This window comes from Glycine soja, chromosome 17 (genome assembly GCF_004193775.1).
Source record: "Glycine soja cultivar W05 chromosome 17, ASM419377v2, whole genome shotgun sequence".
Taxonomy (NCBI): Eukaryota; Viridiplantae; Streptophyta; class Magnoliopsida; order Fabales; family Fabaceae; genus Glycine; species Glycine soja.
In genome coordinates, this window is record NC_041018.1 from 29,990,339 (window position 1) to 30,062,427 (window position 72,089).

At 38.4% G+C, this 72,089-nt stretch overlaps 1 protein-coding gene across 2 annotated transcripts; it reads left to right on the forward strand.

The window, feature by feature from the left end:
* Positions 1-31,530: 31,530 nt before the first annotated feature.
* Positions 31,531-39,156, forward strand: LOC114393127. 2 transcript variants are annotated; one of them, XM_028354390.1, is made up of 5 exons: positions 31,531-31,663; positions 34,813-34,965; positions 36,319-36,662; positions 36,820-36,921; positions 37,089-37,807. In XM_028354390.1, the coding sequence occupies exons 2-5, from the start codon at positions 34,871-34,873 to the stop codon at positions 37,613-37,615; spliced, it is 1,068 nt and encodes a 355-aa protein (XP_028210191.1). In that variant the 5' UTR covers positions 31,531-31,663; positions 34,813-34,870; the 3' UTR covers positions 37,616-37,807. The 2 variants fall into 2 exon arrangements, with proteins under 2 accessions (XP_028210191.1, XP_028210192.1); XM_028354391.1 differs by lacking the exon at positions 31,531-31,663 and adding an exon at positions 38,268-39,156 and having other exon boundaries at positions 33,702-34,965; positions 37,089-37,571.
* Positions 39,157-72,089: the final 32,933 nt, after the last annotated feature.

The following is a 72,089-nucleotide window of genomic DNA, read 5'->3' on the forward strand; positions in this document are numbered from 1 at the left end:
ATGATATTATTTTTTGTCTTTATTATAAGACACTTTGAACATCATATGAGAGAGTAAATATTAAATAAAAAAACTAAGTCTTATAATTAGAGGTGACAAAAAGAATTAATCTAGTGGAGTTAGTTTGATTTCACTTGATAAAAGGTAGGATTTTGGCTTGAAATTTTGAATACGAATTAAATGTAGGAGTATTTATAGGTCTGGGTCAACCCATGATCCAACCCAATCCTATTGAATTGGTTTTTTAAGTGTTTGAGTTTAACTCAATCCAACCCAATTAAGATATGTTCATATAAAGGTTGGGTAATTTGTTTTATTTTTTTTCAATATAAGCCAACCCGATGTAAACCATACTATACACATTAATTGATAAATACAAAACACATTAACTTTTAGATAACAAAGCTTATTAAGTTATTAAATTAAATCACTCATGATTTTTTTCTTTTTTAATCTTCATTTTATTTATGTTTTCTCATGTTAATACAATACTTTTCTCTATCTAAAATAAAAAAATATCGTATTACCATTGAAATCATTAATTCTATTAGTCAAATATTGTCACAATTTGATCTCTTTTGTGTGCATTTAGTCATTATATTATATACTTATAAATTTTTAGGTAAAAACAAATTATTATTCTAAAAAATATACTTTTACGAAAAGAAATATTTGTTAAATATTTAGACCTGATTAATCCAACCCAACCCATTTATGATTGGGTTGGGTTGGGTATGAAAAAAATTATACAAACCCGACTAGGGATGGCAACGGGGCAGGTCGGGGATGAGTTTGACCTTCCCCGTCGAGTTTTATAGGGTTTGGGTATACCTGCGAGTAACCCACTACACTATTTTTATAATTTTACTTTGCCTATGTATTTTGAATAAATTATATATTAAGTTTTTTTATTGTATTTTAATTCATACAATATATAAATATAATAAATAACAAAGAAATTAAAGTTAAAAAACTTAAGAATTCAATTATATTTTTAGTTAAATGTATATATTTTTAAAAATATATAACAATAAAATCTTTAATATATATTATGTATATATATGTTGTGACAAAAAAATTACAAAAAAACTACAATAGTGGTGGGTATGGGTATAATTTGACACTCATCTCCATCTTCATTCTCGCTTAAATAGTTAGAGTAATTCTCGTACCTATACCCGATCAAAGCAGGTATTCCTTGTCAAAATCGGGGCGGGTCTAGGGTTGTACCCGCGTGTACAAGATTATTGCCAAGCCTAAACCTAACCCAATTGAAAAATTTTGATCAGGTTGAGTCATATAGGTTTAGTCAAACCCGGCCTGTGAGCACGCCTAATTAAATGCAGACATTTTTAGCCAATTCGAACATGCCCAATGTGGATCTTAGCATGCAAAAAACCTCCAAAATACTAGGAAAAAATCAAACTTTTTATAGGACTTTGACTTTGTTTTTTAGGCTCAAATTGAACCCGAGCTTTTTTGCCACCTACATTGGGCTGAGTAATCCTTGATGCTACAATGGAGCTTTTTTCCTTGTCATTCCTTTCTTTGTACGACTTCTTTGTTGAGGCCTTCCAATTTGATCCATTATTTTTATTCCACATCTTTCTTATTTTTCTTGATATGAAGGCAATTGATAATCTTCATTTGATCCTTCATCAGACAACATGTATGTACTGATGGCTTTGGATGAGATTTTGGATGCGAGTCTGGAGGTGGATTCTTTGAATACTGAGGATTTTGGTCTTTTGAGCTATTAGAGCCAGAGACTTCCCCTTTTTTATTCCCCCATCCTATTGAAGTTCATGAACCTTTAAGGTTCCAATTAGTTCTTCAATGGAGATGAAGTCCAAGGTCCTCACTATTTGTAAGGTTGTTACCTGCGGTTTCCATTTTCTAGATTAACTTCTCAATATTTTGTCAATATTGTCATAACTATCAAACATTTTATTGAGACAGTGTAATTCATTTAATATAGTTTGGAACCATCCAAACATAGTTTGTATATCTTTCCCTTCTTCCATAGTGCAGAGTTCGTACTTATGAGTTAACAAGTTAAGTTTGTTACATTTTACCTGTGTTGAACCTTCGTATGTTAAAGCCAATGTGTCCCACATTTGCTTCACACTTTTGTAGCTATGGACTTTTGTATATTCTTCCTCTGAGAGGGCACACAATAAAGCATTTCGAGCTTTGGAGTTTAGTAGAAACCTTTGTTTTTGGGGCGTTTATGCATGAGATTTTGGGAACTTTATTTAGTATCTTGTCTAGTGGAATGTAGTTGCCTTTTTCTACAACATCCCAGAGTTCTATATGAATAGATTCAAAATGAGTTATCATGCATTCCTTCTAGTAGACGTACTTAACTCCTTTGAATAGCCGAATCTTGTTGGTGGAGTACCCTTCTTCCATTTCGTTTTTCAAGATCTTCCTCTGTATTTGTTAAAATACTCAACTCGAGAAGCTGAGCTCTGATGTCAACTTAAATACAATAAATCACACTAGAAGGGGATTGAATAGTGTATTAGATAAACTTTTTGGAAACCTTTTGCAATGGAAGTGATTTAATAAATAAAATAGTTTATAAGGATTATTGCCCTAGTGACAAGAACTACTTTCTTAAGTAGAAATGAACTGTCATCCAATGGTTTATAAAAGGCAGTTCTAATGTAAAACTTATGTGCAAGGATGTGTCATCAACATGCCTTTGAAAATATTTTGAGAAGCTAGAGGACAATAGTAGAAACACTTAGTTTTATACTGGTTCATTCAACCTGAGCTACGTCCAGTTCTCTTTTACCAACCAGTAAAGGGGTTCACTAATCAAATTTGATTACAATAAGTACTCTATCTTGTCACTCCTGGCTTACAAGTATTTTCTAGGCCATTGTTGGCACAACCCTTAGACTTCCCCTAAATCTAAGAACACCCAAGTATTATTTAGTCACTAAACCACTCTTGGCTTTCATAGACAATAATTTGAAATAAAATCAGAGATTCTAACACTCACAAAGTGTGTTTACAATGAAGGTCTTAATCTCATAACATAACTTTGTTAGACAAAGAATAAACTCTCTAAGCTAAGTGTTTCTCTCAAAAATGATATTCTTCTTTTTCTCTTTTGCATACTCTACTTGATCACTTTTCTCTTCTTTTTTGTTATCTTCTATGATGCCTTGATGTGCTCTTTATACTGAGAGATGAGTAAATCAGTGAAGGATCTTGAGCATTTAAAATATGGCCATTGTCTATCTTCAATTCTTTTTTCCAACTAATAAGAAATGGTGCAGGTCTGGATTGATTTTGGATCAATACTTTCTAAATCTATCATTCATAACTCAAAACGACCATTAGACATATAAAAGGAATGATAATATAGTTTATCATGTATGTTTCTTTTAAAAACATCATTTTAAGATAGCATAAATGGATTTTACTTTAATAAAGATGGATATTGAGATGTATGTTTGGATTGATTGGACGATAGTCAATTTATGGAGAACAAGTTGTGTTATACTAGTGGACGAGTTACATAAAATAGTGTAGATCTAACCTTGCACCGCTTCCAATAATCAATCTTGTTTACTTACACCTAAACAAACAATTAACATAAATTTGTATCTTTATTTTGATCAAAACCTTAAGAGATGTGTGGACCGTCCAGTTCTAACATGAAGATCAAGTGTAGAGTCCTTGGTTCATAAGTGTAGTTTTGCTGCAACAAAAATCGTTTGAGGCACAAAAAACATAATGTAACCTCAACTCTATTTAAACTGCTTGTAACATCCTTCGTACAAACTTTTGGTTCATTTGTGAGCTCTCAAAAATACAATCTCAAATTCTCTCTTTTTTCTCCCTTTTTTGTGCCTTCCCTCTTTCTTTTCCTCCACTATTGGTATTTTGAGGATCTATTTGGATCCTTCATGATCCAAATGAGCTAAATTTCACATTTGTTGAGTGATTGAAGTAGAATTCATGTAATCTCTGTTTTTTTTATAATTTTTTGTAGTTAATGTGAGCCTATTTAAGTTTTATGCTTAGATGCGTGTTAGGAGTGATCAACCTAAATTTTAGGAATTTGGATTGTGTGGAAACAACTTAGAATCATAGATCTAAATTGAAACTATGCAAGGCTTTGATGCAATTAATGGATCAAATACTTGTATTTGTAGAGATTCATTGATGTAGCTCTAAGTTTTTAGGTCTAAATCATCTAAGGAATTAGGGATTTGGCTTGGAACTCAAGGATTAATCAATAAGGAATTAGGATCAGTCATTGTAGTTTGGATCTTGGTTGCATTGAACTAGGAGATTGATTAGGAATGAGTTTTATGTGAAGAATTCTATGGACTTCATCTCAGCAACACATTTCTATGTTTAATTTCATTTTCACTCTAAAAAACACTTTTGAAAACCAAAAACAGTTTAGTTTCACCATAGCGAATTGATGTGTCCCTACAACAAAACCTTTTTTTTTTAAAAAAAAAAACTAAAACTCAATTCATTCGCCACACGGAATTGACAACTCATTATTATAGCAAATATATGTAAATTTTGTTTGTTGATTCCCTTTATGTTGCACATAGTCTCTATAGATATAATAAATCAATACTTACTATTTTTTTTCAAATATTAAACTAGGTTTACTTGCCTATTATGTTTGAAGCACAACACTAGTCGGACGAATCATAAACAATAACAATGCTTCAAAATGATTTTTCTAAATTATCGGTGACGTATTATTCACATAAAGTCATGGAGTAAAAACCATTTGAGAAAGATAACTTAGGTAATTACAAACCACCATAATTAAAAAGTATTGTCCAAAAGATAATAAAAGGTAATACATTCAAATAACTGTACTAGACTACCCACCCATTTATACATCAAAAATGAAAATGTAGTCATAAAAGGATGAATCTTAACCATTACCCATGACCAAGTAACCCATAATCCAAAGATAAAAAAAATTCCTATGACGGGTCCTCCTGGGTCCCTAACAACTCCTTCGCTTCACTCTCAGCCTCGAAAGCATCCTCCTCCACATCAGAATAGTCCTCCATAACAAGTACCCAGTTGATCAAACATCTAGGAAAAAGAAACCCTATCCACGTGACTGACATACGATAGATAGGTGGATAAAGGAATCTCACTACTAGGAGAGGGCAGAACATACTCCTAAATAATAGGCTATCCAAATATCTCCTCTACTATCATTGCAATGTTGGCCATAAAGGCTGTCAACGACAAAGAGCGAGAAGGTTAAGAAGATGAAGTCTCTAGAATGCGTATATAGCCAGGTATTAGATATTGGGTCAACACCAATAGTAATTGAAAGTAAAAAGGGGAAATGTGATGCTCCCTTACCATTGATGAAATGTCAAACCTAATGTCGCTCGCAAAGTGATCTTCTTCGAACCAAGGATCTTGGTTTCATTGGTCATCCAGTGGTCGAATTAACATGTGGAATGTCAATCTACACTTTTATGCCATTGTCCTCTGAAAAATAAGATTTATGGGTGAGTCCTTTACTCCCCCATCATACTATAAGAAAAGAACCCATAGCCCATGTCATACCCTAATTTCGTCCGGGGACCTTTGCTTGATGACAGGCGACCTTTATTTCGTCCTTGTAAGGTGCTTGGCACCCATCATTAGGCAATTTGTGAAATTCCGGGACATGCCGGAAAACAAAAGAAAATATTGATGCACAATCCGTAAGGTTCCGTAACACCCCGGAAATCAAATGGAAGCATCATTGCATAAATAGTGGGGTTCCGTAACATTCCGTGAGACAAGAAGGGGATGATTATGTAATCCGCAAGGTTCCGTAACATTATAGAAAGAAAACAAGTATCGTTACGAAATTCGTAAGTTTCCGTAACTTTACAAAAAAAAAAAGAATCACCAAAAAAGGGCAGGGGGTGTACTTAGTAAAAATGGGGGTGTAAATAGCAGTCTGGCCCACTTGGGCCTTCTAGAAGGTTCCTCCAGAAGACTGTTGCTTCTAGAGGAAACAACCTGGCTCGCCTGGGCGAGCTGGGCGGCAACCATCTCCCCTATTTTGCTATAAATAGGGGAGGAAGTGAAGAAGAAAAGGGTTCAGTCCCTTAGGAACTTCTCTCTCTTTCGAATTTGCTTGGAAAAATTGTTTTCGTGAAGAAAATCTAAGCCGAGGCGCTTCCGAAACGTTTCCATAACGTTTCCGTGAGGAATTTCGCAAAGGTTTCGACCGTTCTTCGACGTTCTTCATCGTTCTTCGATCTTCAACGGGTAAGTACCTCGAATCAAGCTTTTTGATTCATTCTATGTACCCGTGGTGGTCCACATTGTGTTTTGTGTATTTCTATTCTCGTTTCATTTACTTTTTATACCCCTTTTGACGTGCTTAAGCCATTTTACTTAAGTCATTTCTTGCTTAACCTAAAAATAAAATAAATTTCCACCGATCGTTTGAATTGTATTATCCGTTAACTTCGGTTAAAATGAATTCCGACCGTTCGGTCGTGCCGTAACCACGTTGGAAATAAAAAAGATGTAAAATAATAATATAATAATAAAAAAAATGTCTTTTAGTAAAATAAAAGCGGAAAATCAATCGGACGTTTTCTCTTTGGGATTTCTCATTCTTAATTGAATTGACTAATAACTAAAGTGAAACTAAAGCTAAAATCAACTCGCCTAGTCAAGCTCGTCCATAAAAATAGGTTTTTGAAGTTTGTCATTTCAATTTCTTACTAAGTAAAATGGATCATTTTCAAGGTCCAACGCCTTAAAATGATCACTTTTTAAGTAAAAAGAATCACTTGATAAGAAAGAACTACGTAGGTCTGATTTCCTCATCGCAAATTGAGGAATACGTAGGAGCAAAGGGAAACACCCTTGTCGACCACAAAAAGAGAAAAATATAAAAAGGGTATAAAGGATATAAGGACATAAAAGGGAACATAAAAATCAAAAGTCATGTTTGCACATTCGATTAAAGGTTGTCGTCCCTTGTGACGGACGTGTGGGGTGCTAATACCTTCCCCGTGCGTAAATACAACTCCCGAACCTTTCACTTAAAAGTTCGTAGATCACGTCTTTTCCGGTTTTTCCGACGTTTTCCTCAAATAAACGTTGGTGGCGACTCCGCGCGTATTCCTTTCGTGGAACACGCATCCTGCGAGTCACGCGTCGCCCTCCCGCCGAAGGGTAGGTTGCGACAGTTGGTGACTCCACTGGGGACTGTTTTTAGAGAGTTAGGCCATTTAATCTTGTGCAATGTTTTACCGTGACTTATCCCTTTGTTAGTTTCCATTCATTATGTTCTTGTGTATATAAGCTCTTTGTTGCTTTTAGTGCGTTTTAAAATGTATGCATGAAGTAAATATTTATTCATTTGATGCACACAAACACCAACACTATTTGCACACACTGTGAGTGAAAAAAAAGGGCCCTATACCCGGGTTCATGGGAACATAAGGAGTGGAGGCGAATCTGTGATCATGCTAGGTCTTCGACCTGCTTGATTACAGTGAACCCTCATCTAGAGCTTTTCTCTTTGAAAACTTATTGTTGCTAGTAGTCCCTACTGCTGCAATATGTTCTTCGAAGAGGATAATACCTCTAGAAACCGTCAAGAGAGATATGACTACCTTGGGGGGTTATCACTAAATGCCTAGTTAGTTCTCTCCCTTATAGGTCCCTTAAATAGGGGCACGGAGCAAACACGCTGCGTGCCATTTTTCACACTGCCATGCATAAGTATCATATATCCTTTTGCTCATGTTTAGTGAATATTGTCATACTATGTACATTCCCGCATTGTGTCTTTTGCATAGGCATCCCATATGGGTTTTGTCTTGATCCCTTCTGTGAACAAACCAACGGAGGGTCCGGGTCGCCTTCTTAAAAACGTACGTTGGGGCACTTTGCTACCCCTAGACGTTGTATCTAAGAAGGGGACAAATTCCTCGGACCCCCGCATTCCTAGATTGCATCTGCGTCATATGCATTCCTTCATGCATTCATCCATTCCACCCATGAGATATCGGAGTTTTGATTTGCACCGGCTTTTTGTCTCACCTTAGTAAGCATGGGAACAAATCAAACCGGCAAGAGGTTTTACCAAGTCAAGGTTAAAAGCCTAGATACCACCAGCATCAAGGAATTAGGACGGTTGATGGAACCTCTCCAAATGCAAGCCTTCCGCAAGACTTACGGAAAAATCTTAGAGTTGACCACAGCAGAGGTATCCATAGAAGCTATTGCATCACTCACCCAATACTACGACCAGCCTTTGAGATGCTTCACATTCGGAGACTTCCAATTGGTACCAACCATTGAAGAATTTGAGGAAATTCTAGGATGTCCTCTCAGGGGAAGAAAACCATACCTTTCCTCCGGGTGTCTCCCCTCTTTGAGCAGAATTGCAACTGTGGTCAAGGATTCAGCAAGAGGTTTGGACTGCATAAAACAGACTCGAAGCGGCATAGCGGGCCTACCACAGAAGTACCTAGAAGATAAGGCGAAGGATATGGAAAGTCAAGGGGATTGGGTCCCGTTTATGGATGTGTTAGCGTTGCTAATTTTTGGGGTCGTCCTCTTTCCAAACGTGGATGGTTTGGTGGACCTAGCAGCAATCGACGCTTTCCTTGCATACCACCATAGCAAGGAAAGTCCGGTGGTAGCTGTCTTGAAAGATTTATTTGACACATTTGACCGAAGGTGCGAAAAGAGTAGCGCACGGATCATCTGTTGCTTGCCCGCCCTCTGTGTTTGGTTGGTTTCGTACTTGTTCCAGCAAGACACAAGGCATCCATGTCCGCTCCTGAGTCATCGCTCGTGTACTGAAAAGAGGAGAATAGATTGGGACCAGCTTTTGGCCGGGATAGGAGGTAGAACAATCAATTGGTTCCCCCGATGGAAGGAAGGAAAGGAAGGAGTCCTTTTCTCATGTGGAGGATACCCAAACATTCCGCTGATAGGAACGAGGGGTTGTATTAACTACAATCCCGCGCTCGCTATAAGACAACTAGGGTACCCCATGAGGGGAGCACCAACGGAAGAAGGCATGTCTCCTTTCCTTGTGAGGGATTTTGGCGCACAAAATTCTAAGACTATACAAAGAATCCATAAGGCATGGGAAACCCCGTTAAGGAAAGATCAAGAACTTAGAGGCATTCATAATGGCATCATTGGTGGCTACCATGAATGGCTGAAAGTTCATATACGAGGTTTAGATTGGCTCGCCAAGTTAAAAGTCGTCAGCGAAGAGAGTTTTGAGGCACCGGAGGAGGACGAAGAAGTCCAAGCTTTCAAAGGTGAGTTAGGAAAGGCGAGACTTGCCAAGGAGAAGTTCAAGTCGGCCGCTACACACATCTGGAAGGAATTTGCCGGATTACGGGAAGAGAATGCAACTACCGCGAGAGCCATTGAACAAGAGACCAAGAGGGCTCGCAAGGAAGAGTATGGCCGGAATAAATTTCGCGGAGCTCTGTGGGGTAGCAATAGTGAACTCAAGCTGCGAAGGGAAGAGAGGGACCAGTCGCGAGCACATAGCATGGTCTTGAAAAAGGAGTTAGTTGCCTGTTCAAGGTCCAAAAGGAGCTTGTCTCAGCGTTTATGCGAGACGGAGACCAACATGCTAGCTATCATCGCCAAGTACCAAGAAGATTTAGGTCTAGCCACGGCCCACGAGCATAGGGTCGCGGACGAGTATGCCCAAGTATACGCGGAAAAAGAGGCTAGAGGAAGGGTGATTGACTCTTTACACCAAGAGGCAACCATGTGGATGGATCGGTTTGCTCTTACCTTGAACGGGAGTCAAGAACTTCCCCGATTGTTAGCCAAGGCCAAGGCGATGGCGGATACCTACTCCGCCCCGGAAGAAATTCATGGGCTTCTCGGCTATTGTCAGCATATGATAGACTTAATGGCCCACATAATTAGAAATCGTTAGGAAATTTGTATAGGTCTCTCAGACCTTGACTAGATACGACTTTCTTTTTGAAATAAAATGAGTTGGTCCCATGTTTCCACTCCAAAAAGCTTGTGCGAATCAAATCACTCCTGCATTTCATCTCTACCATGCATTTTTCTTTCTTTACCCACTCCTCACGTTTGGTTTTTTAGGGAAAAACACCATAACTAAACGCGCCACAAGGCATCCCTATCGCACCAGATCCAAATCTAGAACGATGGGTGATCAAGAGGAGACACAGGAACAGATGAAAGCCGACATGTCAGCTCTGAAAGAACAAATGGCTTCCATGATGGAAGCCATGTTAGGGATGAGGCAGCTCATGGAAAAGAATGTGGCCACCGCTGCCGCTATCAGTTCGGCTGCCGAAGCAGACCCAACTCTCTTGGCAACTGCGCACCATCCTCCCTCAAACGTAGTAGGACGGGGAAGGGACACACTGGGGCACGATGGCAGCCCTCACCTGGGATACAACCGAGCGGCTTACCCTTATGGATTGCCGCCCAACTACTCACCACCCGTCTTGCAAGACGATGCGGTCCATATTGCTTCTCCCGTCCTTGAAAGAGAACCTCCTCAACAGCCCGACGAGGCCCACAAAGACCCTCAAGACTATGCTCGAAGGGATGTTGAGTTCTATCCCCCGATCCCCGAAGGGCCGGCACCCAGCACGTTGCCTCAACCCAACATCGCGACACGACCAATAGTTTTGTCCACGGAAGGACCGCCCCCGGCAACCGAAGAAAAGAGGAAGCTTGATCTCCTCGAGGAAAGATTGAGAGCCGTGGAAGGATTTGGGGACTATCTATTCGCAGACATGACGGATCTTTGCTTAGTACCCGATGTTGTTATTCCCCCGAAGTTCAAAGTGCCGGACTTCGACAAGTATAAAGGGACGACTTGTCCCAAAAACCATCTCAAGATGTACTGTCGCAAGATGGGCGCACACTCTAAGGATGAGAAGCTTTTAATACACTTCTTTCAAGATAGCTTGGCCGGAGCCGCGGTAGTGTGGTACACTAATTTGGAAGCTTCCCGTATCCGTACTTGGAAGGATCTGATTACTGCCTTCCTAAGGCAATATCAGTACAATTCCGATATGACTCCCGACCGCACTCAACTGCAGAATATGTTCAAGAAAAAGGGTGAAACCTTTAAAGAATACGCGCAGCGGTGGAGAGATTTGGCGGCACAAGTAGCTCCTCCCATGGTTGAGAGATAGATGATCACCATGATGGTAGACACTCTGCCAGTGTTCTACTATGAGAAGCTAGTAGGTTACATGCCGTCCAGCTTTGCGGGTCTAGTATTCGCCGGGGAAAGGATCGAGGTAAGAGGAAAGTTCGATTACGTTTCCTCCACGAGTGCGAATGCCAAAAGAATCGGGGCAACAAGGGCAAAAAGGAAGGAAGGAGATGCCCATGCCGTCTCTTCAACACCCGCGTGGGTCAAACCCCCGCAAACACCTCATGGTACCCATCAGTACGCGCAACATCACCCGAGCTTCTCGGCTCATACCGGGAACGCCTCTAGTTCAACACCCGTGCAGCCTAAGGCACCCACCCAGAGGGAAGCTCCCCAAGTTCCAACTCTGAACACGACTCGCCCGGCCGGTAATTCCAACACGACAAGGAACTTCCCTCCGAGGCCATTTCAAGAATTCACCCCACTCCCAATGACGTACGAAGACCTCTTGCCATCCCTCATCGCCAATCATTTGGCCGTGGTAACTCCCGGAAGGGTCCTCCAACCCCCTTTCCCAAAGTGGTATGACCCTAATGCAACTTGCAAATACCATGGGGGTGTCCCAGGGCATTCCGTTGAAAAATGCTTGGCCCTTAAGTACAAGGTCCAACATTTGATGGATGCTGGGTGGCTGACCTTCCAAGAGGATCGTCCCAATGTAAGAACCAACCCGCTCGCCAATCATGGAGGGGGAGCGGTTAACGCCGTTGAGTCCGATAGGCCACGCAAGTCTAAACCTTTAAGGGATGTGGCAACCCCTAGGAGGTTTATCTTTGAGGCCCTACAAAAGGGAGGTGTGATTCCCCATAGTGGGTGTAAGGAGGATTCCTGTTTGCTGCATTCCGGCGAGCTGCATGACATGGAAACGTGTTTGGGAGTAGAGGAATTGTTACAGCGGATGATAAATCAAGGTTGACTGGAAGTTGGTAGTGAAGGAAAAGAAGAGCAGTATATATGCATGCAGTCCACAGATGGGAGCAGTGTTGCGAAGCCCAAACCCTTGGTCATATACTTCACTAAAAGCGTAGCTTCGCAAAAGCCCGGACACCCCTTAGTAGCCAAACCTGTTCCTTTCCCGTACCAAAATAGCCACGCAGTCCCATGGAGATATACACCTCCAAGGGAGAAGGAAGAAGAAGCCACCGACGTCAGCTCGTTGTCGGCTAAGGTAACAAATATCACGGGAACGAGTGGTATGACCCGCAGCGGTCGTGTGTTTGCGCCTCCGGACCTACTAGTCCAACCCGCGAACGTCAAGGGAAAGGGAAAAGTGGTGGAGGAACAAGATGGCGAAGCACCCCCCGCTTTGAATAAAGATATTCCGGCAAAAGGCCTCCCGGAGAAAAAGGATGGTAAAAAGGAGGTGTCGCTAGAGGAAGCCAGCGAGTTCCTCCGTATAATTCAGCAGAGCGAATTCAAGGTTATCGAACAGCTCAACAAAACCCCAGCCAGGGTCTCGCTGTTGGAGTTACTTATGAGCTCCGAGCCTCATCGGACTCTGCTAGTAAAAGTTCTGAACGAGGCCCATGTGGCCCAAGATATCTCGGTAGAAGGTTTCGGAGGGCTGGTCAACAATATCACTGCCAACAACTATCTCGCCTTCGCCGAAGAAGAAATCCCCGCCGAGGGGAGAGGGCATAATAAAGCTTTGCATGTATCAGTCAAGTGTATGGACCATATCGTAGCCAAAGTGCTCATCGATAATGGTTCCAGTTTAAACGTGATGCCTAAGAGCACTTTGGAGAAATTACCTTTCAATGCTTCCCACTTAAAGCCGAGTTCAATGGTGGTTCACGCCTTCAACGGCACTCGCCGAGAGGTTAGGGGAGAGATCGATCTCCCAGTACAAATAGGCCCTCACACCTGTCAAGTCACCTTCCAAATAATGGATATTAACCCCCCCTAAAGCTGTCTGTTGGGGCGCCCGTGGATCCACTCAGTCGGAGTTGTGCCCTCTACACTCCACCAAAAGTTGAAATTCGTAGTGGAAGGGCATTTGGTCATCGTGTCAGGCGAGGAAGACATCTTGGTGAGCTGCCCATCCTCTATGCCTTATGTGGAAGCCGCAGAAGAATCGTTAGAAACCGCTTTCTAGTCTTTTGAGGTGGTCAGCATTTCCTCCGTGGACTCCTTCTCTGGGCAAGCTTGCCTGTCCGATGCAGCAGTAATGATGGCCCGAGTTATGTTGGGGAACGGTTACGAACCCGGAATTGGTTTAGGCAAAGACAACGGCGGCATAACTAGCCTGATAAATGCCAAAGGAAATCATGGGAAGTATGGTTTAGGCTATAAGCCCACTCAGGCGGATATGAAGAGAAGCATCGCGGGAAGGAAAAGAAGTGGCCAAAGCTCGCAGTTGAGACAAGAAAGTGAAGGAAGCCCGCCCTGCCACATAAGCAGAAGCTTTATAAGCGCAGGTTTGGGAGACGAAGGTCAAGTGGTCGCGATATACGAAGATGATGTTCCGAGTACATTGGATTTGGTACGACCATGCCCTCCTGATTTCCAGTTGGGAAATTGGCGAGTGGAGGAACGCCCCGGCATTTACGCAACGAGCATAATGTAAACCTTTACGGTTTTAAAAGCTCTATAGTTGGGCCTAGGCTTTAGAGTTTTTCCTTTTGTTAAGGCTTTGTGTCTTTTGTTTTTGAATTTATAATATAAGGATCTTTCTTCATCTGTTCCTACGTCTCTACCCATTCTCATTCATTTGCATGTTTACTTCTTTATTTCTGAAACGGCAGATCTGATGACGAGTCCCCCGAAGGTACTAATACCTGGGACCCGCTTATCAACTTTGAGCAAGAAACGAGTCAAACGGAAGATGAAGGGAACGAGGATGTGGGACTTCCCCCAGAATTAGAAAGAATGGTCACCCATGAGGACCAAGAAATGGGGCCTCATCAAGAAGAAACAGAGCTGGTAGACTTAGGAATTGGCAGTGGAAAAAGGGAAGTAAAGATAGGTACATGTATTACCGCACCTATCCGTGAAGAATTAATAATCCTGCTAAAAGAATACCAAGACATCTTTGCTTGGTCATACCAAGATATGCCCGGTTTGAGTTCTGACATTGTACAGCACCGATTACCTCTAAATCCCGAGTGTTCCCCGGTAAAGCAGAAACTGAGAAGGATGAAGCCCGAAACATCCTTAAAGATAAAAGAAGAAGTGAAGAAGCAATTTGACGCTGGTTTTCTGGCCGTCGCTCGGTATCCAGAATGGGTTGCCAACATTGTACCAGTCCCTAAGAAAGATGGGAAAGTACGAATGTGTGTGGATTATCGAGACCTGAATCGGGCCAGTCCCAAGGACAATTTTCCTTTGCCACACATCGATATCCTCGTGGATAACACGGCCAATTTCACTTTATTTTCCTTCATGGATGGTTTCTCCGGTTACAATCAGATAAAGATGGCGCCAGAGGATATGGAAAAGACTACCTTTGTCACCCTATGGGGAACATTCTGTTACAAGGTGATGTCCTTTGGACTCAAGAATGCCGGGGCAACTTATCAACGGGCCATGGTAGCTTTGTTCCATGATATGATGCATCAAGAGATCGAGGTCTACGTGGACGACATAATTGCTAAATCTAAATCCGAGGAAGAACACCTTGTCAACTTGCAGAAGTTGTTCGAAAGGCTTAAGAAATATCAATTAAGGTTGAACCCCACCAAGTGTACCTTTGGGGTCAAATCAGGGAAATTACTTGGTTTCATTGTAAGCCAGAAAGGGATAGAGGTAGACCCCGAAAAGGTAAAGGCTATCCTTGAGATGCCAGAACCCCTTACAGAGAGGCAAGTCCGACGTTTCCTAGGACGCTTGAATTATATTGCCAGATTCATATCGCAGCTCATCGCCATTTGTGAGCCGTTGTTCAAGCTCTTACGCAAAAACCAAACTGATCGCTGGAATGAGGATTGCCAAGAAGCTTTTGGAAGGATCAAGAAGTGCCTTATGAATCCTCCCGTGCTTATGCCACCAGTACCTGGAAGGCCTCTCATTTTGTACATGACAATCTTGGACGAGTCAATGGGGTGTATGCTGGGGCAACATGACGAATCCGGGAAGAAAGAGCGCGCTGTTTACTACCTAAGTAAGAAGTTCACGACCTGTGAGATGGATTACTCCTTGCTCGAAAGAACGTGTTGTGCTTTAGTATGGGCATCCCATCGCCTAAGGCAGTACATGCTGAGCCATAGTACCTGGTTGATATCCAAGATGGACCCGGTTAAGTACATCTTTGAAAAGCCAGCTCTCACGGGACGAATCGCCCGGTGGCAAGTCCTGCTATCCGAGTTTGATATAGTCTACGTCACCCAAAATGCGATAAAAGGAAGCGCCTTAGCAGATTATTTGGCTCAACAGCCTCTTAACGACTATCAGCCCATGCATCCTGAATTCCCGGATGAGGACATCATGGCCTTGTTTGAGGAAAAATTGGACGAAGATCGGGACAAATGGACCGTATGGTTTGACGGAGCGTCAAACATTCTAGGCCATGGCGTTGGGGCAGTATTGGTCTCTCCGGACAATCAATGTGTACCCTTCACAGCCAGGCTAGGATTCGACTGCACCAACAACATGGCCGAATATGAAGCATGTGCCCTAGCCGTCCAGGCAACGATTGACTCCAATGTCAAACTACTCAAGGTGTACGGCGACTCAGCGTTGGTAATCCATCAGCTGAGAGGGGAATGGGAAACTAGAGATCCCAAGCTGATACCCTACAAAGCCTATATCAAGGAATTGGCTAAAACCTTTGATGAGATCTCCTTCCATCATGTTCCCCGCGAGGAAAATCAAATGGCGGATGCGCTTGCTACTTTGGCGTCTATGTTCCAGCTAACGCCGCACGGGGATCTATCCTACATTGAATTTTGGTGTCGTGGCAAACCCGCGCATTGTTGCCAAGTTGAAGAGGAACGGGACGGTAAGCCTTGGTATTTCGACATCAAGCGATATGTCGTAAGCAAAGAATACCCGCCAGAGATTGCCGACAATGATAAGAGGACATTGAGAAGGTTGGCAGCCGGTTTCTTCATGAGCGGAAGCATACTGTATAAGAGAAATCACGATCTGACACTCCTGCGGTGTGTGGACGCCAGGGAGGCAAATCACATGATCGAGGAAGTCCATGAGGGCTCGTTTGGAACACACGCCAACGGGCATGCTATGGCCAGGAAGATCCTAAGAGCAGGTTATTACTGGCTTACCATGGAAAGTGATTGTTGTGTCCATGTGAGGAAATGCCACAAATGTCAAGCGTTCGCAGATAATGTCAATGCCCCACCACATCCTCTGAATGTCATGTCCGCCCCTTGGCCTTTCTCCATGTGGGGAATAGATGTCATCGGGGCCATTGAGCCCAAGGCCTCGAATGGTCATCGCTTCATCCTCGTGGCGATAGATTATTTCACCAAGTGGGTCGAGGCAGCTTCCTATACCAACGTCACGAGGGGTGTGGTGGTCAGGTTCATTAAGAAAGAGATCATCTGCCGATATGGTTTGCCAAGGAAGATTATCACAGACAACGGCACCAACCTGAATAACAAGATGATGGGGGAAATGTGCGAGGAGTTTAAAATCCAGCATCACAATTCCACACCCTACCGGCCAAAGATGAATGGAGCCGTGGAAGCGGCCAACAAAAATATCAAAAAGATTATCCAAAAGATGACCGTGTCATACAAGGATTGGCACGAAATGCTCCCATTCACATTACACGGTTACCGAACTTCAGTGCGAACGTCAACTGGGGCAACGCCGTTCTCATTGGTATATGGGATGGAGGCTGTGTTACCGTTTGAGGTAGAAGTCCCGTCATTAAGGATCTTGGCAGAATCCGGATTAAAGGAATTAGAGTGGGCTCAAACGCGCTATGACCAGCTCAACCTCATCGAGGGTAAGCGCTTAACGGCCATGAGTCATGGGCGCGTGTACCAGCAAAGAATGAAGAGTGCATTCGACAAGAAAGTACGCTTGCGCAAGTTCCATGAGGGAGACCTTGTGCTAAAGAAAATGTCCCATGCTGTCAAGGACAATCGAGGGAAATGGGCCCCGAACTACGAAGGGCCTTTTGTTGTGAAGAGGGCTTTTTCCGGAGGAGCCCTGGTGCTTACCAACATGGATGGCGAAGAGCTACCTTCACCCGTGAATTCTGATGTCGTCAAGCGATATTATGCTTAGAATCTGGGGCAATTAAAGATGTCGCTGCATGTTCTTTATCTTTATGTGTTTTCTGGATTTCCCCCAGGGATTTCCCGTCTGTTGTATCTCTTGTTACAATCTTTTCAAAGAAATGAACGTGGATTCGAGGCCTTAGTCCTCACGTTGGTTTCGAACCTTGCGTTGATTTGTGATCACCTGAGCCCTTCTGCTCAGTTCATGGGATGCCCCAAGCGCTTAATTAAAATTGGACCTAAACCAACTTTCACTAAAATTTACTACATTTGAAAACATTCATGCATACGCATACGCATGCATATTGTTATGGTAAAACAGGGGCAGGATCGTCTTGAGCTACCTTCTGGGGTGAGGACAAAACATGGACAGCAGAAACCAATCAAGGTAAGACAACGACGCGGTCAAGATTGGCCATACCTGGTTGTTTATTACTTGCAGGTACTTAGGAATGGATGCAAGTGGGGATAGGGTCACGATCGACTGATCGTTGCCCTTTCTCTGCGCTAGACAAGCCGAGAACGTCGCTGCAAGGCAGCCCCGTATCCTTTGTATTCGCAGTTTTCTTTTACTATTTGTTTGTTTTAAAAATAAAAATAAGTAATCAACGCCTAATTCTAACTTAAGTAAGTTCAAGTTAGGCAAGACGCTAATCCATGAGAAAGGAGGGGACATGGTTAATGTTCCCCTCAAAAAAAAAAAATGCAGGTTAGCTCGCCTGGGCGAGCCACCCCTGCACCAAATTATAAGAATGACGAAAGGGGGGACGTTTTTGCATTCAAAAACCTCTTTTTCCCCCTTTCAAAAGCCATACCCACGGGATTTACGAGTTTGCAGCCCTAGGGTCATCATTTTTTGCATTTTTTGATTCCGTTTTGCGCTTTTGTTCATCACCAACAAGTAAGTATTCCATCCCTAAGCTTTCTAGCTTTTCATTGGTGTATTTTGATCTCCTTTTGGTGCTCTAAAATGTGGGAATGTGCTCAAATATGTGGGGCAATTTTGGTTTGTTTTCTTGCTTGATTGGGATGGATTAGGGGTTTGTATGGGATGGCCCTAGGCCTATAATGCATTTTGAAGCAATGGGACATGCCACATTGTCCCTGTTCTCTTGCTATTGATACCTAAATGCGCGCCCACCAAGTGTTCGGTGAAATGCCTCAATGGCATTAGCGCGTGACTTTTGTAAGGAAACAACCCATGGGGCATTTTGGTTTGCACATATTTTCTATTTTTTGGGACATGCATTCATTCCCGAAAAAGGCTAGAATAATCGCCCCACATATATCCTAGGCCTAGGAACCAAAGTTTTTATGCAAAAGAACACAAGAGGAGGTGCATGTTGGGTAAAGTTACCCTTTTTGGCCAGCAATCAGCTATGGGCCACGCTACAATAGTTTCCCTACGCCTAGATGTTTAGGAATTTTGCTCATCATAAACGTGTAGGTTTAGAATAGGTAGCAAAATACCTTTGGCAATTTACACTTTGGGTGTGGTAGCAAAATACTTGGATGTATGTACATGTAATTTTTGGTAGTCAAAATGTCTCACAAAAATATATAAATATGTTGCATGTTATGTGAAGAAAATAGCCTACAAAAATACCTTTTAATTTGAATACAATTTTAGTCGGCAAAAGAAAATATACTTGAATTTGCATGCGGCTTTAGGTAGTAAAAATACTTGAAAAAAAAGGGGCATGAAATGTAACACCTTATTGTGTAGATAGCCAAGATTCATCACAAAGTTTGTATATGCATAGGTATTAGAAATACCAGAATGTGCACGTGTGCAATTTTTGGTAGCCAGAATGCTTTGAGTATGCATGTATGTAAATTTAGCCAAGGAAATGCATGTGATGTAGGTAGTACACCTTGGAAGTACATACAAATAATCTAGGTAACGAAGGTGCCTTGATTGTGCGTGGGTGCATTTTTCTTAGTTAGAAGAATATCTTGTGCGAGTGAATGTTCGTAAGGAAATATGTGCATAAGTTTGCTCTAAATTTACATTGATGTTTGTGTTTATTGAAGGAGGTTGTACGCCATTTTTGTCTTAAGGGTAGCATTTCTTGGTAAAACTAACTTTCCAAATGTTTGCCTTCGCAGGAAATGGCCCCGAGGAAGCTTGCCTCAAAGAGGTCCAGGAAGGACAAGGCGGCCGAAGGAACTAGTTCCGCTCCTGAGTATGACAGTCACCGCTTTAAGAGCGCTGTACACCAGCAGCGCTTCGAGGCCATCAAGGGATGGTCGTTTCTCCGGGAGCGACGCGTCCAGCTCAGGGACGACGAGTATACTGATTTCCAGGAGGAAATAGGGCGCCGACGGTGGACATCACTGGTTACTCCCATGGCCAAGTTTGATCCGGAAATAGTCCTTGAGTTTTATGCCAATGCTTGGCCAACAAAGGAGGGCGTGCGTGACATGAGATCCTGGGTAAGGGGTCAGTGGATCCCGTTTGATGCCGACGCTATCGGCCAGCTCCTGGGATATCCGTTGGTGTTGGAAGAGGGCCAGGAATGCGAGTATGGCCAGAGGAGGAACCGGTCTGATGGGTTCGATGAGGAGGCCATCGCCCAATTACTATGTATACCGGGGCAGGATTTTGCCCGGACTGTTGCAGGGAGGCGAGTGCGAATCATGCGCACCAACATGACCACCCTGACTCAGATATGGATGACTCTGCTGCTCAGCAACATCCTGCCCACCGATCATAATTCCGACCTCCCCATGCCGAAGTGTCAGCTGGTGTACGCCATCCTGACACGGATGAGCATCCATGTGGCTTAGTTGATCGCTGATGCCATCTATATTTTTGCAGGTATGGCGCCTACCAGGCACCCTTTGGACCCAGATAAGTCCAACAGGGCCCTGGGATTTCCCTCGCTGATCACAGGACTCTGCCAGTCATTCGGAGTCCCCGTTGCACCTACCAAGGTAATTCGGCCGCCCATCACCCGGGCTTTTATTGAGAAATACTGTACCCAGAGACAGGCTCAGGGTGATGCTCCACAGGCCGCAGGCGCACCACCACCACCTCATCAGGCTGGCCAGGCTGGGTCATTTGACATGGAGCAATATTTACGGCATTTGGTTCGCCAGCAGGCAGCCAACCACCGGGCACATGTGCAGACCCATGATTGTCTGTACCAGATGAGCCTTAGCATGCAGAGCCAGGGCTTCGCTTCTTTTTCATGCCCTACTCCAGACCAGTTCAGGGCAGAGGTCGCATGGCCCGGGGATTGGCCCGAGGCCCAAGCAGGAGAGGCACCCCCAGAAGCTCCCGGCAATGGAGAAGAGGCCCACGAGGACGAGGAGATGGCCGATTTGCTTGACTTCTTAGGAGGGAGTGGAGATACATGACTGGGAGATCCCCAGATTCATGTTTTTCTTTCGTATTTCTTTTATCATTTTATATGTTATGTTATTTTTTGACTTGAGAGACTAATGTTTGTTTTTGTTGTTTCGATTGTCATTGGTACAACACACACATTTTTGTTTGGATTGTTGCGTTAGTGTTTATATATATTTACTATCAATGATGTTTGAAATTCTGGAACCGTGTAGAGTTCTTTGTTTAGGAACATCGTCCAAAAAAATATATAAAAAACAAAAATCATGATAAAAATAAAAATAAAAATAAAAATAAAATAAAAAAGGAAAAAGAGAGCAAATAAAAAAAAAACAAAAACAAACAAGAAAAAGAAATAAACAAATAAAAAAAAGAGGAAAAAAAGAGAAAAAAGAAAAATAAGTTGTCTAGCTGAAAAACCAACATGTTTTTGAAAAGAGATTACTTCCAACTTTTCTTTGAAAAAATTCACTGATCATAGCTAGTTTTTGAAAAATGTGTGTACACCTGAAGGGTGAATGCTGTGAAAATTTTCCCGGACGCCCGAAATGGACTCGGATGAATGCACAAATTGATAGAAGAACATATTTTGGAAACATTGGGTTGACTAAAATAGAGGAAATGAATCCTGAGCCCTAGCATCACATGACCATAAAAATTTGACATTTGAGTGTCCGCATAGATGCATGCATGACCAGTTTTGCATAAAATTTCCAAATCATCATTTTTGCATTTGTGTCATGGAAATAATGTGGGGCATCCCTTTTATCCTTGAACCAAACCAAACCCTGACATGTATCATGCCTAGCCATTCTACAAGTCTTGAGCCAAAATCCTGACTCACCATAAACCTTGACCCAGGGTGAGAATGTCAATCCTTACCCTTAGAAGCAAAAAAGAAGAGAAGGGAAATTTCCAATCAAAGAAAAAGAGAAGGAAAATTTCCAATCAAAGAAAAAGAGAAGGAAAATTTCCAATCAAAGAGTGGGAGAAAGAAAAAAGAAAAGAAAGAAAATTCCCAACCAAAGAATGAGAGAAAGTAAAGAAAAAAAAAGAGAAGAAAGCTCCTGGTCAAAGAAACCAGAAGAAATGTGCAGAGAGGTCTTTAGACCGGACAATATCTGAACAATACAGAATTGTCACCAAATGAACAAAAAGAAGGAAAGGAAACCATGACCTAAAATGGTCTTCTCCTTTTAATTGCCAACCAAAATCTGTGCGCTAGCGACTTTTTCGCCCCGCACTAAACAAAAACAGAAAAGGAAAAGCCAACAAAAAATCAAAAGCCAAAAACGCACAAAAGCCGAAAAACCCATCAAAAGAACCCATTTCCAAGGGAAGCCCTATTGATCCATGATCACGCATGTAATTTTTGGTTTGATAGGAAATAATTTGCAAAGTTAAGTCATGACATATCTATGGTTCGGAATTAGGATAAAACACTTACCTGTGCGAGATTGATACACTTTGAGTGATTTTCTTCTATTTTTATCGAACCCAGTGTTTCCTCTAAATGGTCATTTAGAAACGAAATGCTAACATCCAGGATCTCATTTATGGTTATGGGGGATTCCATCAGCAGACTCTCCTTCCCCGGTAGACGCATTGTTTTTCACTCAAAAAAGCATATGTTGCTCTAATCAGTTGGAATATTTGTCTCTTTACTAAAGCATGTTTCCATTTTAGTGGAGAAAACACCAAGACTTTTTTAAGTCTCACAAGTTATCCAGAACTACGTAGGTCTGAGTTCCTCATTGGAGGATACGTAGGAGCAAGAGCCTCGCTTTTGTCGACCACACCACCTTTTGTTGTCATGACCCAAGAGCTGGTAGCCCGCGGAGACACCTTACGGTTATCCGCACTTCGTCATTCAGTGACCCCAAGTGTCATCGATGAGCAAAAGGCCAGTGTGGTCATTTGCGCCCTTTCCGGAAATGTCAACATCTTCCGGTGGAGACTTTTTCAAGTCTCACAAGTTATCTAGAACTACGTAGGTCTGAGTTCCTCATTGGAGGATACGTAGGAGCAAGAGCCTTGCTTTTGTTGGCCGCCCCACAAGATCTCTCATACTGACCCTGAGGTCATGTGACATGCGGAGACAAAATTTGGTCATTCCGCACCCCTTTGCCATTCAGACACAGTCGTATCCGATGGCGCGCAGAGACAAAATTTGGTCATTCTGCACCCTTTGTCATCCAGAGGCGGCGGGCCCGATGACATGCGGAGACAAAATTTAGTCATTCCGCACCCCTTTGCCATTCAGACACAGTCGTGTCCGATGACGCGCAGAGACAAAATTTGGTCATTCTGCACCCTTTGTTATCCAGAGGCGGCGGGCCCGATGACATGCAGAGACAAAATTTGGTCATTCCGCACCCCTTTGCCATTCAGACACAGTCGTGTCCGATGGCGCGCAGAGACAAAATTTGGTCATTCTGCACCCTTTGTCATCCAGAGGCGGCGGGCCCGATGACATGCGGAGACAAAATTTGGTCATTCCGCACCCCTTTGCCATTCAGACACAGTCGTGTCCGATGGCGCGCAGAGACAAAATTTGGTCATTCTGCACCCTTTGTCATCCAGAGGCGGCGGACCCGATGACATGCGGAGACAAAATTTGGTCATTCCGCACCCCTTTGCCATTCAGACACAGTCGTGTCCGATGACGCGCAGAGACAAAATTTGGTCATTCTGCACCCTTTGTCATCCAAAGGCGGCGGGCCCGATGACATGCGGAGACAAGATTTGGTCATTCCGCACCCCTTTGCCATTCAGACACAGTTGTGTCCGATGGCGCGCAGAGACAAAATTTGGTCATTCTGCACCCTTTTGTCATCCAGAGGCGGCGGGCCCGATGACACGTAGAGATTTACATTATCTTCCGCACTCACAAGATCTGTCATACTGACTTTTGAGTCACGATGACGGGCGGAAATACCCGAGTGGTTATCCGTATAAACATTCTTTTGCTATCTGTAAGATAGAACGCTTGATAGCATGCAGAGACTGACATCGTCTTCTGCACCTTTTGTTCCCTCGGGAACAACAAGTCATTTGCATGTGGAGATTTTACGGTCACCCGCGACTCTCGTCAATCGAGAGGAACGAAATTAGTGTCTTATCTTTACTTTCCTTTTATCTCCAATAAAAGACAAGTAAAGAGGGGCAACTGTCATACCCTAATTTCGTCCGGGGACCTTTGCTTGATGACAGGCGACCTTTGTTTGGTCCTTGTAAGGTGCTTGGCACCCATCATTAGGCAATTTGTGAAATTCCGGGACATGCCGGAAAACAAAAGAAAATATTGATGCACAATCCGTAAGGTTCCGTAACACCCCGGAAATCAAATGGAAGCATCATTGCATAAATAGTGGGGTTCCGTAACATTCCGTGAGTCAAAAAGGGGATGATTATGTAATCCGCAAGGTTCCGTAACATTACGGAAAGAAAACAAGTATCGTTACGAAATTCGTAAGTTTCCGTAACTTTACGAAAAAAAAAAGAATCACCAAAAAGGGCAGGGGGTGTACTTAGTAAAAATGGGGGTGTAAATAGCAGTCTAACCCACTTGGGCCTTCTAGAAGGTTCCTCCAGAAGGCTGTTGCTTCTGGAGGAAGCAACCTGGCTCGCCTGGGCAAGCTGAGCTCGCCTGGGCGAGCTGGGCGGCAACCATCTCCCCTATTTTGCTATAAATAGGGGAGGAAGTGAAGAAGAAAAGGGTTCAGCCCCTTAGGCACTTCTCTCTCTTTCGAATTTGGTTGGAAAAATTGTTTCCGTGAAGAAAATCTAAGCCGAGGCGCTTCTAAAACGTTTCCGTGAGGAATTTCGCAAAGGTTTCAACCGTTCTTCGACGTTCTTCATTCGTTCTTCATCGTTCTTCGATCTTCAACGGGTAAGTACCTCGAACCAAGCTTTTCGATTCATTCTATGTACCCGTGGTGGTCCACATTGTGTTTTGTGTATTTCTATTCTCGTTTCATTTACTTTTTATACCCCTTTTGACGTGCTTAAGCCATTTTACTTAAGTCATTTCTTGCTTAACCTAAAAATAAAATAAATTTCCACCGATCGTTTGAATTGTATTATCCGTTAACTTCGGTTAAAATGAATTCCGACCGTTCGGTCGTGCCGTAACCACGTTGGAAATCAAAAAGATGTAAAATAATAATATAATAATAAAAAAATGTCTTTTAGTAAAATAAAAGCGGAAAATCAATCGGACGTTTTCTCTTTGGGATTTCTCATTCTTAATTGAATTGACTAATAACTAAAGTGAAACTAAAGCTAAAATCAACTCGCCTAGTCAAGCTCGTCCATAAAAATAGGTTTTTGAAGTTTGTCATTTCAATTTCTTACTAAGTAAAATGGATCATTTTCAAGGTCCAACGCCTTAAAATGATCACTTTTTAAGTAAAAAGAATCACTTGATAAGAAAGAACTATGTAGGTCTGATTTCCTCATCGCAAATTGAGGAATACGTAGGAGCAAAGGGAAACACCCTTGTCGACCACAAAAAGAGAAAAATATAAAAAGGGTATAAAGGATATAAGGACATAAAAGGGAACATAAAAATCAAAAGTCATGTTTGCATATTCGATTAAAGGTTGTCGTCCCTTGTGACGGACGTGTGGGGTGCTAATACCTTCCCCGTGCGTAAATACAACTCCCGAACCTTTCACTTAAAAGTTCATAGATCGCGTCTTTGCCGGTTTTTCCGACGTTTTCCTCAAATAAACGTTGGTGGCGACTCCGCGCGTATTCCTTTCGTGGAACACGCATCCCGCGAGTCACGCGTCGCCCTCCCGCCGAAGGGTAGGTTGCGACAGCCCACTATCACAAACTGATCACATATCTAGTCCTAATGTTTGACTACACACATTCACTCTTGTAGTCCTATTCTCGACTAGACATATTGTTTCACTAACTTGGGCTTGAACGCCTCACTGACATGCCATCATAGATATCTTACATCTTCATTTATTTTTCTAGAAGTGTTGTAGGAGTAAATTTCAATTTTTAAATGAAAACTCTGTTAATTTGCTTATAAAAAATGAGTAAATTTATCACGATATACATTCACCAAACAACGCACAATTACTTACATGAATATATATATATTAACTCAGTACACATCATTCACACAACGGAAAATTAGTTCATACATATAATTAAATTTGTGATTTACATCCTCAATTCAAAAAGAATTATAGAACTAGCTACAGAGGAGTTGATTAACAAAATACAAATCTCTCCCAAAATAATCCCAAAGTCATCACATCGGCTTGGCGGCTCCACAAAAGAATCTCACTTCACGTACTTTACTGCTGTTCGTCTGCTCCCACAAACAAAGGTTCACGATCAGTAGAGGTACCAACCACATGGTACAAAAATTGCAAGGGTTTTATTATAAAAGAAATTAACACCAAAAGCAAATGACCATGATCAGTAAGAAAACATTAACAAATACCATAATCATACACAAAGATCCATTAGTCCAACATACACTAAACAAGTAGTCATCAGCCGTCCATAATTCCAATCAATCATGCTCAGTATGATGCATGCACCTGACGTCAACTCTCACTTAGGAAAACTGCGCAGCAAGTGTCGAGGTCACCCTGTCGTGCACGGGCAACTTCCCCCCCCCCCCCCTCCATGGTGATCAGCCTGAGTCTCAAGGGAGTTCCAAACCGAGTGACATGCCCCCAAGTACAAGTATTCCCCCTCATGAGAAACTACAAGTACTTACTGAAAACGTTTATACTATTTCCATGCAATATGAAGTATGAAACATGGGCACCATCAATGCACTGACCGTGGATAATTAAAAATTCTAAGCCATCCCCCTCCAGAGATGCTTAAAACTCTTTAACCACTCTATTTCCCCCACAAGGGATACCCATCATGGCCACTACACTCCTCATGTACATATAAAGCATATATCATCACAATGATATTTTCAACATCAACAACATCTCATCTCAATGTCATTATCAACATCAACATCATCTCATCTCAATGTCATTTTCAACATCAACATTATCTCATCTTAATGACATTACCAACATCGACACCATCTCATTTCAATATTACCATCAATGATAACATCACCTCATGTCACATTATCATCTATAACAACATCACCTCATATAAACATCATCAGTAATCACATCCCACAAATACATACATATAAATTTCATGTATGAGATTCACCCTTCCCAGGTCTTCAAACAACATAATTCTAATAGAACAACATTCCATAATATCATAAGACTGGTATTTTGGGAAAAATTCTAAATTAAAGAGGAGAACTATTGTTTACAAAACAAACTCACTTGCCCATTTAAAGATTAATAAAGGAGTAAATAGAAGAATAAATAGGAAATTTTGGGCAAAGTCTCCTCTGTAATTAAGACTTTTTCCAAAAATTTCAATCGTTACAACAACAACATCATTCACCAATAACAAATATATCACATCCCATTAGTCGAAAACACAATTTTTCTTGAAAACCAACATGCAATAGGGACAACCATACATCCCCATAGTTGGGTTCCCTGACCCCAACTATGGTATCAAAGCGGTAAACCAAAATAAACTCCCCTCACCTATCTTGAGCTCTTTGCCAATTTCTCTTTGCGTCTCTCAGAGACCTCTCTTGTTCATGTTCAACGATTCAAACACTAGGTTCTATATACCAAATCAAAGGAAATTTAGTATTGATTTCAAAAACAAAGTTAATAACAACATTGAGGATCAATTACCCCTGTCAAAACATAAAGGGCTAAAGGGTGTTTTAGATTCTACTACAAGGAGACATCATTTTGAAATTCTGATCACGCCAATATGATCGAGATTCAGCGAAGGTCATGAAAATAACATCAATTTTATAAAAAGATAACTTTTAGAACATCTCATTTTCAATGGTTTTTCAAAGGAAGTGTAAAAATACCCTACATATGAAAAGATGGAGAATAAGATGCCACAATCAATACAAATGTCACTCAAAAAGTTGGGCATGCAAAAAGACAAAACTTCTTTAAGCTCCAAAGGTTAGTCTTCATGTTGCTCCCCTATCTCTAATAGTTACTCTTCACTTGGATTGCATTTAGGGATGTCTCCTATTCACGGACATTTTTGGTGGGGTTCATAATTGGTACCATGATGTAGCTACCAAGGCAAAGGCTTATTGCCCACTAATCGTTGGAGGTCCCAACATCCAACTTCAATATCATAAAGACCATCACCACCTCGCCCTTATAGGGCACATCCCAATGGGACACAAGCCATTTAGACCACACCACACGTTTCCCCATAAGAACGTTGACCATTCACACCCCTACGCACAAAAAGTCATGCTATCTCCACACGTTGTTACACATCATTGGCCCTTGTCTCGTATTGGAGTTCAAGTCCTTTCATAGTTGATGTCCACACTTTCTTTAAACCCTAGTCATGTCATAAAGAGATAGGCCCTCACATCATCACACAATGCACCAAGTAAGGATTTCAATCTTTACTTGTCTCATTACACCCAATTTCACATTAATTCTACATTCATTGTTCATAGAACAATATGGATTAAATCACTACACTTTGTGCTTCTTACCATACAACTATCACATCAATAAATTATTATAGTCTTATGAGACTCTTTACTCCTCTCTAAGTTCCTCATCCTCATGATATTACTATCAATAAGTTATAGAGTCTTATACTATCACTACTACGCATTCACATTCGTGTGTATTTGAGATTGCTTCCATATTGATTTCATTTTAAGTCTTTGCTAATTGTGTTAGTAGCCTCAAGATCGGGATCCACTTCTATTTGAGAAGCCCACACTCAATAAATTTGTAAGGCTGTCTTTGTAATCCCACTTGAAGTCCAAGCCAAGTCCTTATGCTTCCATCATTTCATGATCGATTATTTCTAAATATTGAGGGAATTTCTCTATAAGAATATAACTACTATCCTTCTATAAAACAAAATTTTCCTTGATCACAACTCATCTTTTAATATTGTTTAGGATTTGGACCACAACTCTTAACTTTCATTATTTAATACACACAACACGAAAACCAACAATGTACATATGTAAGTCTTAAGCAATAGTCTTACAGAGGTCCTTGGCCTCAACACAATCAATAAGCATAGAATATATCATAAGATAACAACATTAGAATTATGGAGTTTATTGCACCATAATTTTAGAACATAGAGCTTATGCATAACAATATTAGAATCATAGGATTCATGCATAACATTATTAGAATAATAAAGTTAATACTTAACAATGTTATAATCATAGCGTTCATACACCACCATATTAGAATCATAAAATTCATGCATAACAATCTTAAAATTATAGAATTAGCCTCAATACCATCAACAAAACATATAACACATAATGTCACGATAATAATAGAATTAGTCTCAATACAATCACTAAAACATATAACTTATCATGTCACAAAAATAATAGAATTATAGGATCCATACATCAATTTATAATGTTACTCCAAGTCATAAGGCATAGAACCAATTACTTCAATAGTTGGTATTTATTCATAACTCTCCATAATTTATCACTTATCCTAATGAAATTTCATACCAACTTCTCTTCTTAATTTCAATTTTGTTTAACATTATTTAATGATTATGATAAGTCTCATTCATGAAATAGTGTCTCAATACACAACTAAAAATCTACATAATTAGTAATAAATCAAAAGATAACATATGGATGTTTTATTATAGAGCATTAACACCATTTTATAATATCAATAAATCACTCATTTCTTAGTATATTTTCATTCAATTTGTCAACATATAAATACTTATGTGTCTATTTTTCACATTGGTATTACACATCATTAGATGATCATCACACAAAGAGAAATAATAGTTTTACCAACACTTGTTCAAATAGGACAACAACACAATCCCCTACGCATGCTTCCTTCCATTTTAATTAGTTCCCTAATCATCACAGGGAAATAAAATGGGCATGACCCCAAATTTTAAATATTAACATGTATATTTTTCAAAGATATTCGTCACACTCAAATCATCTCTGAATTATGCCTAATTTATCAAACAAGCAGCAAAGGTCGCAATAGGGCATCCAACACAAAGGTCATCTTACATAAATCATATTAATTTCATTTCTTTCTCCAATTCAAAATATTATATATAAAATCATAAGCCCAAAATGTATGATTTCATAATATAATTTTATTTTTATACTACAAAGTCTCAGTAATTTCCAGCATTCAAATTTGTGAGACATGACACTGTAAAAAATTAACAAATAGCTTGTGTGCACCATGTATAACACTAGAACACTTGGCCAATCAATTTTGCAAGACATAATAAATTTTCCATGACTTCAAACATGAAGTCCAACACCATCGACCCATAACAAGCATGGGATAGATAAGAAAAACCCCTCATACCTCACAAGCACATACTTGAAACGCAACAAAAAATGGGTTCCCCATGTAGAGCATCTCTTCCTCTTCAACATACATGGAAATAACTAGATGGACCGTTGTGGTTGTGGAGAAATCTTAAAGAGAAGTTATGCAGGATGTAGAGAGAAGTTAGAGAAAATAGAGTGACTTGAAAAAGAAGGTAAGAGAAATGGTCATGAATGATGATAAGAGAAATGAGAGAGACTTTAAAAATAAAAAATGGCTCCTCCTACAACTATGTATGGCTAGCACCCCCTTATATGTCTTGAGGTCCAAGTTTTGGTTTTAAATGGGCCCACACAAGGCCCAATTAGGGTGAAGACTAGAGTTCCCAGATGCCTTTGGTTCCTCTAGGTCTCAGACAAACAATTAAACAAATTTTAAATAATATACTTTTCCTAAATTATTTTTCTAAGGCTCACTTAAAATTAATTATGTTTAATTACCTTAAAACATTTTATTTCACTGTTTAAAATCATCATGAACTCATAAAAAAATTATTTGTGCAATTAAATTTCTAATTTTTCATGCTACACAAACGTTACACATATTTATTACAATATCATTAATAAGTTGACTGAGTCAACTCTTTCTCATTGACTCTAGTAGTATTGGGTTGAATTTGTTGAGTTTTGATAATTCAAAGGACTAAAAGCAAAATTCCTAAAAGGTTTAGAGACTAAAAAGATTGTAAACCGAGTTATAATTAATTTTTTAGGATTTTTGATTGGCTAGTTACATCCATTGAGTAATTCTACATTGTCCATTAACAACATTGTCCTAGTTTTGGTAGAAGATTCTATGGAAACTAATATATTGTTTGATTAAGTTTTTAATGGAATAGAATACATTCTTATAAATATTTAAGTTACTTATAATTACATATTAGTAAAACACATGTACTACAACTAACATGGCATGTCTAGACGCAAGTCTTGTCAATATATAATGATGATAATGATCACTTAAAAAAATAAATTTATGAGAATAAAACCAACAAAAAATTTAACGAATAAAATTAAAATTAATCATATTTGTAGTGACTAGAAATATATTAGTTTGCAGAATATATATATATATATATATATATATATATATATATATATATATATATATATATATATATATACACTAATTTAACTTTTTATTTAAGCTTGGGCTTTATTCATCTTAGTTGAAATCACAAGGCAGGTAAGATTGATGTGGGCCTAATCTTTCAAAGCCCATATAATATAAATTATAAGGAGTAGGGTTATTATATAAACATTGCTTTTCAACTATTTGCACAAACCCTAAACAGTGTTCAGATCGAAGTGACTTGCGCAGCTTCTTTCAACCACACAACACAAGGGATTTGCACAGCTTCTTTCAACTACACAATAAGTAAAATCTTAAGCATGCACAAAGTTTAAGCAATTGGTATTCCAAGGATCCTAAAGAGGTATGTAATCTTGATTTTGTTAGTTTTTTTATTGAAAATTCATGCCCAATTTGATTATATCTAAACATAAAGAAGTTGATTTAATTTGATATATCACGACCCTTTTTCCACTCTAAAATGGTATCTCAAAGACTGATGTGTATCTAGCAATCAATGATTATGTTAATTATCCTCATTTACTGATGAAAGATTATTTATTTTGTATGATTTTGTTGAAATATGAACTGAATTTGTGCATTTTAGGGTTATGAGTTGTTAAATCTAAAGTGGGTTCCTACATAATGGTGTGGAGGTTATCCTAACTTTGGGAGCATAGGAGGTAGGCACGATCCCATAGGTATCTATTTTCCCTTGACCTAACTTTGATGGGAGAACTCGCTTTAACTAGAACATGGTTCATGTTTACCTTGACTTGTAAAAGTAGGGTTAGAATTAGGGATGCAATCACCCCTTATTCCATTTCGCTATCACATGAAAATGAAATTTTGGCCCCTTATAAGGATCTAAGCCATTTGTTGAAAAATATTTTGTTAAAACTCAAAAACCAAAGTGGAATTTATGGATTTCATTGAAATGCTCCATTTATTCAAAGATTCACACAATTAAGTGACTACTTAACTTGCTTAAGATGCCATTTTGGGATGTGAAACACATATTTAGACCAAAAAAAATACAAGGTTTTTTTGCGTGATTAAGTACAAAATTTGTTTCTAATTTGTATATTATCTAAAAAAGACATGAAACCTTTCATTTACTCAAAAGTTTTGAAAAGAAACTTATACATCTGTAATGAAAATTAGTTGTGACACTTTCTGTAATAAAAGGAAAAGGGAAAAGAAGGTATTGGAAAATGGAAATTGTCATAATTTTTTTTAATAAAGGCTAGAGCAGAATAAGCATCAAAATAGCATCAATAATCCCAACTATGTCACAAATTAAGTGCCACATAGAACATTCATTTTTTTCATTTATTTTAATTCGCAACACTAATACATTTCTTTTGTAATACCCATGCTAATTAGCATGATGTATTTTCTATACCAAATCAAACTCTCATTATGATATACAAATATAAAATATATTATTCATTTTCATACATTTTGTTTAGTAGGAATAATGAATTATAAAATATTGCAGCTCTTAAAAATCCCAACCTTTGACAATGTCATTGTTATTGTTGAGATTTATTTGCATTTTCCATCAGCACATTTTTAAGCCCCTGGTAGATTGTGCATGCCATTTTTTGTAATGGTTTCCTTGCCTCTATACTTGAGATATTATAAATAGCCTCAAATAAAAAACATAAGCTCTTACCACCTTATTCGAACTTGGGTCAACATTTCTCTAACCTAGATTTCAATCTTGATATTTATAACTTCTATGAATATAATATAGACATGATACAAGAGGATGTTGTATTTTTCTTTTTTAAATATAACAAATGTCATCAAACATAGGTTATGGACCTAACTCAACCTTATAAAACTAGCTTAAATCAACTTGTAAGGGTTGCCATCACTTTCAAATTATAATTTGGTCATATCACTAGTTGATGGGGGATCCCCAACACATAACCCTCATGGTGAGGATTGAAAATCTCAAGCATGAAGTTTAAGGGATTATGAGTGGTTTGATAACGACCATATAGTGAGTGTCCTAATAGGCCCAACAATAATTACTTGGATAGGCTTTGAGACCATCTTAGAATATGAGTTTAAATCTAACTCAATCCTACAAAATTGGCCTAAACTGATGTGCAAGGTGAAAATTACCCCTACTTATATAATATAATTTAGCCATACCATTAGTTGATGTGGGACCTCAAACATGAATATTAGAGATACAGGAAACTTGTTGGCTTTATAAGCCCATAATACTCTTTGCAGTCCTACTTTCTCTCTCTAATACACTTCAGTATAATTTGTTAATCTTCTTTTCTTCCTTTGTAACCATGTTACCTAACATGGTAAAAAATTGATATCTCCTGCCATGATTAATATTTATCATTATGTTCAATTTTTCTTTGCCCATTTTTCTTATTTTTCCATAGAAAAATTTTAACAGAAAATTCTTTTTCTGATTTAAATTCAGCTTTCCCCTAATTTCTTAAAACCAAAAAACCTTGACTCAATTTCTTAACACTCTAATCGCATATCAATTTCCTTTAGTAGCTCAAGGGTGAAATGTTTGGTGATTTTCGTCTTTAGGTTATTTTTTTTGTGCACACCAAGTGTATGGTGATTTTCCTGATGATGCTAGCCAACTACTGCATAGAATTGATGATGCCTCTAGCACTTTGATCTTGGTTTTAGGGCCTTCACATTCTTAACACATTTATTGATTTAAGAATAAGATTTGAGATGTGCAATCCTTTCCTCATTAGATATGTAAGCCTGAATTTTTATGAAGTGATGAACTGTATTGGTCTTCATGTTTATATAAAGTATTATAGTTTTCAAACATGGTGAAGGTTCTCTGTGCTTGAAGAGGTTTGGTTATTGACATGTTCTCTGTGCTTGAAGTTGCAATAATGGTTCCAATCCCTTTCTTGATGATAATTTGGTTTAGCTTGTTTGGCTATTCTTGTAACTTCTAGTTTAAAGGAGGTTCCTTTTGATGTAGACTTCTGTCAATGGTGGTTAAGTATTTGTCTTTAGTGGTTAAGCATTACTTTGACTTTTTCTCTTGATGGTTTATCTCCATTTCTTCTATCGCATAGTTTTTAAGCTTTTATTATTGGTTTGTTTCTTCCTTTTTGGGTGTTTAAGCATGCATGTTTGCTTTTGTTAAGAGGTTAAGCATTTGATTTGTGGCTTTTGCTTAATGGTTAAGCCTTTTGCTTATTGGCTTAGATGGTTCTAGTTATTGATTGTACTTCTTTATTGTACTTCTTTTAGTCGGTGTATTTCTAGCATTTTTCATTGTACTTTTCTTTTGTTTGCATATGTACTATTGCCCATTCCAAATTGGAAGTGTTGTGAAAACCTTCCAACTTGTGGGGTGCTATTATAGATGTAGGACACTAGTTGGTTATACAAGCCCGTTATACTATATGTAATCTCACTTTCACATTCTAATAACATTTTTACTTCTAGTATAAAAATTTTCCTCCCTTTTTCCTCCTTTGGAACCATGTTTGTACCAAGCAGGCAAAAAATAGTTATAGAGAATAATTTGAGGTGATATTAATACATTGTCATCAAGCTCATGGGAGACAACGAGAATATGAAACACTTTGCAGATCATGGTTACTTCATTGAGAAGAGTATAGATAACGCACCATGTAAACATTTCTCTATACGGTAAGCCTTTCCCCCATATTCTCAATGGTTTAATTTCATGAAAGATCAAACTATAATTTCTTAGAATATATAACTTGATCTAAATGTTTTTTATTTATTTTCTTAATAACTTTGTTGGTATTGAGAAAGTGCTCGAGAATTATGTATCCAATTTACTTTTTCTTTCTTTTAGTTTATTATATATTGTTGTTGATGTCTACAACTTTTTTACTTTATTTATAAACCAAAGAAATTTTATTAATCATCCAATTAAGCATTTTTAACAAAACTAACTTTTACTAATAAAAAAAGAGGAGTGTCTGGAATAAAGAAGGAATACAATTTAGTCATTTAGCATATTCCCCAATATTGTCAAATATATATTGATCCCTACCGACTTATACACCCTTCACAAAATATAGGTCAAGGATGCTTTCCAAGTCCATATATATTATTCAATCTAAAGATACAATCATTTCATGCTCACGATGTCGTCTGGACTACCAAAAACCAAACTCTTTGCCATTTTATTAAATTGTTTATCTGTCAAATTATTATTCCCCGAAATTGCAAGAAATAAGAACCGACATCATTGTGTAGAGTCGTAATGACACCCTACCACCTATAACACTTTTACCATACACTTGAAAAAACATGCATTCGGAAAACAAGTGTTGTGACTTGTGAACTACTTTCTTCATCTAAACCACATCCATGACGCACAACATGTAAAACTTCCAAAAATGTTCCTGTTACAAAATTTTTGTAAAGATGGGGTTCTATTGAACAATAATTTCCAAACAAAAGATTAAACCTTTGGTGGAGCACACTGCATTCAAATGTTATTTTATTATTTATTGAAGAATTTATAGATTTAAAATTACTTGCATTTTGAAATCCTCAACCAATGAATTAAGAAGCTAAAATGCTATAAAATTGCCATAGAAAATCACATTATCGGTTAGTCCAAAGGATTGAAATTTATGCCTAGCTAAATGGTTTCTGTGTGAAAATATTTCATTAAATTGATTAAGAATAACAACAAAGACCATATTTTATCCTCTAAATACAAGTTGTTTGTAATTGTAGAGATGTAGTGAATAATTTTAGGGTTTTGTTAACTAGTGTCCTAAGGATATTAGTTAAAAAACTAAAAGAAAAAAGTACTTATTGTGGTTATAGAAAAACATTAAAAAAAGTTATTCAGTGCAATTTTGCGCATTCCGTTAAAAATCTTTTCTTATTTAATTCCTTAATCAATGCTCCAAAGGCACTGATTAACATTTGCCATAATTTTATTTTTGTAAAAAAAAAATATGATTTACATTCTTATGTTAGGTTCAAGATCATAACACTTCTTTATTGTTAATGCAGGGGTTATGTGGCTAGAATGCGTAAAAAAAACCTCAAAATATGTTCACCATTTCCAGGACATGAGTTTGAAGCACAACCATCACTTCCTCCATTAATTGTGCCAAAATTTCCTTCGTGGAGTTGTAATAATTGTCGAGGAGAAAATGAACTAAATGTCATTGAAAACAATGACGAGAGAGAATGTTGCAACGGAAATCAAGAAACTCAAATAGATAATAGTATTCCTACTAGAGAAGAAATTGATATTCGCAAATTCATTGACTTGACTGGCCAGAGTGATGATGGTGAAAGTGATTATATACTATTTAATCATAATGTTGAGGTTGCACATGATAGAATAACAGGTAACTTCAAAAACATCACTTTAAACTGTTTACTATAAATTCAGTTTTTAGTTCTTAAATTTTTGTTTTTGTTTGACTAATAAAGATCCTTTAACTTTTTTCATTAAAATTAGTTCCGAAAATAAATTTGAAGCTTGATCTTCTCTATTTTCTCCAGACCATGAATCTGACTTGGAGAATAATCTTAGTAAAGTATCAAATGCTCTGACTTCAGAAGTGTGTCCTGGCCTCATACAAGAAATGCATGGAAATAAAAAAGGTATGTTAATTAACAATTCATTGAACTAAATCAAGTATACAATAGTCATGTAGTAGTAGCTTACATTATTATTATTATTATTATTATTATTATTATTATTATTAGGTTTTAGTAATTCTAAACTCGTAACTTAATTAAAATAAGAGTTTCCTTTTTATTTGAGACAGGTTTTGAAGGTAATGTAACTTCTGGCGTGGAGCTTCTTACCAACAATCTCAGCACTGAAGTTAAGAGTTGTTCTAAGGTTACTAATAAAGAGAAACATATATATGAAGACAGCCAATGCTTGGAACAATTAAGGAAATCATGTAAACTTACAGGGGGAGCTAACATGGTTACTGAAAAGGATAATGTGCCTAAACACACAACTGAACAGTTTCTACAAGAGCCAGTCACTGGAGATAATAATGATCACGCAGGGGATATGGACAATAATGTTGAAAATGTTGTTCAGAATCATCATCCAAAGAAGTATACTCATAAGTATTCTAAAAGACCTAAAGTGATGTGCTCGCTAGAGGAAACATTCAAAAAAGATAATGAACCAAATTATCAGCTTATAAGGCCAAGCGGAGAAACCAATACATTTGGAGAGCGAAGATTTCCTTCAAAAAGTGCTATTTCTGGAAAAGGAGCTCTTATGGAAGCAAGTAATAGTAAAATTAATCATTTTGTCTCAAAGTCTTTTCATTAGCATATCTTACATAACCAGAAAATAAATATATATTAAATGAGGGTAGAAGGGATACCTGAACCAGTGTTGTTACTTTATATACATCATAGGATTTGTAGAAGACTCAAAAAAAAAAAATAAAGAAAAGAAAAAACCCTTCACATTGGCTATTAACTACGACGAATATCTAACTTTTATAAGATCTTAGAACATATTCAACATTTGGAGTCCTTCCTTTGAAGATGATTTCATTTTTCTCTGTTTTTTTAATTTTAAGAGTATTGCATTTTCAATTTGATGTTATTGACCTTGCCAGCAATTTTTGTTTTATGAACATTTTGAGAAAGAATCAACTAGATCTTATTTTATCAAATTTGTACTACTATAGTTAGTTGAAATTATACTGTGAACCATTTTCAATTCTTGAGTCGAATATTCAATATTTAGGTAGCTACAGATTAAACTACGTTGTAGATTGATCTAAATCTTCATACTAGCTAAATTAATCTGGTGGACTTCATAGAGTTTATGCATGCTCCTATAGTTTATTTAGAATCTCAAATGAATTCCTACGAAAATGTAGTTGTTACTTGAGAAATTTGCATTGCGTGCAGAAATGTTTTCTTTTCTATAATCTTGAGAGTTGAGACAATTAAAAATTTCCTTCTTGCAGGAAAATGATGATCAGGCCAATAGTGCCAAAAATATGAAACAAGATAACGTTGAAAGTAACAATGTTTTGACAGTAGGCAATGATGTGCCTAATCGGGTCTCATTAGTAGAGAATGAAGTTGCAGAGACACTGTTGAGAATGTCTCTAGATAACATGGAAAATGAAATTGCAAAGACACTTAATATGAAATCCAAGGAAAGGGATTTTGATCTGAACATCCCAAGTTTTGATGATACTATTGACCAAGAGATGCTGAATAGGGACATTGATCTTGGAACCTCCAGCAAGACAAATGAGGATTTGATTTGCGGCGGAGATAATGCGGTAGAACTTCATTCAAATCAAATAATATGTATTGATTTGAATTCTACTGTCACAAGAGGCAATGATCCAATTCACAAGAGAATCCTTAATCCAGGTGAATGTTCAAACACTGACATGGAAATTGATTCATACAGAAAAAACTTTTATCCTAGTGAACGCAATACTAAGTTGTTAGAAGGTGAATCGTTTGACAAATCACATGGTCCTGCAATCTTTGGAAGGTTTTGTGGGATGAACAGAAATTTAGCTGAATTCACTACAATAGAACCAGGAAACCCCTACATGATGGATAAAGAAAAAGTAAAAAAGAGCGTTCGCAAGGAAAGACTTGGCTCTTCTTCTAGGCGGAATAGGAAGTCGAAGAAGCGTGGAATTGTAACCCTTCCTTATTCTGGTTGCTTTCTGCATGTTTGGGTATGTGCTTGAAGAATTGATTATAAATCAATGTAATTTTTTAGAATTGAGTTGAAGCAAATGTGAGCCTGTAGTAACGTGAATTTTTTTTTATAGCAGATATGAGAAAATTAATTTTGTTCACAATATTGTTTGAAAACTTACAGGCAATCAAAATTGATTTAGGGGTATAATTACAAAAATATGTTTTATCTTTCTATTCATCGGGATAATATCAAAATTAAATAGCAGTATACATGGAACAAATTATATAACTCAAGTTACAAGTGATGCAAAAACTACTTCTATATGCTTCAAGGAGACTTGAATCCATAATTTAGAGTCATATTTTCACCACACATCTAAACATTTTTGTCAACATAAAAAATCATATTTGACCGATCCTAAACTCAAATCATGTCTTCCAAACACGCTCTTATACTCTTTTTTTTTTAATAAGCCACACACTCTTATACTACTTTTCATAAAGCTATTCAAGATATTGCTTTTCCTTTTTGCCGCCAAATGGAACCTTTTCAATGGTGGTATTGGTACCATTGTTTCGTGACTCCTTTTCTCTTATTTAATTCAAGAACCTAGTTTTTCAAGTGAAACTTAATTCATAATGGCAAATGACTTTTCATTTCCCATGCAGAAGCTGATATTGAACTTGGAAACTCAAGTTCTTCATCAACTAGTTGAAGGTTTAAGTATAATACTATATTGAAACTTTGAAAAATAAGCCTTAACCTCACCCTTCACCCAAGTGTACCCAAGCAATGTAATGGCTGGGAATTTCTCTTGGGCAAGGTTGTGTGAAATGGTATCCTCATTTGACTCCTTGACCCTCGATACATCATTAGGGTTGGGTATATGAACTAGTCTGGCCCGGTATGTGAAGTCTGCGTTTTAAAATAAGCTCAGTCTGCGAAATAAATGGATCTTTTTTAAGTTCCATAACTGGTCCATAGAAGTCCATGGATAAACAAATCGGTCCACAAACCCAAATATTAATTTGAAAAAAAAAATTAAAAGTGAAAAATGTAAACAATTAAAAGAGAAAAAAATTGAATTCATTTTTTAAGCTAAAATTTATCACACTAAAATGTACCAACATTTTAAACATAATAAATTAACAATAACAACTTAAATTAAAGATCAACATTTTAACATTACAAATAAACAATACTAGCAAATTGGACTTAAGCGGGTTAAACAAGTAGTTCACGCGTCCGTAGATAATGCTCTCTAGGTCTGCAGGCTTAACGGGATGAACTCAAAAACTTGATATATTTATATAGATTTTTAAAAAAGACTTTTTATATGTCAGGTCCGCAAACCTAGATTCATATACCAACCTCTTGGTCACCAAAAGGTCAGGGGATTAACCTCATAAGAATCAATAATGGATGATGAAACAACACCAGAAAAGGAGGAACTAGATGGTGAATAACTAATAACATGAACTTTAGGTGAAATCATATCCTTGTAGCATACCTCTCAGTCTCCCTAGAACCTCTACTAGACTCCATAATTAAAAAAATGAACAAGTAGTAAAGCACATACTTGGAATAATTACTCATTGTCAGCTTGAGAAATTGAAGAACAAGACTAAGAAATTAAGAAGGGAGGAATTGCGAAAGGTGAGAAAGAGGAGGGCTAAGACCTCACATGTCACGATGCTTGTCGAAGAGATTCACCCCGACATGTTGTTGGACACAACTTTTGAGAAAATTGATTACAAAATGAAGCGAGAAGACGTGCCATCTTGGGTTATAATGTTAGATCATAGATGTGAGCTCTTCACAATAACTAAGGACCTCCACATAGCCAAAACATAATAAAACCACTTAATAATAGAATTAGGATATGCATAGTCGATAACCCAACAACAAATATTTTTTATGAAAAGAGGTTTGATGATCTTAAAACCTCTTCATCCTTAATAGATTCAAGGTTTGGGGGGACATGTGTAATGATATAATTGAGGGCTACTTTGCTAAACCCAAGGTCTTGAGGCACCAGTCACCCTTACCGCCCCCTTACAATTTTCTTCTAAGTTTCATCTTCAAACTCTAAACTATTTTCAATCTCTATTTTTTCTATAAACTCGAATTTATCTAATTGATGTACTTTGCATTCTACAATCTTTAATTTATCTTATTTTTTGCATTTCAATTTGATTTCTTTTTAAAAGTACTTTACATTTCAATTCTTGCCTTTTCATTGCATTCTAACTTTATTTCTCAGCCAATTTACATAATTTTACTTATAAAAACAATAATCTTAAAGCTTACTTTTATAAAGATTTTTAAAATAATTAAAAATAATTTTTAAAAATGATTGTACGAACGATATAAAAAGTCACGTAATAGAAGATCATGACTTTTTAGAAAAGTTTCCAACCATTCTAAAAATTACTTTTTTGAACGATTCTTATCGCAACCATTCTAAAACGTTGTCATTTTAGATCTATTTATTTAGATAACCATTCTAAAAAGTGTTGTTTATTTCTTTTTTTAAAAAAGATATAATACTTTTGCTTATTTTCCTCCCTATAATTTGAAAAATTCCCTCAGTACAAATTCTAGATTAAAATAAATATTTAACTAACAATTACATGCTAGTACAAAATAATATGCAATTACATTCATACGGTACAATAAGTTGATTTGTTTTAAAGAGTTCTTCGGAGGCTTTGATTTTGAACTTCAAATAAGTACCAAGAGAAGAAACAACAATCAACATTTAGTGCATAAAGCATGGCCTAAAGTTCCCACATATATATGACAAGCATGGATATATATGACAGACACACCTATTCCTTCTAGATGAATCTAAATTAATTCAAAGGTGAATCTAAATTAATTTAAAATACATGGGTACACCTATTCCTTCTAAAAAAAGGCACACCTATTCAATTAATTCAAAGGTGAATCTAAATTTATTTAAAATAGAATAGGGACAGGGGTTGGTGAATCTAAATTTATTTAAAATAGAATAGGGACAGGGGTTTGAGCATGGTTATCAGACTTCTACTTTCTTTCTAGAATATATTCATTCAAGTACACAATTATTCACAATCAAAGCGTCAAAGTTGTCAAAGTTTAAAAGCTAAATTATGTAGCATTTTGTGACCATACTGGATTCTTAACTAAGTAGCAATTGATTACAAGAGAAACTCTTTCAATAATCCAAATTATTTATTAACTTAGAACACATCATAATTAGATGGCGACAAATTATTTCCAATTGATCAAGTATATACACAAAATCAATGGTAATTGTTTCAGATTTTTTTTATTAAGGAAATTTTTTAATTTATAGTCACATGGTGGAGTATGAACGGTGTTGTTACCTAAATGCTATGACTTCAATGAACTTTATCAATCTGCAACATAAAGTAGCGAGCATCAGAGGAAACACCTTATGCTATTGATGTTATTAAACTTAACGAGCTGTAAAACTTTTCTTATTTACTATTTATTGTTGTAATGATGTTTAATTGTTTGTGTTGTTTACTTGCATCCGTAAGCAATGTTTCTATTGGTGCGTTTATGTTTGCTTTTACTTTGGGCAAAACTGCACTCTCTTATGTGAGTAGTTGCGTGTATTTTGATGACAACACTACTAAAAAAATATACATTTAATATCGCCAGGTTAATATCGGTTTCCGGAAAAACCGATGTTAACAAAAGCGCGGTGGCATACTTGTAATTAAAATTAATTTATTAACATCGGTTTTATTCAAAATCAATGTTAACATGTAACTGTTAACATCGGTTTTGTAAAAAATCGATGTTAACACAAATGCGGTGGCGATGTCAACATCGGTCTTTTAAATAACCGATGTTAACATACACTAGTTAACATTGGGTTTTGTAAAACCGATGTTAACTTTAGAAAGTTAACATTGACTTTTTAAAACACCGATGTTGACATGAACTACTTAACATCTGTTTTGTTTAAAAAACTGATGTTGTCCCTTTCATAAGTACTAAAACCCCAAAAATCCATTTTCCCTCCACGCGTTCAGTAACCAAAACTCTTTCTCCATTTCTTCCTCATCACTTAGGTTATTTGTCCTCCTGAAGCTGCCATTCCTGTTCGTGTTCGAGTTGGAGTTCACACCAGTTCCCGTTCGAGTTGGTGTTCGAGTTCGAGTTTGTGTTGGAGTTCGAGTTTGAGTTCGTGTTCGTCACTGTTCGTGTTGCAGTTCCCATTCGAGTTCGTGTTCGTCACTGTGACGATTTAGGTACGTGGGCAAACCTGCTTCTTTCTGTGCTTTCTAATCATAAATTGTGTCGTGATTTCCCCCATTGTAAAGTGTGAGTGAGCACCCTGCTTTGCTTCGAGTGGCGTCTGCTTCTTCCTTTGTTTGAATGGTTTTCGTTGCAAGCTGGCTTTTTGATTTTTGCTAATAATTTTAAACTAAAATAGAATCTTAATTGTTTGTCTTCGAGTTTGTGGGATTCAATGCTTTTTGTGGCTTTGTGTTTACAGTGACCCTGGACCTCAGCTGCACTGTGCCTTTGTGGGTTTGTGTTTACAGTGACCCTGGAGCTCACCTATCAGTGAAGTTTCCATCAAAGGTAAGTACCACGCTGTCCTTGAAACATTTATTTTCGTTCCATGATAGAAAAATGGTTGAACCCAACATTTACTAATTCATATGGTACCGTTGTTGACCCTGGACCTCAGTTGCACTGTGCCTTTGTGGGTTTGTGTTTACAGTGACCCTGGAGCTCACCTATCAGTGAAGTTTCCATCAAAGGTAAGTACCACACTGTCCTTGAAACATTTATTTTCGTTCCATGATAGAAAAATGGTTGAACCCAGCATTTACTAATTCATATGGTACTGTTGTCTGCCTATTTTTGTGCCTGTGTTTGCCTTGTTGAATTTAGTTATCAGTTTAGTTCAATTCAAAATATTTTTTAGAACTAACCTAGGTTAGGTATGTTGGGTCTTTAAAATTAGTTTCTGAGAATGATTTGCTAAAAGATACGGGTTGGTATTACAACAAATTGCTCGAGAAGTGTGGGTGGAACAGTGTTGTGGAGGTTATAGAGGCAAAGGGAGAGGGAGACATGTTTCATTTGTTGAATCCAGATTGTGACAATGCTGTTTCCTTGCTCGATCGAGTTGCTTCCTTTATCAACCATAGTTAAGGATACAGTTATGAGTTACTATGTGATATGTCTATCTGCACTTGTTACTTGTTATTGTTAGTAACATCCTTCCTTTACTTGAGGTTATTTATGAGAATCTGCACTTCCTGTTTGATGTAGCGTATGTCACTGACACTGACTATGTATGTTAAGCAATTCTAGCATCTGCTTGAAAATATGTTCTATTGAAAACGCTATATACATGGTACACAGAAATTAGCTTTAATTAATTATACTTAATGACTATGTGGTTGTGTAAAAATTGGTCTGGACTGCCAAACTATTTTACTTCAGCAAAAATCAACGAAATGGTGTGTTAGTAATATAAAATTAAAAGAATAAAGCATCAAGAACCATTTTCCTAATCACTGCAAAATTGGTCATTCAGGATAATTTTGAATTATAAGGTCACTCAATTCAGGATATAATATTAGTCTCTTGTAATTCTTCTGTTGGATGGTAAATCTTTATGCTGTATATTAAATGTAGTCTAGGGTTATTTTTGACGAGATATAATAGTGAAACAATTTAGATATGGTCTATGCTGCATGCATACACATTTGACTAACTGAAAGTAAGTCTCAGTCAATATTTGTCATAAGTTTGTCTTTGACACTGCAGGTTACCTAAAATTTACACAAAAAACAAATTAGAAGGAGTAGAAGAAATTGAAAATAGATTTCAGTGTAATTTGTAGCATATAAATGGGTAAAGCTAGTAGGAAAAAATGTTACTATTGAAAATAAGAGACCTAGAAATTACAAGCATTATTGTCATATGTTACAGAGTTGCTTCCATCTGGAATTTTTGTGAGCAGAACACTAAGGTTTTTGAAGTCTGATCCTTTTGTCTGAGTAAATTGAAGAAAACATAGCTAAAACCTTTCTGAACTAGTCCATATAGATTGAAATTTCTATCTCAATTACTTTGGGAAAACTTCATTTTAGTGTATATACACATTCAAGGTACTCCAATTCCCCTGCATACCTCTAACTAGTGACTGTTCTCTTCCTCAACTTCTTCAAGCAGTGCTTGTTTTTGTGCTTCTGTTAGGGACTCTAACCGCTTCTACAGATTGAATAGAGTCAATATTATTGAACAACATCGTATACTCACAAACAATGTGAACACACAACAAGTTGTAGACAATTTTCAAGCTTCAACCATATGTTTAGAATGACTTTTTTTTACCACACTACATCAGTCTCTCAAGCTCACTAGAAGAAAGGAAAGTAAAAGTAAACAAATAGTTTAGAATTGGAGATAAAATGAAAATACTCAACATATTTGATGAATTACAAAAGAACATTATCAAATTTAACTTGTTTAACTTCCTAAAAGTATGTTAAAATTTAGAAGAGGTAAGGGAAACTTAGGTAGAAGAGTTGGAATACTAGTTAGCTAGTCATGGAAGGGAAAAAGTTTATTATGTTTATCGCTTGTAAGCTGAACACTAGCTCTTTACAAAAGGAGAAATGTTTTGTGAAGTAGAAATCCTTGGAGGAGTATTCTTTCTCCTATTTTGTTTAATTAATAAAATCTTTCTTTGGTAACAAAAACATCACCCTCTTGAAATTCAACCTTGTCCAGTAGGCTGGAATTCTAGAGCTCTGTTTTAGGTACACAAAATGGGGGGACATGGGATGTTGAGCTTTTGCTAACACAAATTGGGATCTTAGCAGATTTTTGGGCATGAAAGCCTCAAGAAATGAGGTTGTGGCAAATGTATGCCCCAAAGTGTAACCTTAAAGCAAATCTTCTTCCTTCAATTAGATCCATATTTCAACAGCCTCATGAGTCATGATCTCCTCCCTTGCCGTAGTTAATTGGGCTTGGTCCATTAAGCCTGAAAATTAATCTTCTATAAAATCATAGAGCTTCTCTCTTGTGGCCTGGGCTTGGTCCATCAAGTCACGAGACATGAAATAGATTGATTGGTGTAATTCCAATTGTGTGCCTCTGGTCTTCACGCTGCATTTCACAACATAAATCCATGTTGGCATCGCCACATCTTCAACCAACCAACAACTAACATACAAACTTGAATCCAACAGTTTAGGCAGTGAAAAATTGACCATTATATGTGAGACTCAGAGCTCACTCATAGACGATCCATTAGCCTTCATGAGTGAATATGAGTCTAGAGGTTTAGACAGTGGTGGGTCGACCAGTTTGCAAGAAAATCAGACCTCCATGACTGCCATATGAAGGTTATGGTTCCACAGTTCTAGCAGTAGACCACTTAAAATCCAAAGTTTTTGAGCCATTGCTGCCTTCCCCTGTTTGACTTCCTTCTCTATTTCTTCTACTATAGTATTGGGTTATCTTAAAAAGGGTCTTTGCAACCCAAATTCTCCTGTGTTCTGTATTTCTCCCTTTTCATTTGTGGATAAATCTCGGTTTGTCTTGCTTATTTGCATCAACGGTTGTTTTCGTCACCATAATGTGTTTGGTTCTAGATCATTGAATCACCTTCTAGAACTTTGTTTTCTATCTCCAAACATTGCAACAAGTCACTGTCGCAGTCAAGACCACTACCCTGGATAATTCCACCTTTATTGTCCAAGAAAGGGATTCTGCTTCACCGAATTCTGACACCCTCCCTTCATGCTATTCTTGAAATGCTCAATGGGGACTAAACTCTTTATTCAACAGCTTATGTTTATGTAGCATGTGCTCCAGCTCTAAAATTCTGACACCCTCTTTGCTTTATGCTTCTGTGCTGCATAAATCTCAGATTTATTAGAGGTTGCAGCAGCACAAAAGCATAAAGTAAAGAGGGTGGAGAGTGTCAATGCTGATGCAGAAGCCTTTGGTGATCACTGGGAAAGTTCAGATTGCTCTATGCATTCTGAAGCTGAAGCACTAGAACATATGATGAAAAGAGATAGAGGCCATCAAAGTGTGTCATTGGAGAATAAGACAGGAGATTCAACTGTGGTCAAGATGAGTGAGAAAAATAATAATGTTGATGCCGATGACTGCATGATTCTTGATGACCATGAAGGAGAAGAGCATTGTTGTGGTAAAGGAACAAATGCGAGGAGTGTTTCTTTTTTGCCAAAAAGCCAAGAGAAGATAAGAGATTCGGCTAAAGTTGTGATAGAACAAGACATGAAGGGAGGAGAGCATAAATATGGGTTTAACAACAATAAACGTGAGAAGCCAGAAAAGGTAAGGGTGGTGGATGATGAAACTGGCGACAAACATGAGTTATATGAAGTCCTAAGGATGCCATCTAGATGTGTATTTTTCAAGATATAGTATTTATATTCCATCACACATCCATTGACTGTTGATTACATCTAATATAGTTTTTTTTAACATATATTGCCAAATCAAATCATCATTCAATGTTTGCTTCACAACAAGTCAGTAAAATTTGCTATGTAATATGACACCAACCCCAATCAACCCCTCCCCTGGTAACCCCCAATTTTGTTCCTTCATCATTCAAGGTCCATCCTGCCTGAGTTTATTAATCATATGGTATCTTGAGATGTCCATCCTTTCTTCTCCAACTCTTGTCTCAGTGCCTGTCAGCAACCAAGATTTTTCATCACAAAAATATTTAGTTAGGGATTTGCATCCTTTGGTGATGTTTACATTAAGATTTTTTTTAATTAATACTAACTATAATTCATTATGTCATTATCAGTTTGGACTACTTCTAGAAAGAAAGGCAAAAAAAAAAAAAAACTAGCAAACAATGATTGATCCCACTTTGACATCCTTTAAATCCTATGAAAAGCTAGCTTTGAGTGCACACTATGTAATCTTCACCTCTCTACGATTATTGTTATTTGTGCTACACAGTAATTTTATTTCATGTCTTGAAACAAATTTAAAGCACAAGTATCACAAGACATCATCAACATTAATTTATCATACTTTTGATTTATCAGACTTTTTCACTACTATTACATCTTATCTTGTTTTGAATCACAATTAAAAAGCACAAGTAAATCACTTATGACTTATCCTCTTTTGATTAATCCTTTTTTGAAAGCACACACACGCACACCCATACACACACACACACACACATACACACAGACATAGAGAGAGAAAGAGACACACACACACACACACCTACAATAATAAAGTATAACCACCCCCGAACCCCACTATTCCAGATTACTTACATAAAGAACTCTTGATGTTGATATTTGTCTGTAATCAAAATTTACATTTTGTATGTTGTTGTATGTTATTGTATAAAGGATCATGGCTTCTCCACCTGCCTCCCCTCCTCCTCCTCCTCCTCCTCCTTCTCCTCCTCTTGCTCCTTTCGACGCATCGGCTTCGCTGTCTGCCGTGAAGCGGACATGCAAAGCCTCACGTCTACCATCATTGTCTACTAGACCACCTGGTGCTGAGAGACCAGTAGTCCATATTGATCCTGCTATCGGCAAGGTCGACGGTCCCCACAGGAAGAAATTAAGAACATATTAGGGGATTGTGGCGCGTGATAAGGTGGACGTCACCTACGAGAATTGGAAAGAGGTCCCTACTGCTCAGAACATCATTGTCTACTAGACCACTTGGTGCTGAGAGACCAGTGGTCCATTTTGATCCTACTATCGGCAAGGCCGACGGTCCCTACAGGAAGAAATTAAGAACATATTAGGGGATTGTGGCGCGTGATAAGGTGGACGTCACCTACGAGAACTGGAAAGAGGTCCCTACTGCTCAGAAGGACCTGATTTGGGAGGATATTCAGGTATTTTTCTTTTCTTATTTGATTTTTTTTAATTAATAGCCAAAAAATACATTATTGTAACAAATAAACCTTATTTGATGTTGTCAGGCAGAATTTGAAATCCCAGAGGCTTATGACAGTAGGACGAAAAGGAAGTTACTTCAGACCATGGACAAGACATGGAGGCAGTTTAAATCAGACCTCACAAGGAAATGGGACCTTGCAGCCGATCAGGACAGTGTGGAGGACACTGTCTATGAGAAATACGACATTAGCAAGGAAAAATGGGCCCAGTTTTGCCAGACTCGCAGAGACCCTTCTTGGGAGGTATGTTCCTTGCCATTTAAGTTGTTTTTCAAAAAACATTAACTTGTTATACTTCATTCTAGCAATTTGAAAGATTATTGTTTTATTTTTGTAGGATGTGCGCAAAAAGGCACAGGCCATCCAGAAGCAGAACACTGCCCCCCATGTTTTGTCTCGTGGGGGTTATGACTATTTGGAGAAGAAACTCCTAGCTGAGAAGACGAAGAAGAAGCTGGAGGAAGCTGCATACTCAGGAAACGTTGATGGCGTCATTGACCCTTCATCCTCGGTCAGACGCCACGTGAAGTGGAAGATGACCCGCATGAATAAAACAGGGGAGATGACGATTAAGGCCGCAAAGGAAATCGCTGCCAAGATCGTAAGTCATTTTCAACTAACCATTAGAATTATATTTCAATATTTTGTGAATGCCATGTACAACTGTGTGTTTTCTGTGCAGGATTCCTTTGAGGAGCAGGTGACACAGAGATCCTTCGTCCCCCATGGACGTGAGGATGTTCTCACCGCTGCTATTGGACGTCCAGAGCACCCTGGACGTGTCCGTGCTGCTGGAGCCGGTGTCACCATCAAGCAATACTTTGGATCGGCTCCAGAGACATCCCGTAGCTCTTCCTCCCTGCCTCCTGAAGAATTGCAGTAGCTGACCCAGCAAATCAGGGACCAGCTAGAGGAGTCCATCACAGAAAAAGTCGCGCGACAGCTCATGGCATCCTTTAGACAGATGCAGTCGTAGATTCAGTCGCAGATGCAATCTCAGGGACTTGCACTGCCTCCCAAACCTCTGGTTGGTCCCTCTGGTCCTCGAGTAAGCACAAAGGGGAGTTGTGTTGATCCCTCAGGAAACGATCCTGAGACGGGTGACTCAGATAGGTACGGCTTGTACATCGAAGCAGATCCTGCCCGCCTGGTTGCCCTGGGGAGAGTTTATGAGGGATCCACTATTGTTCATAACACTCCTTTGTTGCTTGGCCAAGTAAAGGTGGGTGTGGAGGAGGTTACAGATGCAGATGCTCCAGTTCCTGTACCCACTGATGAGGTTTACTTAGTGGGGTAGACACTTTACACCTTCCTTGCTTGGCTGACACATCTGGTCAAGTCTTTATCACAACAAGTACTTTACTCTTACTATATGTTTCTTCTTTTTAAATTAATTCATTTAGCGTGCCTCAAATTAGGCCATTTAACTTTGTTTCATGAACAGGTAGCTGTGTCATCGGCAAAACCACCTCCAAAGCCCGATCCGGAGGTCGATGATCAGCTTTATATGATGACATTGACCATCCCAGAGCTTTTCTTGAGGCCTTATCAGGTTACATGGGATGCCACCGTGTTCAGGGTCTTTAATCCACATTTCCCGCTCTACATAAAGCACGAAGACCTCTCTGAAATCGCACACGGTGGTCAATGTCTCAGCATATCAGTGTTACAGTTGTGGATTCTGTAAGTCATTTTATATTACTTTTAATTACCTAAGTTATTGCTTTCCATTCATAAATATTTAACTTTGACTTAACATAAACAGACATCTCACTGAAACAAGTATACGAGCGGGGAATTCTGGTATCTACGGATTCCTCGAGCCACAGTCCATTCAGAGGTCTGGGCAATCACAGTTTGAGTCTGAAAGTTACATAAAGACTTGGATGCAGAGTTCAAAACGCGATGTCTATCTTGGAGCCTGCCTAAATGGGTAAGTCACACAAAATAACTGAATTTAATTAATGTTTACTAATATACTAACCCATATTCGTCTCCACTGCAGCGGACACTAGCAGATGGTGATCATCCTGCCCAAGGAACACCTAGTTGTCTGGTTTTGTTCATTGCATAACAGGCCAGACGACTACCTTAAGGGGATTATTAACATGTTAGTGTTCTTTTCAATACATTTGCATTGAAATACCTCAACAACACCACTTTTTAATTGTTACTCGTATGGAACAGTGCTTTAAAAGGTCTCGATGATGCTCCACAGCCTAAATCAAAGGCTCCTGCTAGGTGGATTGTCGTCAAGGTACATCATTTACATAAAACTTCCACTTATATATATTTCTTATGTGTCTGTATACTAGTTGTTTAATTAGTATCCAAATTTCATTATGTATTTAGTGTAATAGACAAAAAGGAAGTATTGAGTGCGGCTACTATGTCATGCATTGGATGTCCACCATCATTTTAGGAACTTTTAGGAATAACTAGGAAGCGGTACATTTATTTCAAACAAATTTGATTTTTTTATAATTTGTATTACATTATTAACTTATTATGATTTATTTCATCATGTAGTATTTTAACGATCTTAGACCATTGGAGCCAGAGAGATTAAAGGCGTTGTGGATCCAGTGGGCACAATATTATCTCTGAGTTAGAGATCAAACCTAGCATTTAGGGACATTAAGTTTAGCTTAGTTTACTTTGGTTTAACATTTTTGACATTTCCTATGTAATTTGAACATTGAATTCATTTGTTGATTGTTGTTTATGATAAATCAATTATTCGATGTTTATTATGATTAAAACTGCTTGAAAGCAGAATAAAATATTTATTTGCTATGAATTGAGTCTGAAATTACATTTTACAAGTACAATTTTGGGTTGATTGTGAAAACAGAAAGTTTATATAAAAAAAACTTGAAAACAACATCGGTTATTAACAAAAACCGATGTTAATATAGTAAATAACATCGGTTATTTACAAAAACCGATGTCAACATGCACCTTAACATCGGTTATACTAGAAAACCGATGTCAATGTTTACATATTAACATAACCGATGTTAACGTGTGTATATTAACATCGATTATTCATAAATAACCGATGTTAATGTTTGTATATTAACATCGGTTATCTATAAATAACCGATGTTATATACAAAGAACTACAACAAATAAGTGTATGCATCATCAATGTTGACATCGGTTTTCTACTGAAGCCGATGTTAATGTAATATATTAACATCGGTTTTGAGAAAACCGATGTTAATATATTACATTAACATAAGTTTTGTTAGAAAACCGATTTCAATATATAACGTTAATATCGGTTTTACTACAAAACCGATGTCAACGTTCATCATGCATACATTTTTTTTGCTGTAGTTCGTTGTGTACAACATCAGGTATTTAGAAAACCGATGTTATCGTATTTATGTTAACATCGGTTTTTCAAAACCGATGTTAACAATAATACATTCAACATCGGTACTTTCAACATCGGTTTTAGAACCGATGTAGAATGCCTTAAATAACCGATGTTGAAAGTGTAATTTCTAATAGTGCAATATGTATGGGTATCATGATGGGTTGTCACTTCTCATGTATTTGCACTTAAAATGAAAATTTCCTTGCTCTCTTATGTTCTTCTCTACTATTTATGTTTTATGGTGTTCTCGTTCATTTTTGTCTTAATTTAACAATGGTATCTAGAGCTTTGTTCTTATAGGTTGTGGGTCTAGAAAAAAATTAAGAGGAGAGATTAAACACTTATGAGTTGGTGAGAGATCAAAATAGCTTCAAGGAGTAATGTTGTCTTTATTATTCCTCAACTTTTTAAAGAAAATTATCATATATAGGTTGTCAAAATGAGATCATGGTTGAAATATTTTGGCTTATGGGAGTATGTAGATCAAACCAAGCAAGTTCCAGCATTGGGAACTAATCCTACGGTGGCCCAAATCAATCAACATGATGAGGAGACCATGAAGAATGAGAAAGTTGTCATGTGTCAATACTCAGCCTTGGCAGATGATGTATTTTACTAGTATTATGCATTTGGAAACAACCAAGAAAATATGGGATGAACCAAATAAGAGGCATGCAGGTGATGAAAGGGTATGTTCCATCAAGCTTTTAACTCTTAATAGAAAGTTTAAAATGTTGAAAGTGAAGGAGAATGAATCAGTCAAGGAGTACAATTCAAAGTTGTATGATGTGGTGAACCAAATGCAATTATATGGTGAAGTTGTAGATGGCAATACGGTGGTTGAAGCCAAAGTTTCCGCTACTGAAGAATCATGTGATCTCAAGAAACTTATTATTTCTGAGATGGTGAACAATTTGCATGCTAAAGAACAAAGAATTCCTATGAGGATGGATGATGAAACTAAAGGTGTTTTCCAAGCTAGGCACAAGGGGAGGAAACTATTCGGAATGCTCAAAAGAAGAAAATTATATTATGGATCGTAGTAAAAACTGGAAGAATAAGATGGATGGGAGTTCAACCGAATTTGTAGCAAAGGGAAATTTTCCCTCTTGCACTATATACAAAAGGAGAAATCACTAGTCCAAAGATTCTTGGTATAAGGGAAAGCCTCAAATTCAATGTAACAATTGCAAGAAGTGGGGATATAAAGAGAGGTATTGTCATTTTAAGTACAATCAATCTCACCCACAAACTACAGATCAAGTTAACTTCACAAATGAGCAATCCGAAGCTAGAGAACACTTGTTCATGGCTACTCAAGCATGTAGTTCGGGTTCAAATGATGTATGGTATGTTGATAGTGGGTGCACAATGTAACACCTTGAAATTTCGATAACTAAAAATAGATGTTTGATGTATTTCTTGTATTATTTAATTACTAGATTAATTTGGATTAGTTGAAGTATTGTGTGAATTATCCTTGTGCAACTGCTTGGTGTGGATGTTAGGTTATGTGAAGTTTGATTGATCTGCACTTGAACTGTGTGATACCAAGATTGACTTGAAACTTGTTCTAGTAAAACCATGATCTTCGATTCGTTAACCGTTGGATCGCCTTCAGATCTGGACTGTAGGCTTGCAACTCATGTCTGCATGTTTTGACCATTAGAATATGTAAAATAACATCTGGAGCGTGAGATATAACATTTGCACAAAAGCAGTGAAATATGTTGGAGCAGGGATTCGCCCAAAACTCCCCCAAGGAAGTCTAAGTTAGGCCAGCTCGACCAGGTGAGAAAAGTTTTTGCCCCGACGAATCTTGCAAGTTACAAATACGTCCAACAGCAAGAAAAACACAATTTTCTACCCTTCTTCTCCCCAAACCCTCACCAAAACCCTAAACCCCATATCCTCCACCACCCACGGCCACTGCGCGACCACTACGAGCCGCCACCGCTTGCCACCGGACTATCACATGGTGTGGAACCCTTTGATCGGAGTGGAACCTTCAAAACCCAACTCATGGATTCGGTATAGAATGGAGCCCTCGACCCTCCCTTCACGATTTCTTTGAGGTAATCGCGATTTCTATTCCTTTTCCTAGTTAGATTGAGCCTATCATTGTATCTCTTGTGATTTGGTTATCGATATTGGATGTTTTAATGTTTCCTTTGACCTTGAAAATGAGACATTGTTAAAGTTGTCTTAGAAGATTAAAGTGTTGAGAACGCACAATGGCAAGGAGTATACCTCTAATGAATTCAACATGTTTTGTGAAGATATGAACATTATTCATCAATTGTCAGTGAGCTACCCTTATGAACAAAATGGTGTTTCTAAAGGAAAAAACAGAACGACGGTGGAGATGGCTAGATGTTTGATTGCAAAAAAGAAGCTTCCAAAGAGTTTTGGGCTAAAGTTGTTTATACAACATTGTATCTTTTGAATAGGCTTCCAATAAGCGTTGCTCAAGAGAAAACACCAATTGAAGCATGGACAAGAGTGAAGCCCTATGCCAAACACATGGAGATTTTTGGATCAAACTATTATGTTCATGTTGCAGCAGTTAAAAGATCCAAATTGGATGACAGAGCTGAAATGAGGACTTTCTTACGCTATGCTACACACTCTAAAGGTTATAAAGTGTACAATTTGAAGTCAAAACATATTGTGATCAGCCGAGATAAAAATGCATACTAGGACTTGGAGAATAATGAAGTTCAAAGAAGCATGAAGTTTGAACAATAGCAAGATGCTAATGATAAGGAAGTTCAGATTGTTGAATCTGATTCCATGGTGCTAAAAACAAAGTCTTTGGCTGAAATTTATGAAAATTGTAGCTTTGCTTTGTGATGCAATCCTCCCAAGGAGGGGACCCATCACTAGAGCCATGGCTAGGAGACTCCAGGAAGATTGGGCCAGGGATGCAGGAGAAGGCCCTAGGGTTCTCATGAGCCTTAGATTAGATTTCGGGACCATGGGCTAAGTATGAACCCACTTATCTTTGTACATATTAGATTAGGGTTTCAACATTATTTTGTCTTGTATTTAGGGCTCCATAGTGTAGGGAGGGTTGTCATACCCTAATTTCGTCCGGGGGAGTTTGTTTACAACCATTTAAATTCTTACCAGTCGAGTTGAGATGCTTACCACTCTTTGCCGCAAAATCCATAAAATTTTGTGATGTTTCGAAAGGAAATGAGAAAAATATGAAAAAGGGAGGTGAACTGATCAATTTAGGGGGGTGTACCTAGTCCTAGGCCCATCTAGAATATTCTGGAGGGAGGTTGCTTCAGGTGGAAGCTACCTAGCTCGCTTGGGAGAGCTGAGCTCAATTGGGTGAGCTGAGCTCGACTGGGCGGCAACCACCTCCCTCATTTTTGCTATAAAATAGCATTTTGGGCTAAGGGGAAGGGGTTCAACACTTAGGATATTCAATTTTCACTTAAAATTAGTGAGGAAAATAAGAAAGAAGGAAAAAATCTAAGTCGAGGCGCTTCCATAACGCTTCCGTGACGTTTCCGTGATCAATTCCATGGACGTTCTTCGCTATTCTTTGGCGTTCTTCATTCATTCTTCATCATTCGTCGATCTTCAACCGGTTAGTTTTTGACTTTGAAGCTTTGAATTCATTCTATGCACCCTTAGGGGTCCATTCTTGCTATGTATGTTTTCATCTTCATTCTTCTACTTTCGGTATTCTTTTTCTTCGTTTTAAGTGAGTTTCGACCTATCGTTTAAGCCATAACCTCACTTAATTAATGTTTAAATGAGTTTTAACCGATCATTTGTGTTTTAATCTCGTTTAATCACCCTTAAAATAAAATTCAACTGATCGTTCATGTCGTAACCTCGGTTAAATCACAAAATAATAAAATAAGGGTCAACCGAACATTTTACTTTGAAAGTCCTCTTTAGTGAGTTGAGAAATAACCAAGTAACGCTAAGGCTAAAATCAACTCACAAATCAAGCATTTGCCCACAAAAAGGTCATTTGAAACCATTTCAAGGTCCAACGCCTGAACGGTCCCATTTTCCTTTTATCGGTGAAAACGAACCGTTTAAAAGTCTAAAATCTACACCCCGCATAACTTTATTGCTGCCGAAGAACTACGTAGGTTTGAGTTCCTCATCGCAATTGAGGATACGTAGGAGCAAAAACCTGCTTTTGTCGACCCCAAAAATCTAGAGATCGTTAAAGGTCCAACGCCTTAACATTTCTCTCCTCCCAAAAATCAAGAGATCCAACACCTTAACGTTTCTCTCCTCCAAAAAATCAAGAGATCGTTAAAGGTCCAACGCCTTAACATTTCTCTCCTCCCAAAAATCAAGAGATCGTTAAAGGTCGTTAAAGGTCCAACCCCTTAACATTTCTCTCCTTTCAAAAATCAAGAGATCGTTAAAGGTCCAATGCCTTAACGTTTCTCTCCTTAAAAAAAACAAGAGATTGTTAAAGGTCCAATGCCTTAACGTTTCTCTCCTTTAAAAAAACAAGAAATCGTTCAAAAAGGGTCCAGTGCCTTAAACGATTCTCTCTTTTAAAAAATAAAAAGATTGTTTAAAGGTCCAACGCCTTAAACGACTTTTGTTCAGTTAAAAATCAATATTGCAAAAAAGGATAAAAAACAACTTAACCAACATAGGTCTGATTTCTTCATCGCAATTGAGGAATACGTAAGAGCAAGAGAAACACCCTTGTCGACCACAAGAAAGTAAAAAAACACAAAAGGCAAGAAAATACAAAAAAAAGCATAAAAAGGGAAAATACATAATTGTGAAGTCATGATTTGCACACTCGATTAGAGGCTACCGACCCTTGTGACGGACGCGTGGGGTGCTAATACCTTCCCCGTGCGTAAAAACAACTCCTGAAACTTTCATACTTAAAGTTCGTAGACCCACTTTTGGTTTTTCTAATGTTTTTCTCAAATAAACCTTAGTGGTGACTCCACGCATTTTCCTCCCTTGGAAGATGCACCCGTGAGCCTCACGTCGCCCTCCCGCCGAAGGGTAGGTTGCAACAAGGGTACCCCAAAAGTTTAGAGTATCCTAATAATGTAGGATTTTTCAACCCTTTCATTTTATAGCACCTAGACTAGTTGTGTATTAGGGGTAGTTTTATAATTTCACATGCATTAAGTGCAAATAGATTTGTGTGTTGGGAGAGAAATTTAATTGAATTGGGAGAAGCCCAATCCAATTAAATTTCGGACCAGCCTAAGGGGGAGGTGAGCATATACTTGCTACACCCCATTGCCACATCATATAGTCACACTTTGTGCATGTCCTTCATGCTTTACATGCCTCATGACACCTAAGCACACTTAGTGGAAAATCTTGGATTTGATATTGGATTAGTGGGCTGAACCATAGCTAAAATTCACTAATCATAATTAGTGAAATTTTGGCTCCAAAATTTGGCTCCATAAATTTAAATTCAAATTGAAGAAAAATTTGAATAGAAATTTAAATTTTTCTCCAATTTTGTGTGACACTTATAAATATAGGCCTTGTGTGTGCATTTTACAACTTTTATCATTTGAGAAATTAGACTTCAAATTTCAGACCTCATTCTCCCTCTCCTCTCTCTCAAAATTTTGTTCCCTTTTCTCCTTCTCCCTCCACTCATCTTCTTCTACCTTCAAGCTCTTATCCATGGCTTCCTATGGTGGTGAGCTTGTTCTTGACTCAACTCCTCCTTGAAGTGGCATCTCCAACACCTTTCCTCCTTCTCCCTTTCACTGCCATTATTCTTCAAGAAGCAAAGTACTCCATTGATGAAGAAGATCCAAGGCCTACAAGCTCTACATGGAGTTACATTACTTTCCATAAGCCTTCTTGTTTTGAAGAAGTCTGAATGAAAAAAATAATGGAATGATGCAATGAAGGAAGATCTGATTATGATTAACAAAAATGGTACTTGGGAACTTCAAGGCCCAAGGGCGAGCATGTGATTAGTGTGAAGTGGGTTCATAGAACCAAGTTACATCCCAATGGTTATGTCCACAAGCATAAAGCTAGACTTACTATGGAGGGATTGTGACACCCTCTACCCCACACACACACACATATATACAAATAATAAAAAGAATAGGAATGTGGAATTAATTAAAAGTTTTAAAACACATTTATATAAAATCATTTCAAAAGGGTAAAATGCTCACATTCACTTTTCTAACATCATAATAGAACTTATCCAAATAAATAATAAAATCATCTCCACTCAAAACAAGGTCGTCCAAAACTTCATGCAATTAATATAGAAAACTATGCCTCAATGCCACATCCTATCAGAGCATTGTGTTTCAACGTCCTTTAGCATGAGGTTCTCCATAGCCATCCACCTAACCATCTGCTCCCACGAACACAAAGTTTGAGATCATCACAGGATCCAAACATAAATAGCACACGGAGAGTGAGTTATCATATTCCTAACTAATAGAGAGAAACAAGACAACATAGATATATATACATATCATATAAATGAAATACAACTTAAACACAGCTCGCATCATTCCACCACTTATCACGTAACATCACATCTCTACACTACACGTCTCACACATTTTCACATCATTCACGTACTCAAGGATCAAAACACAATATCACCTAACCAATCAATATAGATCTGTCATACCCTAATTTCATTTGGGGACCATTGTTGATTGCTTCAGAAGGCTTAACACCCATCGCCATGGAATCCGTAAAGTTCTGTAAGGTTTCAGAAAGAGAACAGCAAAAAAAAAAAACACAAAAACGGGGGTGAACTTATCAAACTGGGGTGTAAATAGCATTTTTTAAATTTGGGCCCATCTAGAAGATTCTGGACTTTTTCTTGCTTTGGGTGGAAGCAACCTAGCTCGTCGGGGCAAGCTGAGCTCGCTTGGGCGAGCTGGGCAGCAACCGCCTCCCCCATTTTGTTGAAAAATGGCATCTGGGGTTTCCGTAATGCTTCTGTAACATTTCTGTAACCCTGGGAAAGAATATTTCACTTAGGATTTGTGAAGAGGAAGAGAAAGAAGAAGAAAACCAAGTCTGATACGCTTCCGTAACTTTTCCATGAAATACAGAAAATGGGGGGTGAACTTATCAATTTGGGGGATGCATCAGGAAACTTACTAAGGAAGCCTGGGCTCGCTTGGACGAGCTGGGCGGCAACCTCATCCCCATTTTAGCTATAAATAAGGACAAAGAGGCTGAGTAAAAGGGTCCCTGACCCCTATGCTGTGTATTTTAGTTGTTTTGAGTGAAAAAAGTGATTCTGTTAAGAAAATCCAAGCCAAGGTGCTTCTATAACGCTTCCGAGACGTTTCCGTGAGCAATTCCGTGAAGATTTTATGCTGTTCTTCGTGTGTTCCTCGATCTTCAACCAGTAAGTTTTTGAATCCGAGACTTTCAATTGATTTCTTGTTTTGTTGACTTTCATCTTCATTTCGTTCACTTTCCGCTTTTAATGAGCTTTTAACCGTTTATTTAAGCCATTATCTCGCCTTATAATTGATAAAATGTATTTGAACCGATCATTTGTGTTGTAATCTCGTTTGATCACTGTCAAAATAAAATCTAACCAATCGTTCGCATTGTAACCTCGGTTAAATCAAAAAGCAAAATAATAATAAAATAATCAAAATATCTTTGAAAAAATTAATAATAAAATAATCAAAAAAATCAATCAAACGTTTTTTCTTTGAAAGTTTCCTTGAATGAATTGATTAATAACCAAAGTGAAACTAAGGTTAAAATCAACTCATAAACCAAGCTTTGTCCGCAAAAGTCACTTAAAGCCGTTTTAAGGTCCAATGCCTTAAACGGTCCTCTTTGCTATTATAGGTTAACATGGACCGTTCAAAAGCATAAAATCAACACATAACTTTACCGCTTTTGGCAAGAACTACGTAGGTCTGAGTTCCTCACCACAAATTAAGGATACATAGGAGCAAAAGCCCCGCTTTTGTCGACCACCCCTTTTAAAAAAAACAAGAGATCGTTACTGGTCCAGTGCCTTAACGTTTCTCTCCTTTCAAAAGAATCAAAAGATCGTTTAATGGTTCAATGCCTTAAACGAATTTTGTTCAGTTAAAATCGATCTTGTGGAAAAAGATCAAAACAACTTAACCAACGTTCAGTTCTTACTCAAAGAACTACGTAGGTTTGATTTCCACATCTCAATTGAGGAAATCGTAGGAGCGAGGGAAACACCCTTGTCGACCACAAAAAGATAAAAAATACAAAAAAAAAATCCTATAAAAAGCTAAAAAATATAAAAAGGGAAAATACATAATTTTGAAGTCATGTTTTGCACACTCGATTAAAGGCTGCCGTCCCTTATGACGGACGCGTGGCGTGCAAATACCTTTTTTTCTACACACACATGACACCTACACCTCACACACACATTGAGATATTAGGCCCTATGCCCGGGTCTATGTGAGCCATAAGGAGTGGAGGTGAATCTGTGGTCATGTTGGGTCTCTGACTCGCTTGATGACAGTGAAGCCTCATCTAGAGTTTTCCTCTTTTAGTGATGCGTTTCGCTGATAGTCCCTATCACCACAATGTATTACCGAAGAGGATGATATCTCTAGAAACCAGTAAGGTTACATAAAACCACGCTTGGGAATTGTCACTAGAAAGGGACTTTTGGATCATTTCCATTAGATTCCTCAATTAGGGGCACATAGAAAACTCGCTCTAGCATATTCCTTGATTTCATCATGCCTCTCTTCATGGCATCATAATGAACATATCGTTCCTGCATTTGTCAGTTATCATATTCAAGCATCATATTTTGCATGAGTCATTGCATCATCATGCATATGCATTCAACATACTTTTTGTTCTACAAACTGCATACATTTTGTTTTATGATCGCTCATGCATGATCCTTGCCTTTTCCTCTACAAAACAAAGAAAGTCATGATAAAGCACGAACAATGCATCATTTGCATACATCCATGATTTTCATTGGTTGCATTACTCATTGCATTCTTTCCCTGAAAACCAAACTTTAATCATTGTTATCAAAAGGGAAGAACGCATTTTATGACACCCTTATCGAATGCATGCTAGAGCTGGAGTAATGGCTGAAGTAGACGAGGTGCAATAGCGGATGAAGGCTGACATGGAGGCCATGAAAGAACAGATGGCCACAATGATGGAGGCCATGATGAGCATGAAGAAGATAATGGAGGTCAATGCAGCTGTAGTTTCCACTGTCTGTCGTTTCTGGGGTGGACTCGACTCCCCCGTCTGGCCTCAACCTAATAAATCGTCCAACCTCGGATATGGGCTGCCCCCATTTTGTGCAAGTCCAGAACAAGCACGCTTTCCCGCTGTATGGTTTGCCTCTGAACTATACTCCACCCAATGAGAAAGTCAATAACTCCACTCCCATACTCATTGAGAGCCAACAACCTCAATTTGATCATGCACATGTCTCTCAACCCAGGGGGAGACACATGAAATACCCCATCGCAATCTAGCCAACTTCGAGCCTTGCCTCGGATATGCCACAGAAGGGCAAATAGTTGGTGATATACCCCTGCAAAACACTTTGGAGGACCCTCAGTATCACTCAAAACCACACCCCTTGCATTCCACAACGAGTAAAAACCCTCCTGCTATGGCAAAAATGGGAAAGTTGGATCATCTAGAGGAAAGGCTCAGGGCCATTAGAGGTGGCGAAGATTATGCCTTTCCTAACCTAGAAGATTTGTTCCTAGTACCCAATATTGTCACCCCTCCCAAGTTCAAGGTGCCAAAATTTGACAAGTACATGGGGACTACTTGCCCCAAGAACCATCTAAAGATGTATTGTCGGAAGATGGGGGCATACGCAAAAGATGAGGAACTGTTGATACATTTCTTCCAAGAAAGTTTTACTGGGGTAGCTGTTACCTGGTACACTAACTTGGAACCTTCTCGAGTCCATTCTTGAAAGGACCTAATGGTTGCCTTCGTTAGGCAGTAATAGTACAATTCTGATATGACTCCAGATAGGATGCAACTATAGAATATGTGCAAAAAGGGGCACAAATCTTTCAAAGAATACACCCAAAGGAGGAGAGACCTGGCAACTCAAGTGGCACCTCCAATGACGGAGAAAGAGATTATCACAATAATAGTAGACACATTATCAGTGTTTTACTATGAAAAAATGGTGGGGTACGCACCTTCAAGCTTTGGGGATTTGGTCTTTGCCGGTGAAAGGATCGACGCGGGTTTGAAAAGAGGCAAATTTGATCATCCTGCTTTGATGAATGAGAAAACTGGGGCAAATGAAGAGGATGAAAATGAGGGAGAAACCCTTGCTGTGACTGCCACTCCTACACGACCAAATTTCCCATCAGCCCAACAATGTCATTACTCAGCCATTATCAGCCCTTCTCAATACCCACCACCCAATCATCCACAAAGGCCGTCACCAAATCAGCTGCAAGGCCTACCTACCGCACGACCAATGCCAAACACCACCGTTAGCACAAACCAAAACACCAACCAAGAAATGAATTTTGTAGCGAAAAAGCCTGTAGAATTCACCCCAATTCCGGTGTCCTATGCTGACTTGCTCCCATATCTACTTGATTATTCAATGGTTGCCATAACCCCAACCAAGGTTCCTCAACCTCCATTTTTCCAAGGATACAACTCGAACGCAACATGTGCTTATCATGGAGGGGCCCCGGGGCATTCCATTGAGCATTGTAGGACCCTGAAGCATAAGGTGCAAGGTCTAATTGATGCAGGCTGGCTGAAATTTGAGGAGAATCGTTTGTGAATCCTGACATTAACAAGAGATGCCACACATAGGGAAATTTGAAGGTTGTTGCTAGATGTATCTAATGACTCATTAGGATTTTCATGTTTATGCCATTATTGTAAACCACAGTTACAATGCTAAATAATATGGATAAATTTGACATCCTTGTCTCTCTCATCCTCTCACAATTACATCTTTACTTATTCAACTTCCACCGGAATGTGAGTGTAAGCCATCGATTTGTTTTCTCAAGCGACCTGCGCTCCTGAGTTTTTGACTTCCAAGACCGTTCAATAAGAGATTACTCGTCCTGCACGTTGGTGGGGGTGCCATAAAATGATGAGTAAAGTTCAAAACAATAAGTTTCAGAATAAAAAAAGAAGAAGAAAAAAACATTTGATTGACTGTGTTTTCAAGTAAAAATATAGACTTTCATGTGACCTCATTTTATCATTCCTGAAAGTTTTTCTTTTTGAGAGAGAAGTGAGTTATCAAGAATAGGAGTCATTTGACTTAATTTGTCAAACTAAAAAAATCCTTCAAATGTTTCTCGAGAATCAACCGCTTCTTTCATTCTTCCTTGCCACAAGGTTGTGAAAACAAGACAATGATGGATACCTCAGAGCCCTACACTGGGGCAATGAAAGGCACCATGCATAAACCTCAAGTGAACCTAGGGGCAGATCATAAATTTGTTAGACAAGTGGCCTCAGAAATCTTAAGAAGTGGGGGGGGGGGGGGGTTGAATTAAGATTTCAAAAACTATTCCCCAATTAAAATTTCTATACAGATTTTAACCCAAGTTCCAAGATTCCTTCTAAAATGAATTTCTAAATAATAATTCAAATTAAACTTACTGAATAGAAATAATAAGCAACAATAAATAAAAGAGTTTGAGGGAAGAGAGAATGCAAACACATTTTTATACTGGTTCGACAAAGTCTGTTGCCTACGTCCAGTCCCCAAGAAATCCTCTTGGGAGTTCCACTATCTTCCAAATCCTTTACAATTTCTGAAACACAAAAGGACAGCCCTTCCTTTGTGTTCAGATGCTTCACAACAAGAGACTCTCAGTCTCTTAGCCTTTTGATTAGAAAGAGAGGAAGAAGAAAATGATCTCTCTTGAAAGAGATAGATGTTTACAATGAAGCACTCAATTCCTTATTGAATCTCACAAGTGTTTGGCCAAGGATTTTTTGAAGATAAGACGATTTGTATTTGAGAGGATAAGAACTTTGAACTCAGTGAAAAACTCCCTTATTAAAATTCGTGCCCAAGCCACTAATTTATAGCCATTTGATGGCCCTTCAAAGTTCAAATGAAAAGTTGTGACTGTTTTGGCCAAGGAATTTTTGAAGATAAGATTATTTGTATTTGAGAGGATAAGAACTTTGAACTCAGTGAAAAACTCCCTTATTAAAATTCATGCCCAAGTCACTAATTTATAGCCATTTGATGGCCCTTCAAAGTTCAAATGAAAAGTTGTGACTGTTGGCAGATTTTCTCGAAACTACTCACTGGTAATTGATTACAATCTTGGTGTAATCGATTACAAAGTTATTTTTCTTGAACAGTTGTGACTCTTAATTTAAAATTTGAATTTCCAACGTTCAGAGTCTGATAATCGATTACAAGATTTGTGTAATCGATTATATTTTAAAAATTCTTTTAAAATCAACTGAAGGCAATCTGTAACTGTTTTAAGCCTCTGGTAATCGATTACAATGATTTGGTAATCGATTACACGTTTTAAAAACCTTTGAAAAATACTTAAAATGTTTTTCAGAAAGCTTTTGTACCACTAGTAATTGATTAAAACCTATGGTAATCGATTACCAGAGAGAAATCTTTAAAATAAAAAGTTTTGATAGAAAATCCTCTTGGCCAAACCTTTGTGCTTTCAAATATAACTTGTAAATCTAACTTAAGAATCTAACTTGTAGATGTAACTTGTATTTCTTGGATTGCTTGAAGGTCACTTGAATTATCCATGAAGAACACTTGACTGTTGGCATCATCAAAATCTCTTGTAGTCTTGCTTCTACAAAATTCTCACCCAATAGGTTCCCTGCTACAAGGTCATGACGAAAGACAACGATTGATACCTCAAAGCCCTACACTGGGGCAATGAGGGGCACCGTGGATGAGCCTCAATCGAACCTAGGGGCAGATCAAAAGTTCTCACCCTGGGATTTCAATGAATTGATTAAACGGCTCCATTGCCATCACTCCAAAATTGTCAAGTGACTAAATCAAACAGAACATACTCTCTGAGGGAGTTCCCGAAGAGATTTGCAAAGATAGGATGAGGTTGTCTGAATTATCACCTCTTTCAAAAGGACAATTAATCTGTTTTTTCCAAAAAAAATAAAATTAAAATCATAATCACAAAATAGGGAAAAATGTCATGAACATTGTACAACTTTCCATTACATTGTATTATTGCATACAAAGTCTGCATTTACCACATTTCAAGACAAAGGTTGCATGCATCTGCATCCCCAAAAAACATTTTGACTGCATAGATTTCCTAAATCTAATGTCCAAACTTTTGTGTTTGGGATAAGAGGCCCCCTCAATGAGTCAATCTCTTGCTTTCTCATAAGGTTGGACCCCTTGAGGCTACACATCCTTGCCTCTAGAAGGATACACGTCCTCGCATTTAGAGGGCTGCACGTCCTCGCCTTCAAAGGGCTACGCATCCTCGACTTCAGAGGCCTACGCGTCCTCGACTTCAGAGGATTGTACATCCTCGCCTCCAGAGGGCTGCATGTCCTCGCCTCCAGAGGGCTGTACGTCCTCGCCTTCAGAGGGCTACACGTCCTCAACTTCAGAGGGCTACACGTCCTCGCCTTTAGAGGGTTGTACGTCCTCACCTCCAAAGGGCTACACGTCCTCGCTTTTAGAGGAATGCACATCCTCACCTTCAGAGGGCTACACGTCCTTGCCTTTAGAGGGTTGTACGTCCTCACCTTTAGAGGGCTACACATCCTCACCTTCAGAGAACTCAAGGTCCTCTTCCATTAATGCTTAACCGAACTTGCGCTCTGGAGTGAGAGGCCAGTGGTTTCCTTTTATCAGTTCCTAGGCCACCCCCTAATCTTGGGGGGGGGGGGCAACTGTGCAAGCATAGCCAGAGGTGGAGGCAGGTCTCCGGCTTTGACGAGGAGGTTATCACACAGCTACTATGCATACCGGGACAAGATTTCACCCAGACCACTACAGGGAGATGAGTGTGGATCATGCGCACCAACATATGGATGATGTTGTTACTTAGCAACATTCTGCCCAGCGATTGATGTGCCATCATTTTCTTCTATTTTCTAAACCCTTTTTGCACCATTTTAATTACTGATTGGTCTTAATTGTCAATTAATCAGGCAGTTTTATTATTTGGGCTCATTTAGCTAATTTGATGTTTTTAATCTGATTTCAGGAATTAATGAAACATTGGGCTTAATCCGGATTTTGGTTATGGACTTGAATAGGGCAAATTAAGCAGCGCTTACCTTAGTTAATTAGGAAATTTCGCAATTTTATTTTATGTTGTTCAGTGTTTATTTCGTTTTGGGCCAGAGTATTGTAATAGGGCCCATTGACTTTGAGTGACTCTTTTTAAATAGCAGCCTTGGGATTCGTGCAAGGCATTCTGTTATGCTATTCATTATTCAGAACTTTTTCTCTTCACCAGTTATCCCAAATTCGTGAATATTAATCAGTGCACGCTTCGTGTTCGATTAATTGCCTCTGAGCCTAACTTGCGTTCATGCTTAATGGACGAAGGGCTAACTGGTGTATGTGGTGCCTAATCACGTATTGAAAACCCTAAGTTGATTTTCGCTTAGTAAATTGAAATAGGGTTGGATTAAGTGGTTGACTGTTAGGGACAAATTCTCCATAACCCAAGATAAGAGAATGGCTTCTGAATCAGAGGAAACAACCCGTTTTTAATATTAGTAGTTTCGTATTCCAGTTTACTTGTTCTGCTCTTTAATCACAAAACAAACAAACCCCCCCCCCCCCAATCGTTACTGTTACTGCAAGTATATTATGAACATTTGGTTTGTCACTGCTCGTTGGGAAACGACCTAGGATCACTTCCTAGTTACTGCATTTTCATGTTTATTTGATTCGGGTATGGCCTCGATCAGCGACCACAACTCTGATCTCCCCCTACCAAAGTGTTAGCTGGTTTATGCCATCATGAAATAGGTAAGTATGCGCGTGGCTCAACTGATTTCTAATGGCATCTACTATTTGCAGGGATCGCGCCCACAAGACACCCAGTGGACCCGAAGAAGTCCAACAGGGTCCTGGGGTTTCCAACTCTGATTACGGGCCTCTTTCAATTTTACGGAGTGCCCGTCGCCCCCAGCAAGGTCATCAGGCCCCCTATTAACACGACTTTCATCAAAAAGTACTGTGCCCCAGGCGGGCGCAGGGCGAGGCACCACAGTAGCCTGGGGATGACCAACAGTGGGCAACAGATGCACGACCACCACCTCCAAGGTCCACCTCAGCTCATCTACAAAGGCTAGAGTGTTGCCTACGACCCGTGGCCGACCAACAGGCGACCAAGTCCAAAGCCAAAGGTAAGCAAAAGTACTAGGCCCGTGACCGACAACTCATCACGTGCCCGGCTCAAGACGTTAATGAAGCTTATGCAATCCTCCCTAGGAAGGGACCAGTCACTAGAGCCATGAGCAAGAGGCTCCAAGAGGGTTGGGCTAGAGCTGCTGAAGAAGGCCCTAGGGTTCTCATCAACCTCAGGGTAGATTTCTGAGCCCATGGGCCAAGGTTGAGTCCAATTATCTTTGTACATATTAGACTAGGATGTCATTATATTTGGTCCTTGTATTTAGGGCTCCATAATGTAGGTAGGGTACCCTAGAAATATAGGATTTTTCAGCCCTTGTATTTTAGGGCACCTAGACTAGTTTTTGTATTAGGGGTAGTTTTATAATTTCACATGTACTAAGTGAATATTTGACGTCTGTGTTGGGAAATAAATTTAATTGAATTGGTAGAAGCCCAATCCAATTAAATTTTAGAGGGGGAGGTGAGCATTTGCATACTACACCCCATTGCCACATCATATAGTCACACTTTGTGCATGTCCTTGATGCTTTACATGCCTCATGACACCTAAGCACACTTAGTGGAAAATCTTGGAATTGATCTTGGATTAGTGGGTTGAACCATAACTAAAATTCACTAATCATAATTAGTGAAATTTTGGCTCCACAAATTCAATTTCAAATTCAAGTGAAATTTGAATTGAAATTCAATTTTCCTTCCAATTTTGTGTGACACTTAGGCTATAAATAAAGGTCATGTGTGTGCATTTTTTCAACTTTGATCATTTGAAAATTAAACTTCAGATTTCAGAGCTCTCTTATAGCACAAAATTTTGTGCTCTTCTCTCCCTCTCCCTTCATTCATCTCCTTCTTCCTCCAAGCTCTTATCCATGGCCTCCTATGGTGGTGAGCTTCTTCTAGACTCATCTTCTCCTTGAAGTGGCATCTCCTCTCTCTCTCTTCCTTCTCCATTCCGCTGCCATTCATCTTCCAAGAAGCAAAGGAATTCATTGATGAAGAAGATCCTAGGCCTACAAGCTCCAATGGAGCTTACATCATGTGGTATCAAGAGCATCTTCATCTAGGTGATGCTCTTTTGCTTCCTCTATCTTTTTGTTCGGTGAATTCTCTTTAATTCCTTATTCTTCATCTTATTCTCCATGTATATCCTCCATTGTCTTGTGGTTTGGTGCTGTTTAGAGTAGATTCAAAAAAAAAAATAAACCGATTAAATCTTAGATCTACACTTGTTCTTGCATTTCTATGGTTCAAATTTTGTAGATCTACTCTTGAATCATGTTTTTGTGTTGATTTTAGTTTCTATCCTTTTTCATTCATAATATTCTTGTGCTAAACCTTAGATCTAAATTTTCTTCCAAAATATTGATTAGAAAAAAAAAACACAAAAATCTAAGTGTAAATCACTTAATCCATGTTGTCTTAGAGTCATGTTTAGTCATAGTAATTGTCACATTAAGTTCTAAGTTTGTGTTAAATTTTTATTTTGTTGATTGAATTCTAGATACATTTTTTTAATGTATTCTTGTCATTCTTAGCCTATCTTTTGAATTTCGAGTCTAATTCATGCATGTTATTTAGTTCATAACATGTTCTAAATCAATTCCTAGAAGTAGTCTTGTTGTTGAACTTTTTTTTTGTTTTCTAAGTTTCCTACATGATGCCTATGATGAAATTGAGTTGTGGTGCTGAGTTGTGGCTGGATTTGTGAATCAAAATAAGTATTAAGCTCTCTTGAATTGTGTTATTCAAGATAATTGAGCATAAGCAAACATAAATTGTAACTATCCAAGCCTTAAGCAACATAAACATTACTCTTGATTTCTAGGTTGAAATCGCTGGTGCTGACAACTTGAACATACGAACTTGTATAAATTACTGGGAATTTTTCACTACAGTTTTTGAGATTAAAGGAATAAATAAGAAAAATCACACAAGTTGGCAGAAAAATCAGTGTCAAGGAAAAAAGGTGAAAGGGAAGTGTGCTTGTTGTTTTGGCTCAAAATTTGTTCTATAATTGGTGCCTATTTTATACCAATCCTAGTTCTGAAATTTCAATTGAAAATTATTGTGAAAACAAGTGCCAAAACTAGAGGTTTCTTGAGTCTTTTTTTTATAGTTTTTCTACTCTACTCTGGAGCCATTCTAGGTTTCTCTTTGAATCTTAGCCTGTTTTTGTGTGCTTTTCATTGCTTTAATTGTTGAATAATCCTTGAAAATTTGTCTTGTTAAAACTCTATTTGTTTAGCTTTCATTTCATTTTTTTTGGTCTTTGCTTATTGCTTGTCTCTTTGTTTCCTTGGTTGTGAGTTGCCATATAGGGGATTGGAAAGGAGGATTGGTGCCATACCTTGAAGAATTTGAGTCAAGAAGCAAGGGGCCAACCACCTTAAGAGCTATTGGACTAAGAAGCACTCCAAATTGAGTGAAACACCAAAGAGAGAATAGCCACCACAATTGAGGACTTTTTTTTTGTAATTTTGTAATTGGCAATTTGCTTTGCTTTCAAATTTTGTAACAAAAACGCCTTTCATTGGAAGTAAGTTGGGAGCCTCCAATAGGTCACCCTACTTCCACTTGTGTGTAATAATTTTAGGCAATTTTCCCTTAGGATAGTGAGTGTTTTGTTGGAAACCTTAAATGAGGTCATCCAAACATTCTTAGGATCCGCCTAGTTTGCATTTCTTGCACTTTAATTTCTTGTTTACTTTCATAGCTTATTTCCTTTACCCTCCATTGTCAAACCACCTAGGTAGCTTGCCTTTTACCAATTTGTTTTTACCTTATCTTTCACACCTCTTTTAGTGGTTATTTTGGCTAGTTTAAACCATAGTTTCTTTTACCTTTTGTTTTCAAACCCCCAACAAGAAAGAACCATAACTTAGGAACCAACATGAGTCTTCATTCTTCATCTAGTGTTAATAGTGAGGGTTCTACTCCTAAGGACCCCTTGTATAAGATATTAGATGAGTTGAGATCCCTTAAGTTGTGGAAATAAAAACAAGAGAGAAAAGAAAAAGGTAAAAAAAGAGTGGAAGAAATAAGTCAAGATGAAAGAGAGAAAATAAGAGAGGAAGAAAGAAGAAAAATAATGAAAGAAATGAAAAGACAAAAACATGCCTCCTATAGTAGTCATGACTCTTGCAAGAGTTTAAGTGAAGAACTTAGCGACTATTATAGAGGGCGCCATAGTTCACATACTAAACATGACTCCCAAAGAAGAGAAAGGGATCGAAGGCCTCAAGAGGTTAACATTAGCCTCCCATATTTCCATGGAAAAGATAATGTTGAGCCCTACTTAGATTGGGAAATGAAGGTTGAACAACTCTTTGCTTGCCATCATATTAGCGAAGAGAGAAAAGTTCCATTGGCTACCCTTAGCTTTCAAGGGTATGCCCACTATTGGTGGACTTCCCTTGTTAGGGAACGAAGGATTCATGGGGATCCTCCAGTGGAGTATTGGAATGATCTTAAGAGTGTCCTTAGGAAGAGGCACATTCCCTCCTACTATGAAAGGGAGCTTATGGACAAGCTCCAAAGGCTTAGACAAGGGAGTATGAGTGTTGAAGAATATAGACAACAAATGGAACTACTCCTTTTAAGAGCTGGACTTAGGGAGGAGGAAAGAACAAGCATAGCTAGGTTCCGTAGTGGGCTTAATATGGAAGTGAGGGACAAGGTTGAACTCCTTCCATATAGGGACCTAGATGAGCTAGTCCAACTTTGTATAAGAGTGGAGAAACAACTTAAAAGAAAGCCTTCTTCAAAATCATATGGCTCTAACTCTTATCTAAGGAAGGACCAAGCCCATGGAATTTTGGGGGCTGCACCTTCAAAACCCAAGGAAGATAAGGGTAAGACCATAGAAAAATACACCCCTAAGACTAGTTCCCAAGAAAGGACTAGCAACATTGAATGCTTCAAATGTCTTGGGAGAGGTCACATTGCCTCTCAATGCCTCACAAAGAAAACCATGATCATGATGGGTCAAGACATTTATAGTAGTCAAGAGGAGACTACTTCTTGCCCTTCCTCTAGTGGAAGTGAAGATGAAGTAAGGGGTGAAGAGTCTAGTGAGGAAGTCTACCCCCATGAAGAAGGTTACCTCTTAATGGTTAGAAGGCTCCTTGGAGGTCAATCTTGTGATCTATCTCAATCCCAAAGAGAGAACATCTTTCATACAAGATGCAAAATTTTAGATAAAACTTGTTTTCTCATTGTGGATAGTGGATCTTGTTGCAATTGTTGTAGCACAAGAGTAGTTTCCAAGTTGAACCTCACTATCATTCTCCACCCAAAACCTTATAAACTTCAATGGCTCAATGAGCAAGGGGAAATGATAGTTAACCAACAAGTGAAGGTACCTTTCTCCATTGGGACATATAAGGATGAAGTTAATTGTGATATA

Bases quoted from the DNA above. Each gene is read 5' to 3' on its own strand.
- LOC114393127 (XM_028354390.1), top strand. From the start codon at position 34,871: ATGGGAGACAACGAGAATATGAAACACTTTGCAGATCATGGTTACTTC. The intron at 34,966-36,318 runs GTAAGCCTTTCC...TTGTTAATGCAG, and splicing joins TGTAAACATTTCTCTATACG to GGGTTATGTGGCTAGAATGC. The intron at 36,922-37,088 runs GTATGTTAATTA...TATTTGAGACAG, and splicing joins AATGCATGGAAATAAAAAAG to GTTTTGAAGGTAATGTAACT.